This window comes from Moschus berezovskii, chromosome Y (assembly GCF_049115385.1).
Source record: "Moschus berezovskii isolate FMDL1 chromosome Y, NW_MosBer_1.0, whole genome shotgun sequence".
NCBI lineage: Eukaryota > Metazoa > Chordata > Mammalia > Artiodactyla > Moschidae > Moschus > Moschus berezovskii.
The window spans coordinates 9,672,361-9,737,523 of NC_142489.1; the positions used below are offsets into that span (position 1 = coordinate 9,672,361).

The 65,163-nt window shown below is 46.3% G+C and overlaps 1 protein-coding gene across 3 annotated transcripts; it reads right to left on the reverse strand.

Moving 5' to 3' along the window:
• Positions 1-12,802: 12,802 nt before the first annotated feature.
• On the reverse strand, positions 12,803-59,667 carry LOC148773054 (patatin-like phospholipase domain-containing protein 4). 3 transcript variants are annotated; one of them, XM_088834403.1, is made up of 7 exons: positions 59,602-59,667; positions 57,105-57,297; positions 53,548-53,642; positions 51,795-51,930; positions 33,449-33,514; positions 15,200-15,352; positions 12,803-13,006 (listed from the first exon to the last, which is right to left on the reverse strand). In XM_088834403.1, exons 2-7 carry the CDS (start codon positions 57,282-57,284, stop codon positions 12,875-12,877), a joined length of 762 nt encoding a protein of 253 aa, XP_088690529.1. In that variant the 5' UTR covers positions 57,285-57,297; positions 59,602-59,667; the 3' UTR covers positions 12,803-12,874. The 3 variants fall into 3 exon arrangements, with proteins under 3 accessions (XP_088690529.1, XP_088690530.1, XP_088690531.1); XM_088834404.1 differs by having other exon boundaries at positions 59,572-59,662; XM_088834405.1 differs by having other exon boundaries at positions 59,493-59,620.
• Positions 59,668-65,163: the final 5,496 nt, after the last annotated feature.

Genomic DNA, 65,163 nt, shown 5'->3' on the forward strand with positions numbered 1-65,163 from the left:
GCAGATGACACCACCGTTATGGCAGAAAGTGAAGAGGAACTAAAAAGACTCTTGATGAAAGTGAGAGGAGAGTGAAAAGGTTGGCTTGAAGCTCAACATTCAGTAAACAAAGATCATGGCATCTGGTCCCATCACTTCATGGGAAATAGATGGGGAAACAGTGTCAGACTTTATTTTTTTGGGCTCCAAAATCACTGCAGATGCTGATTGCAGCCATGAAATTAAAAGACGCTTACTCCTTGGAAGGAAAGTTATGACCAACCTTGACAGTATATTAAAAAGCAGAGACATTACTTTGCCAACAAAGGTCCGTCTAGTCAAGGCTATGGTTTTTCCCGTGGTCATGTATGGATGTGAGAGTTGGACTGTGAAGAAAGCTGATCACCGAAGAATTGATGCTTTTGAACTGTGGTGCTGGAGAAGACTCTTGAGAGTCCCTTGTACTGCAAGGAGATCCAACCAGTCCATTCTAAGGGAGATCGATCCTGGGTGTTCATTGGGAGGACTGATGCTAAAGCTGAAATTGCAATCCTTTGGCCACCTCATGCAACGTGTTGACTCACTGGAAAAGACTCTGATGCTGGGAAAGGTTGGGGGAGGGAGGAGAAGGGGACAACCGAGAATGAGATGGCTGGATGGCATCACCGACTCTGTGGACATGAGTTTGAGTGAACTCCGGGAGTTGGTGATGGATAGGGAGGCCTGGCGTGCTGTGATTCATGGGGTCGCGGAGAGTCGGACACGACTGAGTGACTGAACTGAACTGAACTGAAAGGCTTTTCATAGCAAAGGAAACCATAAACCAAAGGAAAAGACAACACTCCAAATGGGAGAGAAACATATTTGCAAACAAAGCAACTGACAAGGGATTATTCGCCAAAACAGACAAACAGCTGATGCAGCTCAGTATCAGAAAAGAAAAAAAACAACCAAAAAATGAGTGGAAGATATAAACAGACATACAGATGGCCAAGAGGCACATGAAAAGTTGCTCAACATGACTCATTATAAGAGAAACGAAAAATCAAAAGTACCGTGAGCAATTATGTCTCACCAGGCAGAATGGCCATCATACAAAAAAAATCTACAAATAATAAATGCTGCAGAGGGTGTGGAAAAAAGGGAACCCTCTTGCACTGTTCGTGGGGATGTAAATTGGTGAAGTCACTACAGAGAACAGTATCAGTTCAGTTCAGTCGCTCAGTCGTGTCCGACTCTCCGTGACCCCATGAATCACAGCACGCCAGGCCTCCCTGTCCATCACCAAATCCCGAAGTTCACTCAAACTCATGTCCACAGAGTCGGTGATGCCATCCAGCCATCTCATTCTTGGTTGACCCCTTCTCCTCCCACCCCCAACCCTTCCCAGCATCAGAGTCTTTTCCAGTGAGTCAACTCGTCGCATGAGGTGGCCGAAGTATTGGAGTTTCAGCTTTAGCATCAGTCCTTCAAGAGAACACCCAGGACTGATCTCCCCCATAATGGACTGGTTGGATTTCCTTGCAGTAAAAGGGACTCTCAAGAGTCTTCTCCAACACCACAGTTCAAAAGCATCAATTCTTCGGCGATCAGCTTTCTTCACAGTCCAACTCTCACATCCATACATGACCACGGGAAAAACCATAGCCTTGACTAGACGGACCTTTGTTGGCAAAGTAATGTCTCTGCTTTTTAATATACTATCTAGGTTGGTCATAACTTTCCTTCCAAGGAGTAAGCGTCTTTTAATTTCAATCAGCATCTGCAGTGATTTTGGAGCCCCAAAAAATAAAGTCTAACACTGTTTCCCCATCTATTTCCCATGTAGTGATGGGACCAGATGCCATGATCTTTGTTTTCTGAATGTTGAGCGTCAAGCCAACCTTTTCACTCTCCTCTTTCACTTTCATCAAGAGGCTTTTGAGTTCCTCTTCACTTTCTGCCATAAGGGTAGTGTCATCTGCATATCTGAGGTTATTGATATTTCTCCCGGCAATCTTGATTCCAGCTTATGCTTCTTCCAGCCCAGCGTTCCTCATGATGTACTCTGCATAGAAGTTAAATAAGCAACGTGACAATATACAGCCTTGGCGTACTCCTTTTCCTATTTGGAACCAGTCTGTTGTTCCATGTACAGTTCTGACTGTTGCTTCCTGACCTGCATACAGGTTTCTCAAGAGGCAGGTCAGGTGGTCTGGGATTCCCATCTCTTTCAGAATGTTCCACAGTTTATTGTGATCCACACAGTCAAAGGCTTTGGCATAGTCAATGAAGCAGAAATAGATGTTTTTCTGAAACTCTCTTGCTTTCTCCATGATCCAGTGGATGTTGGCAGTTTCATCTCTGGTGCCTCTGCCTTTTCTAAAACCTGCTTGAACATCTGGGAGTTCACAGTTCACATATTGCTGAAGCCTGGCTTGGAGAATTTTGAGCATGACTTTACTAGCGTGGAAGATGGGTGCAATTGTGTGGTAGTTTGAGCATTCTTTGGCATTGCCTTTCTTTGGGATTGGAATGAAGACTGACCTTTTCCAGTCCTGTGGCGACTGCTGAAATTTGCTGGCATATTGAGTGCAGCACTTTCACAGCATCATCTTTCAGGTTTGAAATAGCTCAACTGGAATTCCATCACCTCCACTAGCTTTGTTCGTAGTGGTGCTTTCTAAGGCCCACTTGACTTCACATTCCAAGATGTCAGGCTCTAGGTCAGTGATCACGTTACCGTGACTATCTTGGTCGTGAAGATCTTTTTTGTACAGTTCTTCTGTGTATTCTTGCCACCTCTTCTTAATATCTTCTGCTTCTGTTAGGTCCATACCATTTCTGTCCTTTATCGAGCCCATCTTTGCATGAAATGTTCCCTTGGTATCTCTAATTTTCTTGAAGAGATCTCTTGTTTTTCCTTTTCTGTTGTTTTCCTCTATTTCTTTGCATTGATCACTGAGGCAGGCTTTCTTATCCCTCCTTGCTATTCTTTGGAACTCTTCATTCAGATGCTTATATCTTTCCTTTTCGCTTCTCTTCCTTTCACAGCTATTTGTAAGGCCTCCTCAGACAGCCATTTCACTCTTTTGCATTTCTTTTCCATGGGGATGGTCTTGGTCCCTGTCTCCTGTACAATGTCACGAACCTCCGTCCAGAGTTCATCAGGCACTCTATCTATCAGATCTAGTCCCTTAAATCTATTTCTCACTTCCACTGTATAATCATAAGGGATTTGATTTAGGTCATATCTGAATGGTCTAGGGGTTTTCCCTACTTTCTTCAATTTCAGTCTGAATTTGGCAATAAGGAGTTCATGATCTGAGCCACAGTCAGCTCCTGGTCTTGTTTTTGCTAACTGTATACAGCTTCTCCATCTTTGGCTGCAAAGAATAGAATCAATCTAATTTCGGTGTTGACCATCTGGTGATGTCCATGTGTAGAGTCTTCTCTTGTGTTGTTGGAAGAGGGTGTTTGCTATGACCAGTGCGTTCTCTTGACAAAACTCTATTAACCTTTGCCCTGCTTCATTCCGTGCTCCAAGGCCAAATTTGCCTCTTTAGGGAACAGTATGGAGTTCATCAAAAAACTAAAAACAGAACTTCCATATGAGCCAGTGATATCACTCCTGGGCATATACCCGTGCTGCTGTTCAGTCATTGAGTCGTGTCCGACTCTGTGACCCCATGGACTGCAGCATGCCCACCACGCCTCCCTGTCCATCACCAACTCCCGGAGTTCACTCAAACTCATGTCTATCGAGTCGGTGATGCCATCCAACAATCTCATCCTCTGTCATCCCCTTCTCTTCCTGCCTTCAGTCGTTCCCAGCATCAGGGTCTTTTCCAATAAGACGGCTGTTTGCATCAGGTGGCCAAAGGACTGGACTTTCAGCTTCAGCATCAGTCCTTGCAATGAATATTCAGGGTTGATTTCCTTTAGGATTGATTAGTTTGATCTCCTTATAGTTGAAGGAGCCTTCTCCAACACCACAGTTCAAAAGCATCAGTTCTTTGGCGCTCAGCCTTCTTTATGGTCCAACTCTCACATCCATTCGTGACTACTGGAAAACCATAGCTTTGACTAGGTGGACCTTTGTTGGAAAGCAATATCTCTGCTTTTTAATATGCTGTCCAGGTTTGTCATAGCTTCTCTTCCAAGGAGGAAGTGTCTATACCCTGAGAAAACCATAATTCAGAAAGGCACGTGTACCCCAACGTTCACTGCAGTGATATTTACAATAGCCAGGACAAGTAAGCAACACAAATGCCTATTGATAGGTGAATGGATGAAAAAAATACGGTTGCCGATATACAATGGACTGTGTCTCAGCCATAAAAAGGAATGAAATGGAGTCATCCGTAGAGATGTAAATGGACCTAGAGTCTTTCGTACAGAGTGAAGTGAGTCATAACGAGAAAAACACATTCCATATATTAATGCGAATATACAGCATATGGGAAACAGTGGTACAGATGAACCTGTTTGCAGGGCAGAAGTAGAGACTCGCTCGTCGAGCCTGGTCACGTGGACACCGAGGAGGAAGGCAGGGGGCGGGACGGGTTGAGAGAGTAGCAGTGATGCACACACGCCACCGCGCACAGAATCAGCAGCTAGTGGGAAGCCCCGTGGCGCACAGGGCCCTCAGCCTGGCGCTCTTGAGATCACCTCGCAGGCGGGGACGGTGGTGGGAGGGAGGCTCTAGAGGGAAGCGGTCTGCGTACATATATATCCGATTCACATTGTCCAACGGCAGAAACTAGCTCAACACTGTAAAACAATGATCCTCTAGCAAAAGAATTAGAGAGAGGGTAGCCCGCTGATTATATAATCCCTCCTCAAAGGTGACCAGGACGTACAGTATCAGCTGTTTACACCTTTGAAGCTGAAGTCAGTATTTGAAAATCCACAGTGCGACTGAAAATTAAAAGTTGCTTTCTGAGTTATGTGATTAATCGATTAAAGACTTCATCATGCGATTACTATCATCGCTGCAGACTTTTCCGGATGAAATCAACTACGGAATGTTCTTTATAGCTTTGTCACAGCGGGAGAGTAAAATTAATATATTAATAGAAAATTACGGTGTTTTTGGAGTAGAAATCAGTTCTGTGTGATGTTCTGTAGTCATAAGGCTGGATTTGGAGAAGGCAATGACATCCCACTCTGGTACTTCTTGCCTGAAAAATCCCACGGACAGAGGAGCCTGGTCAGTTATAGTCCATGGGGGTCACAAAGAGTCAGGCATGACTAAGTGACTAAGTGCAAGGTTAAATAAAATATATTTACTAACTCATGCTGAGAGGAGAAATAAGCATTTTAAATACAGTATTAATTATGTATTCTGCCATGCTGTATGTGAAGGGTGATTATTTTTTAAAAAGGCACTTTAAACACAAATTGAGAACTTCAGTGACGCTGTTGTCATATTGGGATAGAATAACGTTTTCAGACTTTAGCTCCTGACTGATTAGCAGTTGTGAAATCATTTAAATGTCATGACAATGTTTTTTTTAATAATATGCAATAAAAATTTCAGAAAGAATTACATATAGCTAGAGTACTGTTTTATGAAAATTTTACATTTTTAAAATTTATATATACACATGTACATAAAATAAGCACATACAGGTATTGTTGGAGAAGGAAATGGCAACCCACTCCAGTACTCTTGCCTGGAGAATCTCATGGACAGAGGAGCCTTGGGCGGCGGGGGGTGGCGGGGAACGGTCCTTGAGGTTGGAAAGAGTTGGACACAACTCAAGCGACTTAGCATAGGTACTGGTTCACCAAAGAAGGAAGCTTATTCAGGGAGCTTTGGAAATTTCTGAAGAGAATGGTGCAGAGCTGATGATATAAAAGCTGGTTCGTCAAATAAGGAAGGTGACATTCAGGAAACTCTGGAAAGCCCTAAAGAGAATGGTGTAGAGCTCGTTGTCGTGGGCAAATAATCTGAACTCCGCTGGGAAACCAGTTGTCAGGTTGTAAAGCCAGAGAACCCGTTCAACTCCAACCATGCATTCCGTTCGTACTAGGCAGGCATTTGGACAGCTGCTAAGCTCACAACTTGATCGTGCAACATGACGAAAGATCACAGAGAAGCTCGGACACTTTGCTCCAGCGTCAGGGTGTTGAAATTATCAAATTCAAATGCTGACCCTCCCTCTTAGGCTGTACAAAAATTGCGATGAAGCACCAAACGCTTCCTTCTGAGACCAGTGGCGAGTCTCTGCAACTGACAACCTAATTGAGATCCTTTTGCGTAGGCCCACCTTGTGATAGGGCTGAGACCAGTGGCGAGTCTCTGCAACTGACAACCTAATTGAGATCCTTTTGCGTAGGCCCACCTTGTGATAGGGCTTCCCTGGTGGCTCTGACGATAAAGCAGCTGCCTGCAATCCAGGAAACCTGGGGTTCGATTACTGGGTTGGGAAGGTTTCCTGGGGAAGGGAAGGGGGATGGCTACCCACTCCAGTATTCTTACCTGGAGAATTTCATGGACAGAGGAGCCTGGTGGGCTACAATCTGCAGGGGTCACAAACACACTTTCACAACCTTCTGTTGCTTTAGAAAGACGTACCCTATATGGTAAAACAGGTGCCTTGGGGCTTCTCTTCAAGGGGATTTTTAAACACACGACATTAAGAAGACAATCTGTGCCCTAGTGACTGAGGAGGAATCGATGTATTTTAACTGCCAACTATACTTGGGTAGCCAAGATGAACAGCAGACCCCGGCTTTGGCTAATCTTCACGTTACAGTGGTTAGGCGTCCATCCTTTCCCTGCTGGGGCCTGGGTTTGATTCCTGGTCAGGGAACTAAGATCCCACAAGCCAAGCGATGAGGCCAAGTAAGTCATAGAGAAAGACAGACTCAAAGGGCTTGACAAGGCAGCTCCTGCAGTCGGCAGGCCTGAAGGATCGTGGTTCTGAGCGGCATTGAGGCTTGACTGTCCTGTGTCAACTCGACATCCCAGAGCACTGGTGGTGCCTTGGACCGCAGGACACCTGCCCAGTGGCTGTGACTGCTTCTCAGCTAAGACGGACTCCACTCGCTCACTCCTCATCATGGCCACTCTGCTTCCGCCCGCACCGCACGGGATCAGAGCCTGCTGTCTACTGGGATGACCTACATCTTCACTCCTGCCTGATCTCAACTTTTGCTTCTGCCATACGAGGTAACGGTAGCCTTCCACTAACTAGACCACTGGTGATGACAGCAGAGGGGATGACCAAGGGAATTACCCGGGTTTCGTGCACACGCCTCCCTGACCGTGACCCTCCCCTCCCTGCATGGCAGTGAGTCTAACTCCCTTTGAGCTGCAGACCGCGTGTTTCCGCTGCTTCCGTTCAGTTGCTGAGTCGTGTCTGACTCTTTGTGACCCCATGGACTGCAGCACACCAGGCTATGTCCTGAAAATGCATATGTTGAACTCCTAACCCCCAGTGTGATGGTCCCTGTTGGCTCAGCGGCAGAGATTCTGCCTCCTAACATAGGAAATGCAAGCTTGATCCCTGGATTGCGAAGATCCCCTGGAGAAAGAAATGGCAACCCACTCCAGTATTCATGCCTGGAGAATCCCATGGACAGAGGAACCTGGTAGGTTACAGTCCATGGGCTCACAAGAAGCAGGACACGGCACTCAAACATGCAAATGTTTGGGAGGTGGTTAGATGGTGGGGTTGAGCCCTCATAAACGGGATTGAACCGACCAGCATCTTGATGCTTATTTATTTATTAAGAGACGTTTTTAAAATGTGGACCATTTTAAAAGTCTTTACTGAATTTCTTACAATATTGCTTCTGTTTTGCATTTTGGTTATTTTGGCCCTGAGGCATGTGGGATCTTAAGTTCCCTGACCAGGGATCGAACCCCAACCCCCTACATTGGAAGGGGAGGTTTTAACCACTGAAGTTCCAGGGAAGTCTCTAGTGCCTTCATCTTGGACTTCTTAGTATCTAGAACAGGGAGAAAGGTGAATTCTCTAGGGCCTTGATCTTGGACTTGCTAGCATCTACAATAGGGAGAAAGGTTTGTGGTTTTTTTTTATGACAGCCTGTTGGTTTCCCTGATAGCTCAGTTGGTAAAGAATCTGCCTGCAATGCAGGACACCCAGGTTCAATTCCTGGGTTGGGAAGATCCCCTGGAGAAGGGACAGGCTACCCACTCGAGTATTCTTGAGCTTCCCTTGTGGCTCAGCTGGTAAAGAAGCCGCCTGCAATGCGGGATACCTGGCTTGGATCCTTGGGTTGGGAAGATCCCCTAGAGAAGGGAAAGGCTACCCACTCCAGTATTCTGGCCTGGAGAATTCCATGGATGGAGGAGCCTAGTAGGCTATAGTCCACTGGGTCGCAAAGAGTTGGGCACGACTGAGCGACTTCACTTTTACTTTATGACAGTCTGTATGGACTGAGACGCCTCTCTAGGGATGACGACATCACCCATCTCCTACCATCAATTCTGGGCATCCTGTGCTAAGGGCCATGAGAAGTGGCCATGAAATGGATCCGTTCCCTTGTCCGTTCTTTCAAAAAAACTACTTTATTTCAGGATCGAGTTGGACGTGTTATTCCAAGTTGTGCAGGACTTCACAGTTGAAAGGTTTTTGATAGCAAGGAAAGACTGAGTCCTATTCTTGCCCCTTTCGAGGTCAATCAAGAGCAAGGGAAATTAAAAAAAAAAACAACAAAAAAACAGCAGAGGCATTATCCCAAGGGGACATATCTGAGGACCCACAGATATATGTATGAGCATGCAGCTGGCAAAGCTTTAAGCTGAGTCAGCAAAAGAAAAATGAAGTACAGCGGTGAGTGATTTCATGGTGAATTCAGCCCAATTAAACTGTCTGTAAATATTAATAATTCAATAGTAATAAAAACTAGTTTCTGTAGAATTATAAGATGACAATGAAATAATAATTACTACTACTCTTATATAATTTCCAGTAGTCACGTACGGATGTGAGAGTTGGACCAAAAAGAAGGTTGAGTGCCAAAGAATTGATGCTTTCGAATTGTGGTGCTAGAGAAGACTCTTGAGAGTCCCCTGGACTGCAAGGAGATCCAACCAGTCCATCCTAAAGGAGATCCGTCCTGAATATTCATTGGAAGGACTGATGATGAAGCTCCAGTAGGTTGGCCACCTAATTTAAAGAACTGACTCGGAAAAGAGCCTGACGCCAGGAAAGGTTGACCGTAAGAGGAGAAGGGGGCGGCAGAAGATGAGATGGTTGGATGGCATCATTGACACAAGGAACATGAGCAAACTCCAGGAGACATTAAAGGACAGGGAAGCCCGGCGTGCTGCAGTCCATGGGGTTGCCAAGAGTCGGACACGACTTAGCGACTGAACAACAACAAAATCATCATTAATAAAATGTACCCACTTTTCCTAATCTGCAGTAATTGCTTTTCTTCCTGCTTCAAGTTATGTAGACCATCACTTCAAAAAACTTTGCGACAGTGCAGACATAACTTAGGCAAGAAAAACACTAAACCCTGAATTTCCCTCATAATCAGTGCCTCGACTCTAAAAATACTGCCCGAGAACCAAAAACATTTCTATGATTAATACTTATACATATAAGTAATTATGTGTATCTGTTGTAATCAGGAAATAAAGCAGCAATTACTGAAACCTTTTCATACTGTTCATGGAGAAGGCGATGGCACCCCACTCCAGTACTCTTGCCTGGAAAATCCCATGGACGGAGGAGCCTGGTGGGCTGCAGTCCGTGGGGTCGCTAAGACTTGGACACGACTAAGCGACTTCACTTTCACTTTTCACTTTTATGCATTGGAGAAGGAAATGGCAACCTACTCCAGTGTTCTTGCCTGGAGAATCCCAGGGACAGGGGAGCCTGGTTGGCTGCCGTCTATGGGGTCACACAGAGTCGGACACAACTGAAGTGACTTAGCAGCAGCAGCATGGGGTCCTTGAAACAAGAATACTGGAGTTGGTTTCCATTTCTTCCCCCAGTGGACCACATTGTATGGGAACTCTTCACCCGTCCGTCTAGTGTGGCCCTGCATGGCCTGGCTTGTAAAGAATCCGCCTCCACTGCAGAGGACGTGGGTTCGATCCCTGGGTCGGGAAGATCCCCTGGAGGATGAAACGACAACCCATTCCAGTGTTCTTGCCTGAAGAATCCCGTGGACAGAGGAGCCGGGCAGGTTGCAATCCACAGAGTCGCAATGAGTCAGACAGGACTGAGCGACTAAGCACACACGCGTGCATGGCATGGGTCATAGCTTCATCGAGTTACACAAGTCACTCTTGTGACAACAAGGCTCCACTGTAACTGCCCAGGTCTGTTTAAAATCCTAATTCAACGCCCAGAGCCTCACGGTTCTTTGTTTCCTAGCTTCACGTAGGCACACATGATGCCCTTTATTAGGAAATCAGAGTTTTGTTTTTTTTTTTTAATATATGGCTTGCTCCTTCAGCTCATTATTTAACTTCAAATCTCTTTTCTCTAAGTGTCTGTGGAAGCAGTGGGTTACCATAGTTACAAAGTAAAGAGTGTTACGGCATTGAAGAAACGACTGATGAAATTTTACATGACAGATTCAAAGATACTAAGACATGGCCCCAGCGGGCAACTGGGAACTTACTGAGCTGCCAGTCACACATAACAACCGTGCCAACGTATCAGGATCCGGGTCAGAAAGTTTCCCCGGGGTTTCCAGATGTCTGTCCTAGGGGGTGCTTTGAAGGGCTGATCTGAAGAATGTGGCCACACGGGCGTCAGCATCCATTTCTGTTAGCACAGCACCCAAGGACATGTTGTGACAATCGCACGCCACACAGCTGTGATGGGTTCCGGTGAGGGGCTGTCATGACACACCTGGAGAACCCTGGGGCTGCAGGTCAAAGTGCTGTATTACGTCCCTGTACCTGCCACAGGGCCTTCCCCTGCAGCTCAGTCTGTAAGGCATCTTCCTGCAGTGCAGGAGATCCAGGTTCCATCCCTGGGTTGGGAAGATCCCCTGGAGAAGGAAATGGCAACCCATTCCAGTATCCTCGCCTGGAGAATCCCATGGACAGAGGAGCCTGGCGGGCTGCAGTCCATGGGGTCGCCAAGAGCCGGGCAGACTGAGTGACTAACACTCACTTACGTACTTACCTCCCACATGTAAGAAAGCTGTTGCTCCACAGACCTGTCTTTTAACCACTTTACACAATCCTCCCACTAAGAAGGTCAAAGGCCCGCAGGGTGGGGACGACACACTTTTTAAAAGTCTAACATACTGACCTTTTCTCTGTCGATGAGATGGACACAGAAGATTCTGTACGTACATACAACAGGATATCCCTCAGCCGTGAAAAAAATGAAATGATGCTACTTGTGGCACGGGTGGACCTAGTGAGTGCCACGGTGAGTGAATTAAGTCAGAAACAGCGCATGACATCCCTTAGGTGCGACATCTAAAAAGAAATGCTACAAATGAACTTACGTACAGAACAGAGATTCACGGACTTAGAGGAGGAACTTACGGTTGCCCAGGCAGGGGACGGGAGGTGAATGACACGGGGGAAGGGACAGTCAGGGAGTTTGGGAAGGACGTGTCCACGCTGTGCATGCGTGCATGCCCAGTGGCTTCAGTTGTGTCTGACCCTTTTCGATGCTATGCGTTGTAGCCCGCCAGACTCCTCTGTCCGTGGGATTCTCCAGGCAAGGATACTGCAGTGGGTTGCCATTTCCTTCTCCAGGGGATCTTCCCGACCCAGACATTGTACCCGGGTCTCCAGCATTGAAGGCACATTCTTCACCGTCTGAGGTGCCAGGGATGTTGATTCAATGGGCTGTGACTCAGCCATCAAAAAGAAGAAATTAATGCCATCTACAGCACCACAGACGGACCTAGAGACTGTCACACCAAGTGAAGTGAGACAGAGAATGAGAAATATCGTGTGACAGCCCTTATCTAAAACGAAATGATACAAACGAACTCACTCAAAAAACAGAAACAGACTCACAGACTTAGTCAACAAACTTATGATTGCCTATGCTGCTGCTGCTAAGTCGCATCAGGCGTGTCCGACTCTATGCGACCCCATAGACGTTGGCCCAACAGGCTCCCCCGTCCCTGGGATTCTCCAGGCAAGAACACAGGAGTGGGTTGCCATTTCCTTCTCCAATGCATGAAAGTGAAAAGTGAAAGTGAAGTCGCTCAGTCGTGTCCGACTTGTAGTGACCCCATGGACTGCAGCCTACCAGGCTCCTCCATCCATGGGATTTTCCAGGCAAGAGTACTGGAGTGGGGTGCCATTGCCTTCTCCGACGATTGCCTATACACACTGCTATATTTAAAATGAATAACCCACAAGGACCTGCTGGACAGCACAGGGAACTCTGCTCAATCCTCTGTAATAACCTTATGGTCACCAGGGGGAAGGATGGGGGAAGGGATAGTCAGGGAGTCTGGGATGGATGTGGACACACTGCTGTATTTACCATGGAGAACCAGCAAGGACCTGCTGGACAGCACATGGAACTCTGCTCAATCCTCTGTAATAGCCTTATGGTCACCAGGGGGAAGGATGGGGGAAGGGATAGTCAGGGAGTCTGGGATGGACATGGACACAGTGCTACATTTACCATGGAGAACCAACAAGGACCTGCTGGACAGCACAGGGAACTCTGCTCAATGTCATGTGGCTGCCTGGATGGGAGGGGAGTTTAGCGGAGAATGGATACATGTGTATGTATGTCTGAGTCCCTTTGCCATCCACCTTCATTTATCACAACATTGTTAATCGGCCATATAGCAAAACAAAATAAAGGTTTTAAAAACTGCAAGCATTACAGAAACTAATAATAAAATAATAGCGATGATAGACTTTTATAAAAGGATTTAATCAGAAACCTCCGTGAAGAACTGTGTTCTCCGTTAACAAGCTGTACGCATCCTATTCAAACCAACTTTCTTTAAGTAAAAACCTGCTGGCGTCGTCGAAGCCCCGTTGATAGAGCGATTCCATCGTCCTCCTGCTTGGCGGAAAGAGGGCCCGGGGGAGTCTCAGCAAGTTTGCCACCGACAGCTGGGAGAGAAAGACACACAGGCACTGTAGGATGCCACAGGGCTGGTCAATCAACCTCGACTTCTGTAAGCAAAGCCTGCTTGTTACACATACTATTAGCAATGAAAAAAAAAATCAGTAGGAAGAAAATGATCTTCAAATGTGAACTGCAGGGCTGGCTTTCTCTCCAGTCAGTATAAACAAAAGAATCTTAAAATCTGAACCGCGGGCTTTGCTGATGGCTCGGTGGTAGAGAATGTGCCTGCCAGTGTGGTGGATGCAGGATGGATCCCTGGTCCCGGAAGAGTCCACATGTCTCAGGGCAGCTAAGCCTGTGCACCACGATTATTGAACCTGTGCTTGAGAGCCTGGGAGCCGCAGCTGCTGAGTTCACCACTACAGAAGCCTGTGAGCCCTACAGCCTGGACTCTGCAACCACAGAAGCCACTGCTCTCTGCAACTCGAGAAAAGCCCGCATGGCAACTAAGCCCCAGCATACTCCCCTCCCCGCCCCAAACAAAACACAGAACTTCACACGTAGACTGCATGAGGGTTTCTCAGCTTGGGTACCACTGACGTTTGGGGCCAGATGCTTCTCTGTGGGGGCGTCTGTCCTGCGTACTGTAGGATGCTGAGCAACATCCCTGAGCTCTATTCCTAGACGCCAGCACACATTCCCAACTCAGCCAGTGTCTCCTGCATATAATGGGCTTCCCCGGTGGCTCCACAGGTAAAGAATCTGCCTGCCAACGCGGGAGGCATGGGCCCGATCCCCGTGTGGGGAAGATGCCCTGGAGGAGGGCATGGCAACTCACGCCAGCATTCTTGCCTGGAGAACTCTGTGGACAGAGGCTACAGTCCATCGGGTCACAAAGAGTTAGACACCACTGAGCAACTAATGCTTTCACTTTCAGGGGCTACAGTCCATGGGGTTGCAAAGAGTCGGACGTGACTTAGCACGCACACACCTGTATATAGTATCACTTCCTGTTGAGAACTAATTTTTGACTAGATTGAGGGAATTGACATTTTTATGTAAGTAATTCTGGTAGGTCCCTATGTTTTCTGCTAATGTTTTTACATACTTAATCATTGCCACCTTTTAAAACAATTAAATGATCTCATTTACAACTGCACGGAGGGGACTTCCTTGGTAGTCCAGTGGTTGAGACTTCTAAAGCAGGGGATATGGATTGGATCCCTGGTCAGGGAGGTAGGTGAGGAAGGAAATGGCAACCCACTCCAGAATTCTTGCCTGGAGGATCTCACGAATAGCGGAGCCTGGCGGGCTATAGTCCATGGGGTTGCAAGAGTCAGACAGGACTTAGTGTCTAAACCACCACCACCACCACAAACAGGGAGGTAGCATCCCACATTCCGTGTGGCCAAAAAACCAGAATATAACCAACAGGAGCAATATTGTAACAAATTCAATAAAGACTCTTTTGAAGAAGAAAAAAAAAGTCCACATTAAAAAAAAATCGTAATAAAAATAAAATTGCACTTCCCTGGTGGTCCAGTGGTTCAGACTGCCTTCCAACGCAGGGCACACAGGTTTCAATCTCTACTGGGGGAACTAAGGGTTCCACATGCCACAGGACAACTTAGCCCAAGTACCTCAACTACTGAGCCCAAGCACCTCAACTACTGAGCCCAAGTACCTCAACTACGGAGCCCAAGTACCTCAACTACTGAGCCTGAGTGCCACAGCCATAGAGTCCACGCCCTCTGGAGTTCGGGTCTCGAGCCACAACTAGAGAGTCTGTGAGCTCTAGAGACTTCTCGCTGAAACAAGGAGCCTGCCCACCACAATTAAGATCTAATGCAGACAACCAGTAAGTAAATAAGTCTTTTTTTATAAAAAAATAAAATAAAATTGTACGGAGAACTTGCCAAGTACGCTGACCTGAAAAATAAGGGAAGAAACAGGAAATGTCCCACAGAGACAGTTCAAAAATAGTAAAAAAAAAAAAAAAAAAGATTGCACACTCACAGTCTATAGGTACCCAGGTCCATACGTACGACATATGTTGTGACTCATTTAAAATATGGCAAAACCCACTACAATATAGTAAAGTAATTAGCTTCCAATAAAATAAATTTTAAAAAATAAAATATGCATGCAAATCTGTGCATACGGTGGAGTTGGCAAGTGTGGGAAGCATGTGGAAGGTTTCAGGGGGTCTGTGATGGGAGGGGAACATCAGGACTCACCAGAACTTCCTGGTTGGTGACCCTGATGTGGAAATGCAGCTGCCCTTTATCCTGTGGGGAGACATCCAGTCGCCCACTGAACGGGGAGATGGTTACCGTGCGGCCGTCGGGCAGGATTGGCAGGCTGTTGGTGAGGCTTCCGTCCACCCACTTCTGCGGAGAGAACGGCCCCGGTCAGCACGTGGAGACCGTGTCCCTCCCACGTGAAGACAGTGAGCGTGGACTTCCCCGAGATGACACCGTCCTCCTGAGAACACGAGCCTCGGGGATGAACGCCCTTAAGTTATTACTGATGAGGACCAGCTAGATCGGATTTGTTTTGGAAGCGAAGCAAATCTTTGTATGCATATCATTTACCCAAAGGCTTCCGCGGTGGCTTCATGGTAAAGAATATGCTTGCAATGTGTTTGATCCCTGGGTCAGGAAGATCCATTGGAGGAGGGCATGGCAACCCACTCTAGGATTCTTGCCTGGACAATCCCATGGACAGAGAAGCCTTCTGTGCTATAATTTATGGAGTCACAAAGAGTTGGATACAACTGAGCACAGAACATACACACACAGCCTTTATGCATACAGTATGAAGTCTGGGTTTATAGTAAGAAGTTATAGTAAGAAACCCATGGGTTTCTGTGGTGGCTCAGCTGGTAAAGAATCCGCCTGCCAGTGCAGGAGACCTGGGTTTGATCCCTGGGTCGGGAAGATCCCCTGGAGAAGGGAATTGCAACCCGCTCCAGCATTCTTGCCTGGAGAATCCCATGGACAGAGGAGCCTGGTAGGTTCTCAGTCCATGGGATTGCAAGGGTCAGACACGACTTAGTGACTAAACCAAGCAAAGAAGTTTGGACGGAATCAGGAAATCTCTCTAGTTGTTTAAAAGCTTTAAGTGGATTACTTAAGGCCTTATTTATTTATTTTCTGATGATGGCACACGCATATGAAGCTTGGGATTTATCATCTAATCAGGATGCCAAGCCAAGTTGACTCTGACACTGAGCAGATGATCCCCCGTAACAGGCGGCTCCAGTTTTAACTTCAGAACTGCAGATCAGCATTGTCTGTAGCCAAGTGAACAGTTAATAAATGAAGGACCGCCAGAAACGCTTTCATCTCCAAAGTGACTCCTGAGCACGCAGGGCTTCAAGCCTCAAAGGATTCTGGGTGGGGTGGGGGTGGACGGGCGGCAGAGGGGTATGAAGTGTCCAACAGGAACACTGTTCCGAAGAGAGTCTGTGCTTTCAGACCTCAGCCCAAAGGAAAGAAAGGGAGAGACACAATAGCAGGAGGGGGGACCGTCCACAGGCTTCTGCACACCTGGACACTGGGGGAAGGCTGAAGAAGCACAAAGATGGAATTCCTCCTGTTGTTTCAAGTGAAAAAGACTTTCAACCTGTCCTTGAGCCCCAGAGTCAGCTCTAACAGTAAATACACAGACACACAAAACTGAAGTTCAAATGCTCCAAGCTGTATCCAGATTGGAAATATCCTGCTGCGGATGTGGGAATTCAAAGCTAGAAATTGTGGAGAACACCTTGTCACTCATGCAGAGTCAGACATCCTGGAGTGTGAAGTCAAGTGGGCCTTAGGAAGCATCACTGTGATCAAAGCTAGTGGAGGTGACGAAATTTCAGCTGAGCTATTTCAAATCCTACAAGATGATGCTGTTCAAGTGCTGCGCTCAATATGTCAGCCAATTTGAGTTTTCCAATTTGGAAAACTCAGCAGTGGCCACAGGATCGGAAAAGGTCCGGCCTCCTCCCAATTCCCAAGAAGGGTAGAACTCAAGTATGTGCTAACCATCTCCCATGCAAGTAGGATCATGCTTAAAATCTTGCATGAGACGCTTCAGCATTATGCTGAAGACGTACAACCTGCATTTAGAAAAGGCAGAGGAACTGAAAATCAAATTGCCAACATTCACTGGATTGTGGAGAAAGCAAGGGAATTTCGGAAAAATATCTACTTCTGCATCCTGCTTCACTGATTATACTAAAGCCTTTGCAAAAACTGTGGAAAATTCTTAAAGACATGGGAATACCAGATCACCTTTCCTTTCTCTGGAAAAAAATCTGTATGCCGGTCAAGAGGCAACAGTTAAGACTCAAGATGGAACAACTGACTGGTTCAAAATTGGCAAAGGGAAAAAAAAAAATTGGCAAAGGACTAAAACAAGGCTGTAAACTGTCACCTTGCTTATTTAACTAATATGCAGAGTCTATCACACAAAATGCCAGGCTGGATGAATCCTAGGCTGGAATCAAGATTGTGAGAAGAAAGATAAACGACCTCCGATATGCAGATGATACCTCTCTAATGGCAGAAAGTGAGAAGAACTAAAGAGCCTCTTGATGAAAGTGAAAGAGGAGAGGGAAAAAGCTGACAGGAAACTCAACCATTCAAAAAACTAAGATCATGGCATCCAGTCCCATCACTTGATGGCAAATAGATAGGGAAAAAGTGAAAGCAATGACACATTTTATTTTCTTGGCCTGCAAAGTCACTGCTGAAGCTGAAGCTTCGATCCTTTGGCCACCTGATGTGAAGAACCGACTCACTGGAAAAGACCCTGATGCTGGGAAAGATTAAGGGCGGGAGAAGGGGGTGACAGAGGATGAGACGGTTAGATGGCATCACCGACTCAACGGACATGAGTTTGAGCAAATTCTGGGAGACAGTTGAGGACAGAGGAGCCCGGCACGCTGCAGTCCATGGGGTCACAAAGAGTAGGATACAACTTTGAACAAGAGCAGCGACCTCACAAAATAATGTATTTTGGAGGAAAAAAAGCAAGGAGGTGAGGACTGAGAAACAGGTTAGCATAAAGCGTCCTTAACAGAGTTAAGGACCTTCATTCACCTTTTCTCAGATGTCTTTTTTCCTTTTAAAATGTTTTTCTTACCTGTTTTGACTTCCAGAGCGGGTGACTAAATAATAGGTATTGTTTATAAAGGCCTTGGCCAGCAACCAACTCCCCTCAGAGGAAACAAAAGTAAGTCAACAGAAAGTGAAAATGTGTTGAAAAATCTCTGGTTGAGGGAACTTCATTTTAGTGGAAGATAAAAACGTAAGTGGATTAGATTAAAATGAACCTGACCTGGGTAATCTGCTTACCGTCATTATTTTTTTTAAAAAAACAAAGCACATTATGTAATTATTTAATATATATGCACATTTATATATGCTTGTGTATGTATAAATATGGATATACACACACACAAGACTATAGAAATACTGTCTAAAAAAGACAGTTTTGGATGAAGAAGGCCCCTCCACATTAAACTACTGTATTTGAGCAGACTCGGGCAGACAGTGGAGGGCAGAGGAACCTGGTGTGCTGCAGTTCATGGGAGTCGCAAAGAGTTGGACACGACCGAGCTAATGATCAACAGTTAACAAACACACTTCAATAAAAATCAATTAATTTTTAAAAAGAAGGTCCCAGATATCTGGTTCTGTGCCTTACTGTCCTGGAGTTTTTTTGTTTGTTTTTCTTCTCTTCCCTCATTGCTTTGGATGTACACACCGAATTCTGGAATAAGAATACCTAGAAAGAGAGACAGAAAGGACACCTTCCAAACTTAGTTTTCATACCCTCAGTAGAATACCTCACCAATGATGCAAAAATTCACAGAGGTTTCATCAAGGAAAATAAAAAATATGTTCCAAGTGCCATATAACCTAACTGAGAGCTCCCTTGTTTTATTCAACTTGAGGAAAAGAAGGGCAATCTGGCTCGTTAATGTGCAAGGTGTTCTAATTTACCACGAGGCTAATGACTGCCACTTAAGGGAACTGAAAGTCTTTTTTCCAAATTTTGTTCACTCTTGTTATCTTATTCTGATTGGATAAATGAGTCGGGGAAACAAACAGCTTATCAAGCAGCTTGATTAAATTTTCAGCGTTATTCACTACTCCGTAACCATAACCCCAGCAGCTCAGATGTTGTAAATACAGCCCATCTTTCCCGATTCATGCTCTCATGAACTGTACACTCCCAACAACCACACACACACACACACACACACACACACAGCCCACCCCACCCCCAGGCATGCTAACGCGAGCAAAATTTCTGGAAACAATAACATTACTAAATGCAAATACCTTATATCTCATGTGCTACGGGTAGATTGATGCTTTTGAACTGTGGTGTTGGAGAAGACTCTTGAGAGTCCCTTGGACTGCAAGGAGGTCCAACCAGTCCATCCTAAAGGAGATCAGTCCTGAATGTTCATTGGAAGCACTGATGCTGAAGCTGAAACTCCATTACTTTGGCCCCCTGATGCGAAGAGCTGACTCTTTTGAAAAGACCCTGATGCTGGGAAAGATTGAAGGTGGGAGGAGAAGGGGACGACAGAGGATGAGATGGCTGGATGGCATCACCGACTCGATGGACATGAGTTTGAGTGGGAGTTGGGGATGGACAGAGAGGCCTGGTGTGCTGTGATTCATGGGGTTGCAAAGAGTCGGACATGACTGAGCGACCGAAATGAACTGAACTGAACTGTAAAGGTCTTACCAGACCCAGTCCCATAACATACATTCTAAGATATCATGATCAGTTCCAAGGGTTTCAGGAAGGAGACACTGTCCTCAAGCAGGATACATTGCTGTTATATAATCCTTCAGTTCAGTTGTCCGACCCCTTGTGACCCCATGGACTGCAGCACGCCAGGCCTTCTAGTCCATCACCAACTCCTGGAGTTTACTCAAACTCGTGTCCATTCAGTCAGTGATATAATCCTTAGTACAGAGTTTAAACTGAGTTGTCTGTTGTGTAATGATCAGGCTTAAAGAAAAAAACTCTTTTATGTGACCAAGACTAAGGAATGTAGAGGAAAAAAAACCCAAACACGTTTGTCCTTTTCTCCTCCTTGAGAATTCCAGAGCCCTTTCTGCTTCCCTGGTGGCTCAGACGGTAAAGAATTAGCCTGCAATGCTGGAGACTCGGCTTCCATCCCTGGGTCATGAAGATCTCCTGGAGAAAGGCATGGCAACCTAATCCAGTATTGTTGCCTGGAGAATCCCATGGACATAGGAGTCTGGTTTGCAAGGGGTTTGCAGTCCATGGGGTTTGAAGACAGTCAGACACGACTAATTCACTAATCCTTTCCTTCTTCCAAATCCCTTTATATGCATAAGGGCTTTCCTGGTGGTTCAGACACTAAAGACTCTGCCTGCAGTGCAGGAGACTGGGGTCCGATGGAGAAGGTAATGGCAACCCACTCCAGTACTCTTGGCTGGAGAATCCCATGGGCAGAGGAGCCTAGCAGGCTACAGTCCACGGGGTCACAAAGAGTCAGACACGACTGAGTGACTTCACTTTCACTTTTCCTTTCTAAGGGCTCCAGATCCCTTTCTCCTCCTAGGGCGCCCTGGACTTCTTATCAACCTGCCTAGGAAGGGACTCTTTCAATGGGGAGATCAGGGATACGGGAGGAGATGGGTGGAGAAGGAGGAGGGGGGACAAGGGCATTTCCACTAAGGAGCCATTTTTCAGTACATCACCGACTCGAGTTTTTTCCATTTCTGATGGCTCCTCAAAAACGATGCCTCTAACTAACCGATTTTCAGGAAAAGCCTAAGATGTATTCAGCAGCTGCCCCGACTCTATCGGTGATATGCAGAAAAATGTTCCCTGGAAGACTAACTTATTTTTTTTTTTTTTTTTTAAATCAAACAGACAAGCAGAGAGTTTGAAACGACAGTGAAAAACGAGGGCTTCTATTTCGGCACGGCTGTGAACTGATAACCAGAGCCCCATTAAGTCAAATCGAGCTGGTGGCCCAGCCAGCCTCCACCGTTTGCTGTCTGTGATGGAGCTATATAGCTGTGTGAAATGCCTGAATTAGGGAGAGACAGAAGGCAAACGGCTTTAATAATAACTGTACAGAGATACACAGGGACAGGATACCAGTCTCTGCCCCACGGATCTGTCAATAACGAAAAAATGAATAATCTATAACCCATGCAAAAGGCCCAGTGACTAGAATAAAGTATTCTCTAACAACACGATCTTAAAAGATTACTTGAAATTTAATCAAACAAGAGAAAACAAACAAAAGCAAAACAAACACAAAAAAGCAACAAATAAACCTAGAGCTCCTCTTGTGGTCTCCCCTATCAGTTCCAGAGATTCAAATAGCAGAAGAGGGACTTTCCTGGTGGTCCAGTGGCTGAGATTCTGTGCTCCCAAAGCAGGGGACCCGGGTTTCATCTCTGGAGTTTGTAAGCCAGACCTAACAGATCCCCGCCACATGAAGCAACAGAGACACATCCAATATACCCAACTAAGGCCTGGTACAGCCAGATAAATAATTTTTTCTTTAAAAAAAAAAAAAAACAGCAACAAATAACAGGGAGGGGACATATGTGTACCTGTGGCTGACTCATGTTGACGTTTGGCCGAAAACAACAAAACTCTTTAAAGCGATTATCCTTCAATTAAAAAATAAATACATTAAAAAAAACCAAACAATAAAATAGTCACTTGGCAATACTAACTCTCTCTCTTAAAAAAGCCTAGGTGGTGCTAGTGGGAAACAAACACGGATTAGATAAGAGTCCCTCTTGAAAATCTGTATTCTTGTTCCACGTGGGTGATCAGAACCTGTGAAAATGTTCCGTTAACATCCCCACAGCTTATCAAAACAGTGAAGGAAAATTCATTGAAAAAAGTGATAAGATTTGTTTCAACTTATGTCCATTTTTTCAATTGTTCTTGAGTGTCTACTGCAGTCCATGGGGTACCAACGAGTCGCACACGATTGAGCGACTGAACTGAACTGATACGCTGTAAGTAGGGTGCTAAAACGGGCTCATTTGTAGAGACGTAGATAGACCCAGTCTGTCATACAGAGGGAAGGAACTCAGAAAGAGGTAACAGAAGTATCATACATTAACACATATATGTGGAATCTAGAAAAATATAAAATTTCATAAAATATAAACTTAAAAAAATTTTTTCCTAAAAAAAAAAATCTAGAAAAAGTAAGTCAGAAAGGAAATGCAGGCAATGTACGTTAACACATATATGTGCAATCTAGAAAGGTATATGTGGAATCGAGAAAAAAATTTTTATGTAGACAAAGTAGGTCAGAAAGAGGAAACAGAGGTATTACACACTAACACATCTATGTGGAACCTAGAAACAAATTTTTATTCTAGAAAAAAGTCTAGACAAAGTAGGTCAGAAAGAGGAAACAGAGGTATTACACACTAACACATCTATGCGGAACCTAGAAACAAATTTTTATTCTAGAAAAAAGTCTAGAAAAAGTAGGTCAGAAAGAGGAAACAGAGGTATTACACATTAACACATCTACGTGGAATCTAGAAAAATATATGTGGAATCTAGTCTGCGAGGTCGCAAAGAGTTGGACAAGAGTGACTGAACAATAAGAAACTAACACAACATTGCAAAGCAATTATACTCTGGTAAGAAAAACACCATTCAGAAAACAAAGATCATGGCATCTGGTCCCATCACTTCATGGGAAATAGATGGAAAAACAGTGGAAACAGTGTCAGACTTTATTTTTTTGGGCTCCAAAATCACTGCAGATGCTGACTGCAGCCATGAAATTGAAAGACGCTTGCTCCTTGGAAGGAAAGTTATGACCAACCTTGATAGTATATTAAAAAGCAGAGACATTACTTTGTCAACAAGGGTCCGTCTAGTCAAGGCTATGGTTTTTCCCGTGGTCATGTATGGATGTGAGAGTTGGACTGTGAAGAAGGCGGACCGCCGAAGAATCGATGCTTTTGAACTGTGGTGTTGGAGAAGACTCTTGAGAGTCCCTTATACTGCAAGGAGATCCAACCAGTCCATTCTAAAGGAGATCAATCCTGGATGTTCATTGGAAGGACTGATACTAAAGCTGAAACTGCAATACTTTGGCCACCTCATGCAGCAAGTTGACTCACTGGAAAAGACTCTGATGCTGGGAAAGGTTGGGGGCGGGAGGAGAAGGGGATGACGGAGAATGAGATGGCTGGATGGCATCACCGACTCTGTGGACATGAGTTTGAGTAAACTCCGGGAGTTGGTGCTGGACAGGGAGGCCTGGCGTGCTGTGATTCATGGGGTCGCGGAGAGTCGGACACGACTGAGCGACTGAACTGAACTGAACTGAAGAAAAACAGTTTGGTAAGATAAAGTCAAAAAGCTACAACAACTTTGTTTTAAAAAAATAGGAAAACCAAGTAGTTTTCCAAGACATCATACCACTTCAAACAAGCTGTAGACAGTTTAGGAAGGAATTGTGCTGTTACTTCCTGCCCTTTAAATCACTCTTCAGTTTAGTTCAGTTCAGTCGCTCAGTCGTGTCTGACTCCTTGCGACCCCATGGACTGCAGCACGCCAGGCCTCCCTGTCCATCACCAACTCCCGGAGTTCACTCAAACTCAGGTCCATCGAGTCGGTGATGCCGGCCAACCATCTCATTCTCTGTCATCCCGTTCTCATCCTGCCCTCAATCCCTCCCAGCATTAGAGTCTTTTCCAGTGAGTCAGCTCTTCACATGAGGTGGCCAAAGGATTGGAGTTTCAGCTTCAACATCAGTCCGTCCAATCAACACTCAGGATTGATCTCCTTTAGGATGGACTGGTTGGATCTCCTTGCAGTCCAAACGACTCTCAAGAGTCTCCTCCAACACCACAGCTCAAAATCATCAATTTTTCGGTGCTCAGCTTTCTTTATAGTCCAACTCTCACATCCATCCATCACTACTGGAAAAACCATAGCCTTGACTAGACGGACCTCTGTTGATACAGTAATGTTTCTGCTTTTTAATATGCTGTCTAGGTTGGCCATAACTTTTCTTCCAAGGAGCAAGTGTCTTTTAATTTCATGGATGCAGTCACCATCTGCAGTGGTTTTGGAGCCCAAGAAAATATAGTCTGCCACTGTTTCCACTGTGTTCCCATCTATTTGCCATGAAGTGATGGGACCAGATGCCATAATCTTAGTTCTCTGAAATCAATGTTAAGTCTTACTAAAGTAGGAAACTTCTAAGTGATTAATGAAAAACATTTTTTTTTAAATAATAAAAGTATTGGGTCCATAAGTAAGTGTGAGTAAAATCCAGTAGATTCAACAGCTAAGTGACACCAGGTGTGGACAAGAGGGGCAGCATGGTGGACATGAGCAGAGCGTTGAGGATGCCCTCCTGTGATCCCGGCCACACCAGCCACGCCCAGGCCTCCCACAGCTCTGCCCCAAACTGAGTGATGCTCAGCCCCCTCTGACCCCTGCTGCAACCCCCATCGCTTCGAAAACCCACCAGAGCCAACCAACAGATCAAAACCTGACCTCCACAGAAAACGTCGAAACCCAGGGCAGGGGAAAGCAAGGCACAAAGTTTTATGTCATCAGGACAAGGCTCACGTCCATAGCACAGCACTGCATTGAAGACAGGCTTCACATTTCCCTGAAAACGGGGAGATTCAAGACAGTGACCTGCCCTGGACACTATCTACACCTGCGGATTCTTTACTGTCTGAGCCACCAGGGAGGCCCACAAACACTGGAGCGCGGTGCCATTCCCTGCTCCAGGGGATCTTCCCGATTGAGTCCTTAGCAAGCGGCAAACGGCCACCATGTGGCTGCAGACACAAGCAGGAACCCCCAGGAACACCCTGTCAGTCATCATGTACACGGGGTCCCCTCTTCCTGGGCTTTATTACACAACCAAGGGGAACCAGGGACTTGCCTGCCGGTCCACGGATTTACCATCTGCCTGCCAATGCAGCGCACACAGGCTCCGTCCCTGGTCCAGGAAGATCCCACAGGCTGTGGGGCACCGAAGCCCGGGAGCCACAACTACCGAAGCCCTTGAACCACAGCTACTGAAGCCCGCACGCCCTAGAGTCTGTGCTCCGGAAGAAGACAAGCCACTTGAAAACGAAAAACCTTTGCACAACTCGAGAGTGGCCTCCACTTACCGCAAATAGAGGAAGCCTGCGCGCAGCAACAAAGACTCAGTGCAACCAAAGATAAAGTGAATTAGTCAATGACGTTTAAAAACAAACAGAAAAACACGTCATTATGACACTGCTCCTGTGCACAGAGGCCAGTCATCATAGGGACGTGCCTCGCCTCCCAAGGTCAAATATGCATATATAAATATATATATATATTTCTTACTATATATAAATATATATATATTTCTTACTATATGTAAATATAAATATATATATTTCTTACTATATAAATATATATTTCTTACTATATAAATATATATTTCTTAATATATAAATATAAATATATATTTCTTACTATATATACATAAAAATATATTTATTTCTTAATATATATAAATATATCTATTTCTTAATATATAAATATCTATTTCTTAATATATATAAATATGTATATATTTACCATATGTAAATATAAATATATCTATTTCTTACTATATATAAATATAAATACATCTCTTTCTTAATATATATAAATATAAATATATCAATTTCTTAATATATAAATATCTATTTCTTAATATATATAAATATGTATATATTTACCATATGTAAATATAAATGTATTTATTTCTTACTATATATAAATATAAATACATCTCTTTCTTAATATATATAAATATCTCAATTTCTTAATATATAAATATCTATTTCTTAATATATATATTTCTTACTATATATAAATATAAATATATAAAATATATCTATTTCTTAATATATATACTTAATATATGTAAATATTTATTTATATATATTAATATATATAAAATATATACAGTTCTTTATATATATAAATATATATATGGATTCTTTATCTATATAAATATATACATTTCTTTATATATATAAATATATATGGATTCTTTACATACATAAATATATAGATTTCTTTATATATATATATAAATATATGTATATTTTAAGAAATGAACACGACTTAGTAAAGCAAGAAGCCTGTGACTGATGCAAACATTACAGATCATCCTGGGAACGGTGCCCCCTGACTAAGCTACGTGTCTTTAGTGCAGTGAATGCAAGTTTCTGCATGTCAATTTCCTCATCTGTAACATACAGGGGTAATATTCCCTGCAGCACATTGGAGTGGACTCTGATGCATCAGATACAAAGCTAATAGCAACACAAGTTTTGCTTCTTTTTCCCATGAAAGCAACATAGAAGGTACATTGGTAACGTGCTCCTCCTCAAATCATGCAGGCCCCGAGTCTTGCCAACTCTATCTGTCTCTAATTACAGAGTGATCTGTGACCTCATGAACCACAGTAGCTGCCAGAGCTCTGGTCATCACGTCTAAGTTCCGGGCAGCAGGGAGGAGAAAAACATACACAACCTCACTTGCGATAAGTCCCACGGTAACTTGGCCTACCTCTCACTGCCTGCACTTAAGGAGACGGCCACACCTAGTAGCAAGGAACACTGGTAAACGTGACCTTTTAGCTACATGGCAACAAGTCCACATAAGGACTGGAGTTCTGTTACTGAGGAAGAAGAAAAGGACATGGTATGCTGGAAGAAATTGGGAACCATCACCACCTGCACCTAATTTATGATACGGTTATTCCTACTCAAACACGGGACTTGTTCAGCGTAGTCTTACAACATATTTGGGTGACCAGAAAGATGATTAAGGTTTTCCCATATTACAGAAAACCCAAGTGGACCTTCTGGCCAACTCAGTACTAGCCTTCTGGGTCTCTGTTCTCTGACCTTCATTCCATCCTCCCTTTCCTTCCTTCCTTCCCATAGCTACATCTACCTTCTCCGTAAGCACCTCTTAATTTACCCATCACATCAGCAATGCTGAGGACTCCTGGATCCCATATCCCCTTTTCATGATCATATATAATCTTGTAAGACACCTGAGTGCTTTGCATATATATATTTTTTTCCTGCCGTTTAGCCATTTCTGTCATGATTATATATTATCAAGCAATAACTTGCAGTGAAATCATCACATTTTAGATCATCAAATTAAAGTTCCTAGCCATAATGTAAAGCTGATTTGGCTAGCATCTGTGTTCAACATTGATAGGTAAAAATAAGTGTTGATTTTTTTACTGCTCTAATGGAAAAATGCTACTTAGCTTACTTTAAAATCATTATGTCAAGTGGGGCACTTCTCACATTCTTAAATGACAACAAAAAAATCATGCTCCTTGGTAACTGAGGATCTGCTACCTCTGAGAGGCAGTATCCAGAACAGGGAGGGTAAAAAAACCAGCTTTGAGATTTCCCAAGTGGTCTAGTGGCTCAGACTCCTTGCTCCCAATGCAGAGGGTGCGGGTTTGATCCCCGGTGAGGGAACTAGATCCCACGTGCCTCAATTAAGAGCTCCCATGTGACACAACCGAGGCTGGGCACAGACAAATAAATGAATATTTAAAATGGCTTTCTGCGAGCTTTTTATGCTGTTTTAAAGAAAAAAAAAATCAGTGTATATGATGTTTCTGAGTGGTCACGAAGAGGGTTTTCGCCAACAGCATGGAAGCCCATCCCTGCAAGCAATGCTTGTGCTAATAAAGAGAGCTCAACTTGGACAAGGCAGACCACGTTAAGGTTCTCTGTCTCTGCGTCCATGACCTCTTCCAGAGACTCAGCCGCATTTTTCTCATCTGCCCCTTTCAGACAATCACGCCAGAGCAGACCGGTTTGGCCAGGAATCCTATGAGAAGCACAGAAGAGGGCTGGGATGGCCAGGAAAAGTCAGAGAAGGAAAATCATGAGGCCTCACAAGGTCCAAACACAGACAGATTTCCAAACACATCAGCCAAGAGATTTGTAAACATCAATGCCCTGGTTTTGAGACCACCCACTCACTGAGCATAGGCCTTTTGCAGGGTCTTCAAAGTGAATGAACCAATGACAGCTATTAAACGCTTTTTGTGCACGCATTTATAAATGAATACATACATATCACATGTCTATAAAACAAACGGCATTAATCATCCATGAAGATGTGCCTGGTTTTGAGTAGGTGTTACACAGTGCATGCGATTCCAAATATATATATGTAGTGCTTGTTACATAGCTACCATGTCTGGGACTTCCCTGGTGGTCCAGTGGCTGAGACTCCAAGCTCCTAATGCAGGGGCCAGCGTGGTTTCAGTCCCTAGTTGGGAACTAGATCCCACAAACCCCTGCTAAGAGGTCTCATGCTGTAATTAAAAGATCCTTCATGCTGTATCTAAGACACAGAACAGCCAAATAATAAATATCATTACTTATAAATAGTATTTATAATAAATATGTTATATATATAATATTTATAAAAAATAAATAATATTATTATGGTGGCGCTAGTGGTTAAGAGCCTGCCTGCCGATGCAGGAGACTTTTGAGAGTTTTTTTCCCCTGTAATTAATTTCTGATCTCATACCATTGGTATCAGAACAGATGCTTGATACAATTTTAATTTCAGATCACATCTTGAATTATCCTGAGTACAATAGTCTCTGGTCCATCAGTGGGGAAACATTACAAAAAAAGGCAGGTTATAATACACCAACTGTGCAAATCACATATTTTAGGTGGAGATATTTTCGCTGTGAAAACTGAAACCGTTAGTTGCTCAGTCGAGTCTGACTTTTTGCAACCTCATGGACTATAGCTCAATGGGCTCCTCTGTCCATGGGATTCTTCAGGCAAGAATTCTGGAGTGGGTTGCCATTTCCTTCTCCAAGAGGACATCTCGGAAGTCGTCTAAAGAAGTCTTTTGCTGAGGCTTGATTTGTAGCTCAAGACGTGATCTAAAATTAAAATCGTATCAAGCATCTGTTCTGATACCAATGGGATGAGATCAGAAATTAATTACAGGGGAAAAAAAACTGTAAAAAACACAAACTCATGGAGGCTAAAGAATATGCTACTAAATGAATAACCAATGGATCACTGAAGAAATCAAAGAGGGAATCAGAAAGTATCTGGAAACAAGTGACACCAAAAACAAGATGATCCAAAACCTAAGGGAAGCAGCCAGATCAGTCCTAGAAGCAAGTCTGCACCAATACTGCCCGACCTCAAGAAACACGAAAAATAGAGAACAACCTAACCGTACACCTAAAGCAACTGCAGAAGGAACGACAACAAAAATCAAACTTAGTAGAAGGCAAGGAATCATAAAGATGAAATAAATAAAAATAAATAAAATAGAAATGAAGAAAGCAATAGCAAAGGTCAATAAAACTAAAAGCTGGTTCATCGAGAAGACAAACAAAATTGATAAACCTTTAGCCAGACTTCCTGAGAAAAAAAAGGCACAGGGCCCGAATCCATAAAGCTAGAAATGGAAAAGAGAAGTTACAACAGACAAGGCAGAAATACAAAGGATCGTAAGGGACTACTACAAGCAACCGTATGCCGATAAAATGGACAAGCTGGAAGAAACGGACAAATTCTTAGAAAAGTACAACCTTTCAAGACGAACCGAGAAGACACAGGGAATGTGAACAGACCAATCAAAAGGAATGAAATGGAAACTGTGACTGAAAAATCCTGCAGTAAAGCAAAAGTCCAGGACTAGATGGCTTCACGAGAGAATTCAACCAAGCATTTAGAGTCCAACTAATATCTATCCTTCTCAAAACTTTCCACAAAATTGCAGAGGAAGGAATACCCCCAAACTCGTTTCATGAGGCCACCACGCTGATACCAAAACCAAAGATACCACACAAAAAAAAGACAATCACAGGCCAACGTCACTGATGAACATAGATGCAAAGGTCCTCAACAAAATACCATTAATAGCAATCCAAATCCAACAGCACAGTAAAAGGATCAAATACAAGGATCAAGTGGGACGTTTCCCAGGGATGCAAGGATTCTTCAACACACACATATGATCATCTCAATGGATGCAGAAAAAGCTTCTGACAAAATTCAACACCAATTTATGATAAAAACGCTCCAGAAAGTGGGCAGAGAGGACACCTATCTCAACATAATAAAGGCCATATAAGAGAAATCCACAGCAATGCTGAAAGCTGAAAGCATTTCTCCTTAGATTAGAACAAACTAAGGGTGCCCACTGTCACCACTATTAATTCAGCACAGCTTTGCAAGTCCTAGCCAGAGCAATCAGAGAAGAAAGAGAAATAAAAGGAATCCGGGCTGGAAAAGAAGTAAGTATCATGTCACTGTTTGCAGATGACATGATAGTATACATAGGAAAACCTACAGATCCCACCAGAAAACTACTAGAACTCATCAATGAATGTGGTAAAGCTGCAGGATACAAAATTAATACACAGAAGCCTCTTGCATTCCTATACGCTAACAACAGAGTATCACAAAGAGGAATTAAGAGCACCAACACTGTGCAAGTGAGTATACAGCCCAAAGCCATCCACAGATTCAGGGCAATCCCTGTCAAAACAACAATGGCATTTTTTCCCCCAAGAATTAGAACAAAAATCTTTACAGTTTGTATGGAAACACAAAAGACTCCAAATAGGTTCTAGGTTCATCCACCTCATCAGAACGGACTCAAATGCGTTCCTTTTTATGGCTGAGTAATATTCCACTGTGTATATATACCACAACTTCTTTATCCATTCATCTGTCGATGGATAAGAGCGAAGTGAGTCAGAAAGAGAAAGATTAATACCATACTCTAACACATATATATAGAATCTAGAAAAATGGTACTGAAGAATTTATTTACAGGGCAACAGTGAAGAGACAGACAGAGAATTGACTTATGGACATGGGGAGCGGGGAGGAGAGGGTGAGACGGAAAAAAAAGACTCTGAATAGTCAAAGCAATCTTGAGAAAGAAAAACAGAGCTGGAGGAATCAGGTTCCCCAACCTCATACTCCAGATCTACAGTAATCAAGACAGCATGGTATTGGCACAAAAACAGATCAATGGAACAGGACAGAAAGCCACAGATAAACCCACACATCTATGGTCACCTAATCTAAGACAAATGGTGGGGAAACAGTGGAAACAGTGGCTGACTTTATTTTGGGGGTTCCAAAATCACTGCAGATGGTGACTGCAGCCATGAAATTAAAAGACGCTTACTCCTTGGAAGGAAAGTTATGACCAACCTAGACAGCACATTAAAAAGCAGAGACATTACTTTGCCAACAAAAGTCCGTCTAGTCAAGGCTATTGTTTTTCCAGCAGTCATGTATGGATGTGAGAGTTGGACTGTGAAGAAAGCTGATCGCAGAAGAATTGATGCTTTTGAACTGTGGTGTTGGAGAAGGCTCTTGAGAGTCCCTTGGACTGCAAGGAGATCCCACCAGTCCATCCTAAAGGAGATCAGTCCTGGGTGTTCATTGGAAGGACTGATGTTGAAGCTGAAACTTCAATCCTTTGGCCACCTGATGCAAACAGCTGACTCACTGAAAAAGACCCTGATGCTGAGAAAGATTGAAGGTGGAAGGAGAAGGGGATGACAGAGGATAAGATGGTTGGCTGGCATCACCAACTTGATGGACATGAGTTTGTGTAAACTCCGGGAGTTGGACAGGGAAGCCTGGCATGCTGCAGTTCATGGGGTCGCAAAGAGCGACTGAACCGAACTGAACTCAATCTATGACATAGGAGGCAAGAACACACAATGGAGAAAAGGCAGGCTCTTCCATCAGTGGCGCCTGGACACCTACACGTAAAAGAATAAAATCAGAACACTTCCTAACATCAAACACAGAACTGAACTCAAAATGGATCAAAGGCATATATTTAAGGCTGGACACTATAAAAGCTCTTAGAGGAAAACATAGGCAGAACACGATTTGACATAAATTGCAGTAAGATCTTTCTGACCCACCTCCTAGAAGATAGAAAATAAAAACAAAAATAAACTCAGAGGACCCAGTTACACTCAAAAGCTTTTGCATAGCAAACGGATTCGTAAGTAAGACAAAAAGACAATCTTTAAAACGGGAGAGGATATTTGCAAATGAAGCAACTGACGTGGCATTAATCTCTAAAATACACAAACAGCTCATGCAGCTCAATATGAAAAAAAAAAAAAGAAAATCTGCAAACAATACACGCTGGAGAGGGTGTGGAGAAAAGGGAACCCTCCTACACTGTTGTTGAGCACGTAAATCGATGCAGCCACTATGGAGAACAGTATGGAGGTTCTTCACAAAAGTGAAAATACAAGTACAACACGATCCAGTAACCGCACTCCTAGGCACACACCCCCACAAAACCATAATTAAAACATAGACACATGCACCCCCACGCTCATGGCGGCACTGTTTACAAGAGCCAGGACATGGAAGCAACGTGAATGTCCGTCAGCACAAGAATGGATAAAGAAGATGTGGTGCACGCAGACGATGGAATATTACTCAGCCATGAAAAGGAATGAACCGGTGCCGCTGACAGGACATGGACGGACCTAGAGACCGTCATGCAGAGTGAAATAAGTCAAGAAGAGAAAAGCAACTGTCATATAAGATCACTGACACGGGGACAGATGAACTTACGTGGCCAAGCAGAAATAGACTCAGACAGCAAATGTATGCACTCCACGAGGAGAGGCGGCGGAGTGGGATGACCTGAGAGACTGATATATCTGCAGTACTGATGCTGTGTCTAACATAGGTAAGTCATGAGAAAAGACTGCACAGCACAGGGAACTCGACTCACCGATCTGTGGCGACCTAGGTGGGAAGGAAATTCAAAAAAGAGGCAATCTATGGAAACACATGGGTGATTCCCTCTGCCGGACGGCAGAACGAACACAGGGCTTCCCTGATGGCTCAGGGGTAAAGAATCTGCCTGCCAATGCAAGAGGTGCAAGAGACACGGGTTCGATCCCTAGGTGGGGAAGATGCCCTGGAGAAGGAAATGGCAACGCACTCCAGTATTCTTGCCTGGAGAATCCCATGGACAGAGGAGCCTGGCGGGTCACAAAGAGTCAGACACGACTGAACACACACACGTACATGCATAGAACTAACACAACCCTGCAAAGCAACTACACTTCAGTAATTTAAAAAGACTCTGTTGCTTCTTTGGGTATTAAAAATAAGGGTAAAGTTTTTTTTAACCAGAAGAAAAAAGGAAGGTCCTAGTCAATCATTCTCAATCATGAAATCTCAACTCTAGGCTACCATGGCCCCTGCTCTGGACAATTTTTCTTTTGTTACAGAGAAACAAACCTATGAGACCAAAGTCATAGGAACAGAGTTGGAGCCGCCAGAAAAATAACAACAGTCGTGGATCTTGTGAAAGGAAACGGATGAGCACAGGAACCACGGATCCCGCCTCAGCTCTAGGATGCTTACCTGCCCTTGATATTCCACTGGTTTCAGTCCTGCATAGATGGGCAGGAAGCTGCTGGCCAGCAGGACCTAGTGGAGAAAATAAAGACACAGCTCATGAAATGAGATAGGAACACGGCCTACCATCTATCTCACACGTCACCTACTAGCAGGTTACAATTGTTTAAACACAAAAACCTACTATAAAAATGAAATACGGTCCATGCACTTCATGGGCACAGTGAAAGTGAAAGCGTTAGTAACTCAGACATGCCCGACTCTTTGCAACATCATGGACTGGGGTCTTCCCAGGCTCCTCTGTCCATGGGATTCTCCAGGCAAGAATACTGGAGTGGGTTGCCATTCCCTTCTCCAGCGGATCTTCCCAACCCAAGGATTGAACCTGGGTCTCCTGCACTGCAGGCAGAATTCTTTACCAAATGAGCCACCAGGATGTACCTAAACAGAAAATAAAACTTTTTGTATCAGAAAAGACAGTAAAGACACAGGCACAATTCATGGTCCTCTGATTCCATCGACTCCACCTGAGAAAAACTGGTGCTTTAACGGTAGATGGTTGAGTCACTGCACCATTAAAGTCCAGTTCAGTTTAGTAGCTCACTCATGTTCGACTCTTTGTGACCCCGTGAACCACAGCACTCTAGGCCTCCTTGTCCATCTCCAACTCCTGGAGTTTACTCAAACTCATGTCCATCAAATCGGTGATGCCACCCAACCATCTCATCCTCTGTCGTCCCCTTCTCCTCCCGCCTTCAATCTTTCCAGCATCAGGGTCTTTTCAATGAGTCAGCTTTTCACATCAGGTGGCCAAAGGATTGGACTTTCAGCTTCAGCATCAGTCCTTCCAATGAACATTCAGGACTGATCCCCTTTAGGATGGACTGGTTGGATCTCCTTGCAGTCCAAGGGACTCTCAAGAGTCTTCTGCAACACCACAGTTCAAAAGTATCAATTCTTCGGTGATCAGTTTCTTTATATCCAACTCTCACACCCATACATGACTACTGGAAAAACCATAGCCTTGACTAGACGGACCTTTGTTGACTAGACAGATTAAAGTCCAGGTGTGTCTAAATTCCCGCGTGGGTACAGGCTGCAAGTCAGTTATTTACGATGTTCTATGCCACATTGTGAGAATCATTTGGACATTTAAGGCTTCCAAAGGAACAAACAGCTCTGGTTGTCATGGCAGTGATTAGCTCTCAGCTGAGGGATGTTTGCATTTATGCCACCAGGCTGTCACCGAGGGAAGAATACATGTTACATGCCATCGACACGCCCTGGATATGTAATGAGACATCGGCAGCTAGGAGCACCAGTTATACTTTACCTTCCATTTAAAAAGTTGAAAAAGACTGCTGTCGCAAATATTACCATCTCCTCCCACAGAAAAAGCCGGTTACTGGGAAGGTTTCCTGACATGCACAAGTTTTTATTTTGCAATGCAGTTTGCAAACCGCTGTGTTCTGTCAGGAAAAATACAGCATTAGATACTGAATACTTAAGCTCCAATTCTTCAGTTGATAAGACTCCATGGTTGTTTGCTGTGAAAGATTTCATCCAGATTCTTTTCCGAGGAGGAATTATTCAGAGATGGATTATGGCCATTAAAATGACTTGTGCAATATCCATGAGGGCTTTCCAGGTGGCAACAGTGGTAAAGGACCTGCTTCCCAAGGCAGAAGACAGAAGAGTCGTGGGTTCGATCCCTGGGTCGGGAAGATCCCCTGGAGAAGGAAATGGCAACCGACTCCAGTATTCCTGCCTGGAGAATCCCATGGATGGAGGAGCCTGGTGGGCTACAGTCCATGGAGTTGCAAAGAGTTGGACACAACTCAGCGACTGAGCACACACAGTATCCATGAAGAGTTACTTAGAAATCAGAAGGGCATTTCCCCCAAAGAAACCGTGCTGCACCTGTGATTTGTGAGGTCAGCTCTCACAAGCTGATTTATTCTGAAGCGCAAATAATGAGAGGCCCAGTCACCAGCATAACGACCTGGTGGGAAGAACCGACTCATTTCCCCAAATGCTGGGAAAGATTGAAGGCGGGAGGAGGAGGGGACGACAGAGGACGAGACGGTTGGATGGCATCACCGACTCAGGCACTTACATACACACCCAGTTCAGTTCAGTCGCTCAGTCTCTCTGCGACCCCATGAATCGCAGCACGCCAGGCCTGCCTGTCCATCACCGACTCCCAGAGTTCACTCAAACTCATGTCCATAGAGTTAGTGATCTACATATACACCCAACCGTGTCTAAAACAGAGAGCTAGTGGGCAGCTGCTGTACTAGCACAGGGAGCTCAGCTCGGTGCTCCCGTGATGACCTAGAGGGCTGGGGCAGGGCAGGGGGAGGTTCAGGAGGGATGCGATGTGAGGGGAGGGACGCATGGCTGATGCATCTCACTGTAGAGCAGGGGCCAACCCAACTGTAAATCAACTATACTCCAATTAAAAAAAAATCCGATGATAAACCATAATAGAAAATATTTTTAAAGAAGAATGTGCATATGTGTGTGTGTATAACTGAATCACTGCTGTACAACAGAAAAGAATAACAACTGGGAATCAACTATACTTCAATAAAAATAAAGAAGGAAAGAAGAAATTGGCGTGGGAGGTGGGAGGTGGGAGGGAGGTTTAACAGGGAGAGGACATGTGTGTTCCTATGGCTGATGCACATGGATTGGATGGCAGAGGCCAACACATTATCGTAAAGCAATGATCCTCCAATGAAACATAGAGAAATAAAGGAAGACCCGTACAGTGTTGAGAGCACAGCATGGAGCCGAGGCATGATGACAGCCCTGCACGAGAGGTCTCAGCCTTCTGAGGAGGCTCAGCGCAGACCAGCCCTCACTGAGGTCTCCAAAATCTCAGCTGCGGTGTGGGCGTGACAGGATAGGTTGCCACGCCTGCCGCAACCCGCACCCTTCCCAGAAAGGTGCAAGCCGAACTGGTGAGCATCCTCTCTGGTGGCTTGCAGAAGATCACAGCCATCAGTGGGGCCGACAGGATGGAAACCAAGCAAACTCAGAGCCCAAACCTGTCAGCCCCCTAGTCGCGCTGACCAGGTTTCAGCACAAGACTGGACACAGTTCTGGTCACTGCCTTCACCCTAATTCATCAGTTGCCCACTCCTTTAAAAATAAAAAAAAACCATAATTACAGGGGCTTCCCGGGTGGCTCAGTGGTAAAGAATGTGCCTGCCAATGCAGGAGACATGGGTTTGATCCCTGGGTCGGGAAGATCCCATGGAGAAGGAAATGGCAACCCACTCTAGTATACTTGCCTGGAGAATCCGCATGGACAGAGGAGCCTGGTGGGCTAGAGCCCATGGGGTCGCATAGAGTCGGACATGACCGAGTGACTTAACACTTTCCAGCCGGTGCTCTGGGACTACCCAGGAGGATAGGGTGGGGAGGGCAATGGGAGGGGAAATCAGGACGTGGTGTGGTGGGGGAACACATGTATAGTTTTGGTTGATTCATGTTGATGCATGCAAAAACCATCATGAGACTGTAAAGTAATTATCCTCCATAGGCACTCAAAGAGTCAGAAAAGACTAAACAACTTCACTTTCAATTATTCTCCAATTAAAATTAATAAAAAAAAAGAAGCTGTGAAAAAAATAATAAAAGTACAATGGATACAGTGCTGGAGAAAAAAAAAGCATTACTGCAGGACTTCCCTGGTGGTCCAGTGTGTTAAGAACCCACCTGCCAATGCAGGGGACATGGGCTCGATTCCTGGTCAGGAAAGTAAGATGGCACAGGACACAAGGCTACTGGGCCCACTGACCACAGCTACCAAGCCTGTGCTCTGCAACGAGAAGCCTCTGCAAGAAGCCTAAGTACTCCAACTCCAGAGTAGCCCTGGCTGACCTCACGCTACTAGAGAAAGACTGTGCATGGCATTGCTGAACTAGCGCGGCCATGAATACATAAACAAAGCAATACATAACACAATTACAGACCCTAGGTATGCTCCGCAAGCACAGTGCGGCTCTTTAACGAAGTTTCCAGCAAGAGGCAAGGCTGAACTAAAGCAATAACGGAAACAATCTGTGGCTGGCACACATCTTGGAAATGACAGGACTTGGAGGCCTTTAGTTTGGGCTTCCCTCGTAGCTCAGTTAGTAAAGAATCTGCCTAACGGTGCGGGAGACCCGGGTTCGATCCCTCGGTCAGGAAGATCCCCTGGAGGAGGAAATGGCAACCCACTCCGGTATTCTTGCCTGGAGAATCCCATGAATGCGGGAGCCTGAAGTCAGAAATGACCGAGTGACTTCACTTTCACTTTCAATTGTCCTCCAATTAAAATTAGTTAAAAAAAAAAAAGAAGCTGTGAAAAAAAATAATAAAGTACAATGGATACAGTGGCAGGGGAAAAACAATTATTACAGAACCTCCCTGGTGGTCCAGTGGTTAAGAATCCACCTGCCACACATGTACACCCATGGCTAATTCATGTGGATGTATGGCAAAAACCAGCACAATACTGTAAAGTAATTAGCCTCCGATTAAATAAAAAAAGGATCCGCCTGCCACTGCAGGGGACGCATTTCCTACTGTCCATGGGGGCCTAAGAGTCAGACACGACTTATCGACTAAACCTCCGCCACAGGGGCCTTTAAACAACCAAAGATGCTCCGTAACTCTAGTCACTTATTTCACTGTGCCTGCGTGCTCAGCTGCTCGCTCGTGTTTGGCTCTTTGCGACCCCATGGACTGCAGCCCATCAGGCTTCTCTGTCCGTGGGATTCTCCAGGCAAGAATTCTGGAGTGGGTTGCCATTTCGTCCGCCAGGGGGTCTTCCTGAACCAGGGATCGAACCCCTAACTTCGCTATAACAGCTCACGTCACTATGCTATGCAGACATGTGGCTTGCAAAAACAGAGGAAAAAATAAAAATAAAAAAACACCACTCCCTTTAGAAGCTGAACTCTGTGGCTTCCCCCGTCCCTCGTGTCAAGATATAAAGTGAAGTTCACAAGTTAATGCCTGGATCTCTTTTGGAGGTATTGAGATGAAAAATGCTATCCAATTACTTTGTCACAGATAGGAACAGTTAAGAATCCTGTGAACGGGTTTGAAGAGTGCAGTGAACTGGAAAATACCCATCATTTTCCCCCAAAATCAATGTATTTGTTCTGTCACCGTTTATTCAGGCTGCTGATTTGTGTATCAAACTGTGGTTAGTAGGAAAATTGGCTTTCGACAGACAGGAACTAAGCGGCTTTTCTTACTGACGTTTTACTGCAAGCAAATGGGATTTTCTAAGGAGGGAGATGGTTAATGAGATATGAAACACTATGGCTAAACATGCTCTTTTACTCTCTTAACCTCACTGGCGTCCTGGTGAAATTTTTCTTAGTAAGTCTTGATACATCTAGGGCAGGCGGGGAGTCTCAAGTGGGGGTGTGTGAGCCCTCCGGGGATATGTAGCCATGTCTTGGGGGCGCTCTTTGGTTTGGAGGACTGCTACAGAAGGCAGGAACCCCAGTGTTCTTTCCCCATCACTTAGTCCAGCACTGTAAGAATTAACACCTGTGTCGGGACTTCCCTGGTGGTCCAGTGGCTGACACTCTTGCGCTCCCAGTACAGCCAGCCCTGGACCCATCTCTGGTCAGGGAACTAGACACCACACACCACAGCTTCGAGTTCACAGGCCTCAACTAAACAGCTTGCGTGTTGCAACAAAAAGCAAACATCCCGTGTGCCACAAGTAAGACCTGATACAGCCAAAAAAAAAAAAAAAAAAAGACAGAATTACATGCATGTTAGACCACTAATTTGGCTTTTGTTTCCCCGAGCTTCCCTGGTGGCTCAGTGGTAAAGAATCCAGTTGTGATGTAAGGAGACACAGGAGACCCGGGTTCAATTCCTGGGTTGGGAAGATCCCCTGGAGGAGGGCATGGCAACCCACTCCAGGATTCTTGCTGGGATATTTCCCACAGACAGAGGAGCCTGGTGGGCTACGGTCCTTGGGATCGCACACAGTCGAACACGATTGACCGAATGAGCGCACACAGACGCACCCCAAGTACACCTTGATAAGAATAAAAGTTGGTGACTTCCTTTACAAGTGTATAAAGCACGGCCAAGTGCATAGGACTAGCTCTTTTCATTTTTCATTGCAAAGAAAAGAAGTGTTTAGAAGATGATGTAGCCTGGCCTCCCTGGAGAATAAATTCGCAACAAGTCTCATTTATGCCTAAAGTTGACTGCGGCGTTTAATGAGAATCTGGCTGTTTATTCAGAGCCTGCTGGTGTAGCTGCAATTCAAAGACAGGCTCAAATTTATCTTCCCCAGTCTTTCCAAGGTAATGACCAATCTTAATTTCAGTCCTTATTTCACCTTCGAAAGGCTAAATGTGAGCTGTCCCTGAAAAAAAACACGCTTACTGTGTGCAGGGAAATGGAAGACATCGTAGTGATGGAGATAGGGTTCTTCTTTCCGAGACGGACACCATTCTGCATGGGCGCCCTTGTGGGTGTGCGTGTTATCAGAGAGCGTCCGTGGATGTCGGAAGACCATCTCAGAGCATACACACCATGGGAGAGCTTTAAACACGGATTCAGCAATTTGTACCAGTTCAGTTCAGTTCAGTCGCTCAGTCGTGTCCAACTCTCCGCGACCCCATGAATCACAGCACGCCAGGCCTCCCTGTCCATCACCAACTCCCGGAGTTCACTCAGACTCATGTCCACAGAGTCGGTGATGCCATCCAGCCATCTCATTCTCTGTCGTCCCCTTCTCCCCCCGCCCCCAGTCCCTCCCAGCATTAGAGTCTTTCCCACTGAGTCAACTCGTCGCATGAGGTGGCCAAAGTATTGGAGCTTCAGCTTTAGCATCAGTCCTTCCAATGAACACCCAGGACTGATCTCCTTTAGAATGGACTGGTTGGATCTCCTTGCAGTCCAAGGGACTCTCGAGAGTCTTCTCCAACACCACAGTTCAAAAGCATCAATTCTTCAGCGATCAGCTTTCTTCACAGTCCAACTCTCACATCCATACATGACCACGGGAAAAACCATAGCCTTGACTAGACAGACCTTTGTTCAGACAGGTGCCAAAGCTCCATCCCTCTGCTTTGCTGGTGCTTAGCTGGTCAGTCATGTCCGACTCTCTCTGACCCCCGTGGACGGTAGGTAGCCCGCCAGGCTCCTCTGTCCATGGGATTCTCCAGGCAAGAGTACTGCAGTGGCTTGCCATTTCCTTCTCCAGAGGGATCTTCCCGACTTAGGGATCAAATCCTCCTCTCCTGTGTCTCTTGTAATTGACAGATTCTTTACCAGCTGAACCACCGGGGAAGCCCCATCCCTCTGTGGCATGGTTAATTTCAAAATCATTTCGGCTCGGCTGTGGGGGTGATACATGACTTTTTAAAATTTTTTTCTCTTATTGAGATGCAGCTGATTTGCTATGCTTTATATTATTATTATTTTGAGTATAATTGCTTTGCATGGTTGTGTCAGTGTGTGCTGTACAACAGCCGGTGAATCGGCCGTATGTATACATAAACCTCCTCCCTCTTGAGCGGAGGTATATGTATACATCCTCCCATCTCCCCACCCCACCCCTTTAGGTCATCAGACAGCACAGAGCTGAGCTCCCTGTGCTGGGAAACCATAAACAAGACGAAAAGACAACCCTCTGAGTGGGAGAAAATATTTGCAAACAAAGTGACTGACAAAGGAGGAATTTCCAAAATGTACAAGCAGCTCATACAGCTCAATAAAAGAAAACAAACAAACAAACAAAAAATGCTTGGAAGACCTAAACAGACATTTCTCAAAAAAAAAAAAAAAAAAGACATATGGATGACCAACAAACACATGACTTGGTTTTAAAAAAAGGATTTACTTCTCTACGTATCCTTTGCGGAAGGCTAATGTTACAGTATGTTTGGATTTCCTGATTGTATGTTTTCTTTTGAAGAAAAATAGGCCAGAATAATACCTGGAGCGTAAAAGGCATGACTTGAAGGGAATGCATTCAGATATTTGGGGGATACTACGCGAAGGGGCCTGCAGATAAAGGATTGCTAAGGACCCATGATGGCCGATCAAACCAGTCAATCTTAAGGGAGATCAACCCTGAATATTCACTGGAAGGACCTTTGCTGACGCGGAAGGTCCGGTGTTTTGGTCATCTGATGTGAACAGCTGACTCATTGGAAAAGTCCCTGATGCTGAGAGAGACTGACAGCAGAAGGAAAAGAGGGCATCAGAGAACGAGATGGTTGGACGGCATCCCTGATGCAATGGACATGAACTTGGCCAAAGTCCAGGAGATGGTGATGGACAGGGAGACCTGGCGTGCTGCAGTCCCTTGGGTCACCAAGAGTCGGACACGACTGGGTGACTACACAAGCAAACAAACCAAGGGCCCAGGACAAGTATTCACCTCTGTGCCTGGGTACCCCAGGGTTTCCCTGGCAGCTCAGGTGGTAAAGCATCCACCTGCAACGCAGGAGACCTGGGTTTGATCCCTGGTTTAGGAAGATCCCCTGCAGAAGGGCACGGCAACCCACTCCAGTCTTCCTGCCTGGAGAATCCCATGAACACAGGAGCCTGGTGGGTTCCCCCACTATGTGTGTGGGGCGGTCACAAAGAGTCGGACACAGATGAGCACTGGTGGGTCCCCTGGTAGGGTCTCCCCAGGGTTGGGGTCATGGGGTGGGATGGGGGTCAGCTGCACCCACTGGCTCTGCAGGGCACTGCCTTCATGGGAGCGCCTCCTCTGCTCTGCCCCGTGTTGGCGAGGGCCTGGCACTCTCAGACCTCTGATGGCAGGAGCCCCCGATGCTGTCTGAAAGGCCTTCTCCCACGCTCTGGGACCACAGGGCGTGGCTTCAGTCTAGATGGCCGAACTCTCCTGACCCCATCATCACAAGGTTACCCGGCCAGGTGGCCACACCCTTCCTGTCGCATCCTAAATAGGCTCTCTTCTTCCTTGCAGGACGCCCAGGCTGAGAACGTTCCAAACCTTTAAGCCCTACTTCTGTTCTGCGGAACAATTGCATCTTGAAGTCTCTTCCCTGTTCTCACTTCTCACTCTAAGTAGTCAAGAGAAACCAGGTTACTCCTTCCACGCTGTGCTTGGAAACTGCCCCCAGACATCCAACATGAACGTTCGTGAATTGTAGCACCCACAAAACACGGGAAGACACGCACATGACTCTTCTTGGTCAGTTCATGACAAGGATGACCTTTCCTCCACTGTCTGCTTACGATTTCTGGGTTTCCAGGGACTCTGCTGGCGGTCCAGGGGTTAAGGATCCGCCTTGCAGTGCCAGGGACGTGGGTTCGATCCTTGGTAGGGGAATTAGGATCCCGTTTGCGAAGGCTAGGCGCTGCGACTACTGAGATCACGTGCTCCGGACCAGACACAGCACAACGAGGGAGCCCGTGAACTACAAAGAAACATCCCGTGCGATGAGATACAAAGTTCCCAAGGGCCGCAACTAAGATCAGACGCAGCCAAATAAATTAACAACAACAACAACAAATTCCTCGTTTCCGTCTGCGACCTTATTCATATGGCCTGCCATCTCAAGGTTTCTCTAAGAAGACGGAGGCTGTCTCTGTGCTTTACTGTTTTCTTTCTGAGTCCTCACCAGAACCCCCTACGGCAGGGCAGGCTTTTGCTAACCTGAGCCTCTGCCTGGGCGTTAGCTCAGTTCCAGAGCCACTTTTAGGTATGTGTTAGAGCGGCTTCTCGCCTCTCAATGTCAGTCCCTGTTCTAGTCCGTTCAGGCTGCAACAACAAAATCCCACAGACTGGGAGGCTTAGGAAATGACAGGAGTTTCCCTCGCACGGTTGTCGAATCTCGGCAGTACGAGCCTCCGTGTCTACTGGAAACTCACTTGTACATCCTCACCTGCTGCAAGTGGTGAGGGGCGCTCTCGGGGGGTTCTCTTTTATAATCGCAGTCATCCCATTCACTTCAGCTCCATCCTCATGACCTCATCACTTCCCAAAGACCCTCCACCTCCAAACACCATCACACTGGGGGTTAAGACTCCAGCGCGTGAATTTGGGAGGGATACACTCAGACCACGGCAGTAAGTTCCATCGCCAGGGACACACGACGCCAAATACTACAGAAATCCAATCCCAGATGAAATGAGTCTTTGGACCACATAGCTTTCAAAGGAGGCTCTGAGAGGGACTTCCTTGGTAGTCCAGTGGCTAACACTCTGCGCTCCCAATGCAGGGGGCCCAGGTTCGATCCCTGGTCAGGGAACGAGATGCCACACGCTGCAACTAAAGATCCCTGGTAGCCCCAACTAAAACCCAACACAGTCAGATATCTTTTTTTTTTTTTAAAGAGGTTCTTAGAAAAGAATCAACTGTCATTGTAGCTCTGATGAAAGAATAGTTCCATGCCACCAAAAATGAAGCTAATCTAATTTAAGTGTGAATCATCACACAAAAGTGGGCCAATGGTGAGAGGTATACAATTTAGAAGCCTAAAGGCAGCAAAACCCAGTAGCAATCATCCATTTCTCAAGCTTTTATAGATGTAGGTGAGCCACCCAGGGGGCGCTAGTGGTAAAGAGCTCACCTGCCCATGCAGCAGACATGAGGGACACAGGTTCTATCCCTGGGACATGGCCACTCACTCCAGCATTCTTGCCTGGAGAATCCCACAGAGGGAGGAGCCTGGCGGGATGCACACCACGGGGTCGCAAAGAATTGTACTCGACAGAAGCAACTTGGCGTGCTTGTGAGCACTTTGCTCATGAACAAAGATAGGAGTAAAAGAACGTTTAGGGAAGGACAAATTCTATCAAGTCGGCGAAATAAAATAAAAGCTGGGGCTTTAACTTCATGACAGACTCACACAGGAGTGCAGAGCAGTGATGTGTGTGGGTTATGCTATTTCTTCATTAGTTATTAAACATTAACTGTAATTAGGGCTTCCCTGGTGGCTCAGGTGGTAAAGAATCCGCCTGCAATGTGGGAGACCTGGGTTCGATCCCTGGGTTGGGAAGATATGCTGGAGAACTGATAGGCTACCCACTCCAGTATTAATACTTTGGCTTCCTTTGTGGCTCAGCTGGTAAAGAATTTGCCTGCAATGTGGGAGACCTGGGTTTGATCCTTGGGTTGGGAAGATCCCCTGGAGAAGGGAAAGGCTACCCATTCCAGTATGCTGGCCTGGAGAATGCTATGGACTATATAGTCCATGGGGTTGCAAAGAGTCGCACACGACTGAGCGACTTTCACTTTCTCAACTGTAATCAACAAGTCTATAGGACTTGACTGTCTCAAGAACACCACTCCATGATTTTTTTCAATTTCCTCTCCGAGGCAGGGGTTCCCACCCTGCTGGCAGCAGAGCAGTACCTCCCCGTCAGATGAGCAGAGGTGACAGATTAGAAATAAAGTGAGCAATACATGAATGCATTTTCATCATCCTGAAACCATCGCCCCAACCACGTCTGTGGGAACCCTGTCTTCCACGAAAACCGGTCCCCAGGGCCAAAAAGTCTGGGAACTGCTGCTGCGTGGTAACACTGATTAGCTTATGTCCATTTCACAGCTGAGAAAACTGAGGCTCAAAGACAATTAGCACTGGAGGACACCGTCGGGGAATGACAGATCTAAATAGCAATAGTGGGAGATGCAAAGAAAACAACGGATTATCCAAGATGGCGTAATGAGACACGAACGCCCAGGCACACACTCTGAGATGCAAGCTTCTAGGTGGGTTCTCAGTACACACACGGACACCCTATCTGTAATAAAAAGGCCGCAGGTGAATGCTGGGTAATGAAGAACCAGGCATTTAAAAGAGAGAGAGAGAAAAAAAAGTAATTAAGAGAATAAATGAGCCATTGATTAAAAATCACCAATATTTAGTAGTCTCCCTCACATTCCTGTCCTGGTGACCAACCGATCCTTGACATGTCCTACCTCCGCTTGGAATCTTCGTCTCTCTTGGAACCTACAGACTTCTGAGGTCAGAGACAGGAAACGCAGACCCGAGGGCTCAGAACTGGGAGGCAAAGCTCCCAGCTGACGCCAGTTACACAGTGTGGGCTGCCTCTCCTCTTGGCTTCCGGAGCTTGGAGCCCTCCAGTTTCTACCTAAGGAGGTGGGGGGGATGGTAGGAGGCTTTATTCTCCCCCCTCCCACCCCAACATTGATGCAGGCATCAGAACCACCACCCCAGGATTCCCTGCTGGCCTAGTGGATAAGAATCTGCCTGCCATTGCAGGGCACACAGGTTCTGTCCCTGGTCTGAGACGACCGTACACGTGCCACGAAACCCATGTGCCACAACTCCCGAAGTCCACCCTCTAAAGCCCGCACGCCACAACCTCTGAGCCCGTGCCCCACAACCAGAGAAGCCACTGCAATGAGAAGCCCAAGCACCGCGGTGAAGAGCAGCCCCTGCTCGCTGCAACCAGAGAAGGCCAGATCACAGCCACAAAGCCCTGGCACAGCTGGGTAAACAAAAACATATTGGAAAGGTGTTCCCTGGTGGCTCAGCCAGGAAAGAATCTTCCTGCAATGCAGGAGACCCCAGTTCGATTCCTAGGTGGGGAAGATCCGCTGGAGAAGGGAAAGGCTACCCACTCCAGTATTCTTGGTCGTGCTTCCCTGGTGGCTCAGTTGGTAGAGAATCCGCCTGCAATGCGGGAGACCGAGGTTCGATCCCTGGGTTGGGAAGATCTCCTGGAGAAGGGAATCTACCCACACCAGTATTCTGTCCTGGAGAATTCCAAGGACTGTATAATCCATGAGGTTGCAAAGAGTCAGACACAACTGAGCCACCGTCACTTTCACTTATTGCTTTAGATTAAAAAAAAAAAAAGGAAAGTACAACTATGTCAGACAGTGGTTCCCACTGGCCTCATTCATCAGAACCCAGTACGTTACCTCCCAGAGGGGGAGTGTTTATTTTCCCGTCGTCATGCTTTTTTCTTCTTCCTTCCCGTACGCTTCACCAATCTTGCTCTTTGAACTACGCGCTCATGCGTATTCCAGGCATATATTTCATACATTATTATCGCCATCATCTGCTGTCAAGGAACTAGCCACCTGTTTTGTTTTGGTTTTTTTTTTGAGTTTCTGCAAAAGGTTAGAGCATTCTACTCAACATTTAAAATGTGTCTCGTATAACCTAGGAAACACGTTAATTATTCCATTATTCTCCTTACAAGGTATTACGCAGTTGTGTCAACTGTTTCTCTTCCGTTCAATGAACTCAAGTAATTATGCTGGTTCTCTGAGCAGTTATTATCCAAAACAAAGCAAATCAGGGAAAACAAAAAAAGTTCCGTTTACGTACTGCCACAGTTAGCTATCCTGGAGAAGGAAATTCCAACCCTACTCCAGCATCTTGCCTTGGGAAGTCCCAGGGACAGAGGAGCCTGGCAGGGTAGAGTCAGTGGGGTGGCAAAGAGTCGGACACAACTGAGCAATAAACCGCCACCACGGTTCACTGCTGCTGTTTTAACAAGCGACCGCAAACCGAGAGTCGAAAACAAGACAAATGGATGATGCTAGGGTATGGAGATCAGGACCCAAAATGGGTTGGATCCACCTGAGTGAAAGAATTAAGGTGATGGCAGGGACTTCCTTCCTGGGGGCTCCTGGGGAGACAGGGTTTCCTGCTCATTTAGATCTTGGTAAAGCGTGCAGTTTCAGCGGCTGTAGGACTGTGGTCCCTCAGCACCACTGGCTGGTCCAAGGGGCGCACACCCTCTGTGACCTCCTTATGCAAAGTCTCCTGCAACTCAGAATCTGCAAGCATCTCTTATTTCTAAACCCACACATGCTCAGCTGGGGTCCGTCCACGTAACCCAGCACCACTTCCCCCTCCCCACTGAGACCCTCATGTTCATCCTGTCTACACAACACCGTCTAGTGAGATGCTGGGTTCACAGGTCCTGGGGAGTACAGCGTGGGCATTTTAGTGGAGGTGGGGAATGTTAGTCACACTCCCACATGAAAGGAATTGACAGGGTGATTTTATCGAGCATCGGTCGAGTGGGAGCATGGCGACCAGGCAAACTGTTAAGACACCTGGACTGCTGTGGGCCACTAAATGAGCTCCCTTATTTTGTCCAGATCACTGAACATGAAGGAGCCAGCTTCTTCATGTGTTTAGTAGGTGCCACCTCAGTTGATTGATTTACTAATTCATATTCACTCATGCAACGCACATGGATGGAGCTGGCACAGTGTGAGGGCCGGGGACTCAGTAGGGGAGAGAAGACAGCAGTCCCTGACCCTCCGTGGAGCTTCCACCCCAGTGAGGGCAGACAGACAGAACCTAAGTTAGACAGAGCAGTAACAGATGTGTGCTGAACCGTGGTGAGTGAGTCACGGTGGCGTACAGAAAAGATCCAGACCACCTGACCCGCCTCCTGAGAAACCTGTATGCGGGTCAGGAAGCAACAGTTAGAACTGGACATGGAACAACAGACTGGTTCCAAACAGGAAAAGGAGTACGTCAAGGTTGTATATTGTCACCCTGCTTATTTAACTTATATGCAGAGTACATCATGAGGAATGCTGGGCTGGAAGAGGCACAAGCTGGAATCAAGATTGCCGGGAGAAATATCAATAACCTCAGATACGCAGATGACACCACCCTTATGGCAGAAAGTGAAGAGGAACTCAAAAGCCTCTTGATGAAAGTGAAAGAGGAGAGTGAAAAAGTTGGCTTAAAATTAAACATTCAGAAAACTAAGATTATGGCATCTGGTCTGATCACTTCATGGCAAATAGATGGGGAAACAATGGAAACAGTGACAGACTTTATTTTCTTGGGCTCCAAAATCACTGCAGATGGTGACTGCAGCCATGAAATTAAAAGACGCCTGCTCCTTGGAAGAAAAGATATGACCAACCTAGACAGCATATTAAAAAGCAGAGACATTACTTTGTCAACAAACGTCTGTCTAGTCAAGGCTATGGTTTTTCCAGCGGTCATGTACGGATGTGAGAGTGGACTATAAAGAAAGCTGAGTGCCAAAGAATTGATGCTTCTGAACTGTGGTGCTGGAGAAGAATCTCGAGAGTCCCTTGGACTGCAAGGAGATCCAACCAGTCCATTATAAAAGAAATCCATCCTGAATATTCATTAGTAGGACTGATGCTGAAGCTGAAACTCCAATCCTTTGGCCACCTGATGGGAAGAACTGATTCACTGGAAAAGACCCTGATGCTGGGCAAGACTGAAGGCAGGAGGAGAAGGGGGCGACAGAGGATGAGATGGTTGGATGGCATCTCTGACTCAATGGACATGAGTTTGAGTAAACTCTGGGAGTTGGTGATGGACAGGGAGGCCTGGCGTGCTGCAGTCCATGGGGTCGCAGAGAGTCAGACACGACTGAGCGACTGATCCTAACTGAACTGATAGAAAATATCGGGGGTTCTGTAGATAGGGTAGCCAGGCACAGACTCAATGAAAAGGCAGAAACTCTGAGCAGAATTCCTTTTTCTTTAAATATATGTATTTTGGGGGCCCCACTGCACAGCATGTGGGACTTCCCCACCCAGGGATGGAACCTGGGCCCCCTGCAGTGCAAGTACGGAGTCTTAACTGCTGGCCCACCAGGGAAGTCCTTCTCCTCCTGTTTTATGATGGGATGACGGTCCTTTGTTGACAATCTTGTCCCCTTACGAACAAGAAGACGTGTTCTGACCCACTGCCGGCCTGATGTCTCTGTGTTGGTGTTGATGATCTGTGACAACTCAGGCATGGATTTACCAGCTTCCCTCTTTCTAGTCTATAAGTCTACACAAGCTTAACAATTACATCATAGAAAAATATTTTCTTAAGAGAGATCGAATATCAGTGTATGAGGGCGACAGGAGTAATTGGTACACGGAGTGAAAATATTCTAATCTCTTAAGTCGCAGAGTAATTTCACTTGTCAGCTCAATACTTCATTAGGTATTTCAAATCATATCATTCAAATGTAAAATTCAAACAGGGAGATTCGATAGTAAAAAAATAAAAACAAAACAACAATGCATTTATCATTTAATTCAGTTGGAACTTTTAGCTCTCACGCTCAATCTGTCACCTGCTCCTGTCTGCTCACACATGTTCTCTATCACCCAAGGCTTGCTATGTTTCCCACAGAGAGATAAAGTGTGAGTCCCTCAGTTTTGTCTGACTCTTTGCAGACCCCATGGACTGCAGCCCACCAGGCTCCTCTGCCCGTGGGATTCTCCACTCAAGAATACTGGAGTGGGTAGCCATGCCCTTCTTGAGGGGATCTACCTGACCCAGGGATCAAACCCAAGTCTCCCGCATTACTGGCAGATTCTTTACCATCTGTACCGTGAGGGAAGCCCCACAATACCCACAGAAGGAAAATAAAAATCAGCTGGCATTCTTAAGAGCAGCACATCCTTGCATGTCAGTCACTCCAGCGTTGCGACTCTGCAACCCTATGGATTGTAGCCCGCCAGGTTCCTCTGTCCATGGGATCCTCCAGGCAAGAATACTGGAGCGGGTAGCCATTTCCTTCTCCAGGGGGTCTTCCCCACCCAGGGATCGAAACCAGGTCTCCTGCATAGCAGGTGGATTCTTTACCAACGGAGCCGTTTGAGCTACTAGGAAAGCCCTAGTGTGGTGTCCTTACCTATTAAAAATATTTCATGTATCCCCTTACCAATGCCTTGCTATTTGCAAGTCTGCTGAAATAGCTCCCAGAGATAATGAATTCTCAACCAGCTTCCACGTGTGTGTGGACAGAAACGCATCAATGCCAAACGGAAGAAACGAAAGGGAACATTCGGTTGAAAAGGTTAAGAGACCTGGATTCCCAATGGCAATCGGTACACCCTGGGGCACGTCGTGTAAAATCTTTCTACTCCTTTCTTCTGTTAAAAAAGCAACAGAAGAGGCGTAAATCACGCCTGTCCTGCCTGACTGACAGAAGGCGTGTGGAAGGAGTGAACACGGTAGTCCACGCACAAAAGTCTTCCGTGAAGTGCAGAGCATTGACGTACAACCATGTAAAGAACAGTTACTGGTACTCAAGTTCATTCACAGAGTAAACGTGGCCATGCTGAACATCACAAGAAAACACAGTGGGCTCATCCACAGGCCTCTGGGAGCCGCCTGCTGTGCTGCGGCCTCAGGAGCATTGAGATCCACCAATGAGACGCAGGACTGATGGAGTGCCCATTATCTAGGAGGCCCGAGATGCAAAGCTGGATTTCGAGCAGGGGTTCCCAACCCCTGGGATCTAATGCCTGACGACCTCAGGTGAAACTGATGCAATAATAAGAGAAATAAAGCAGGCAATAAATGTGATGTGCTCGAATCATCCCCAAAACATCCTCCTGCACGTTTCCCCAGTCCATGGAAAAATTGTCTTCAGTGGTACAAATGAACTTGCAGAACAGAAAGAGACTCACTGACTCACAGAGGACAAACTTATGGTTAGCGAAGGCGGTGGGGGGAAGGACGGGGGAAGGGACACTTGCAGAGTCTGGGATGGACATGGACACACTGCTGCATTTACCATGGAGAACCAGAAAGCACCTGCTGTCCAGCACAGGAACTCTTCGATTCTCTGTAATAATCTTATGGTTCCCAGGGGGAAGGATGGGGGAAGGGATAGTCAGGGAGTTTGGGATGGACATGGACACACTGCTGTATTTAACATGGAGAACCAGCAAGCACCTGCTGTCCAGCACAGGGAACTCTGTTCGATTCTCTGTAATAACTTTATGGTTCCCAGGGGGAAGTATGGGGGAAGGGATAGTCAGGGAGTTTTGGATGGACATGGACACACTGCTGCATTTAACATGGAGAACCAGCAAGGACCTGCTGGACAGCTGAGGGACCTCCGCCCCGTGTCCTGTGGCAGCCTGGATGGGAGGGGAGTTTGGGGGAGAATGTGCTGTGCTTAGTAGCTCAGTCGTGTCCGACTCTTTGCGACCCCCTGGATTGTAGACCACCAGGCTCCTCTGTCTGTGGGATTCTCCAGGCAAGGATACTGGAGTGGGTTGCCATGCCCTCCCTCCAGGGGATCTTTCCAACCCAGGGAGCGAGCCCAGGTCTCCGGCTTTGCTGGTGGACTCTTTACCAGCTGAGCCACAAAGATACATGTATGTTTGGCTGAGTCCCTTTGCCGTCCACCTGCAACTATCCCAACATTATTTATTAATTAGCTATACCCCAATACAAAATAAAAAGTCTTTAAGGGAAAAAAAAAAAAGTGTTCCATGAAACCTGTCCCTGGAGCCCAAAACGTTGGGGACTGCTGATGTAAAGACCCTGTGCGCTCACTGTGACCAACACACACACGGCGCTGGCTGGCTTCCTGCTCTGTGGGGCGCGGCCGTCTTTACCTCAACGAGGTCCTCCCTGGATGGAAAGCTGGAGACCAGGCAGTTCTTCCTGGTCCTGGTGTTGCTGATGGAGACGTGCAGGCGGCCGTGGGCCAGCTCGTGCGCGTTGGCGGGGAGGATCGACTCCACCCCGCTCCTGGAGGAGAGAGATGAGAGCGGCCTGCAGGACTGCACCCCTTCGGGCCTGCGAGCCTCCTAGCTGCCCCCACCCGAAACCCACGAGAGAGTCCAGTGACAGGGACGCCAGAGGCTTAGCAGCTGCAGAATCTCACACGTCAGAAGCCAAAAAATAAAATAAAAGCGGTGGAGCAACCCCCCGCCCGTGTGCGGTGGGCAGGACAAGGCATTGGGGTCAGGTGGGCTCCCTGGTTATAGCACGGAAACAACAGCTCATAAGCTTGCAGGTTAACAAGCATCGTGGAGGGCAGCCATTCCGCTTCATGAAACGAGCAGGTGGAGCCCCTCTGGTCTAAAGATGAGGAGGATCGCGGGGCAGAGACAAGCGAGGGGACGAGACGGGGTGCCCGTGTAGCCAGGACTGGCCCGGCCGGGGATGTACAGAGAGCAGAACTTCCATCCTAAGCGGCCTGACCGTCCACTGCACGGCTCCCCTTTGATTAGTGGCCGCCTCGTAAACATCCAAGGAGAGGACAGCGCTGACTGAGCTCGCTACGGTTCATCCGCAGCATCCTGCTCACTCATGTCTGACTCTTTGGGACCCCATGGACTGTAGCCCACCGGGCCCTCCGTCCATGGGATTCTCCAGGCAAGAATACTGGCGTGGGTTGCCATGCCCTTCTCCAGCGGAATCTTTCAAAATCCAACCCAGGTCTCCTGAGTGTCCTGCACTGGCAGATGGATTCTTTGCCACTGTGCCACCTGGGAGTATAGACATTCCCACTTAGAATTAAGATTGCTGGGAGAATTATCAATAAGCTCAGATACGCACATGACACGACCCTCATGGCAGAAAGTAAAGAGGAACTGAAGAGCCTGTTGATGAACGTAAAAGAGCAGAGTGAAAAAGTTGGCTTAAAACTAAACATTCAGAAAACTAAGACCATGGCATCTGGTCCCATCACTTCATGGCAAATAGATGGGGAGACAATGGAAACAGTGATAGACTTTATATTTTTGGGCTCCAAAATCACTGCAGATGGTGACTGCAGCCATGAAATTAAAAGACGCTTGCTCCCTGGGAGAAAAGCTATGAACAACCTAGACAGCATATTAAAAAGCAGAGACATTACTTTGCCAATAAAGGTCTGTCTAGTGAAAGCTATGGTCTTTCTTTCCAGTAGTCATGTTTGGATATGAGAGCTGGACTATAAAGAAAGCTGAGCAGTGAAGAATTGATGCTTTTGAACTGTGGTGTTGGAGAAGACTCTTGAGAGTCCCTTGGACTGCAAGGAGATCCAACCAGTCCATCCTAAAGGAAATCAGTCCTGAATATTCTTTGGAAGGACAGATGCTGAAGCTGAAGCTCCAATACTCTGGCCACCTGATGCCAAGAGCTGACTCACTGGAAAAGACCCTGATGCTGGGAAAGATTGAAGGCGGGAGGAGAAGGGGATGACAGAGGATGAGATGGCTGGATGGCATCACCGACTCTATGGACATGAGTTTGGGTAAACTCCAGGAGTTGGTGATAGACACGGAGGCTTGGCGTGCTGCAGTCCATAAGGTCGCAGAGAGTCAGACACGACTGAGCGACTGAACTGATTGATATATATATTTATATATAAATACGTACCTCAATCGGGCCATGAAATCATAGCCAGGTGTTAGTGCCCCAAAAGACTGCCTTCGGATTTCTTCGGCAAAATCATAAGTAAACTTGTTACATTCCTGAAAAAGAAAATTAATAAGGTGACCCTATGTTTTGTCAGAAAGAAAGTCAATCTGGTTTCAGAACTCTGTGCGTACCACACAAGGTAATTATATAAGTAAGTGATAGCTGCTCAGTCCTGTCTGACTCTTTGCGGCTCCATGGACCGTTGCCTGCCAGGGTCCTCTGTGCATGGGATTCTCCAAGCAAGAATACTGGAGTGGGTTCCACGTCCTCCTCCAGGGGATCTTCCCAACCCAGGAATTGAAACCTGCATTGCAGGCGAATTTTTTACCATCTGACCCACCAGGGAAGCCTGCCAAACAAAATACCTGGACCCTACAAAGCTAACCCCAGATGTTGGCCCCTTCACAGGCTAGAATCCTTTCTGGGCCTGATCCTCACCCACCACTCCTGGTCCCCAGGCAAGCTGTGTGTTCTCCCAAATACAATCTGTTTTTTTTTTTTTTTTTAATCACCTTTGGAAAATCCTTGAAGGCCGGATTCCAATGCTAATTGAGCACTTTTTTTGTACAGACCCAAGGCAACTCCTCTCTCCCACGACAATTCTGTGGCTTCAGAAATATTTCAATCACAGCTCTGCAACAGCGCCGACAATTAGCACCAACCCCGACAACGGAGAAAGGAGTTGTGGCGACTGTCGTCTGCAAAGAGACACGGGAGGAGGGCAAAGCAACCCACTCCAGTATTCCGGCCTGGAGAATCCCATGGGCAGAGGAGACTGGCGGGCTGCAGTCCATGGGGTCCCAAAGAGTCAGACATGACTGAGCCACTAAGCACAACACCTCGTTGCTTTCCAATGTTCTGGAGGTTAGTCCGGGGCCACGGTATTCAATAAAAGCCCCGCTGCTCCCTAAGTGGGGTCTCACGGGCAGGCCAGTGCTGGATCCTCTATTGGCACACGCTGCAAGCAAGGTGGGTTAACTAAGCAAAACAGACAGCCAGTGGGGATTTGCTGTGTGACTCGGGGAACTCTAACTGGGGCTCTGTGCCAACCTGGAGGGGTGGGATGGGGAGGGAGGTGGGAGGGGCGTTCAAGAGGGAGGGGACATGTTATACCTATAACTGATTCATGTTGTAAAGCAGAAACGAACAGAACATTGGAAAGCACGTAGGTGTTGTGCTTAGTGGCTCAGTCATGTCTGACTCTTTGGGACCCCATGGACTGCAGCCCACCAGTCTCCTCTGCCCATGGGATTCTCCAGGCCGGAATACTGGAGTGGGTTGCTTTGCCCTCCTCCCGTGTCTCTTTCCAACCCAGGGATCGAACACAGTCTCCGGCATTGCAGGAGGATTCTTCACCATCTGAGCCACCAGGGAAGCCCGGCAAGCAACTATGCTCCAATGGAAAAAAAATCCTATGACAAACCATGATAGAAAAGAATATTAAAAATTAATATATATATATGTGTGTGTATAACTAAGTCACTTTGCTGCACAACAGAAACGAGTAACAACTGGAAATCAGCCGCTGCTAGTTCGCTATACTTCACTAAAAAGAAATAAGAAAAATAGACTTTGGGATTGGAGGTGGGGTGAGTTTTCCAAGGAAGGGGATATGTGTACACCTATCTGATCCATCTGGATGTATGGCAGAAACCAACACAATATTATAATTATCCTTCAATTAAAAATAAGTAAATGTTAAAAAAAAAAAAAAAGAATGCAAGGTGGATATAATCACCACACAGGACAGACAGGAAAACTGAAGTTTGTATGGGGTAAGCATCTTTCCTACTATGTCATCAAGAATGAGTGTCATAGGATTTGAACCCAGATCCATGTTTCATTTTTTTAGTTCGTCCATCCAGCAACTTACTGACATCAGGCTTTGGGCTAGGCACTGGGATTCACGAGATACACAGAGCCCCTGTGTCAGGGGAGAAACTGCCCGAAACCGCCCTTCCTAACTAGGCCCGATAGTAACTGCTTATGTGAGTTATTTTATGACAGGAGGTTCCTGGTGAGGAACGTCCAAACTAGCAAGCCACTGCCGACTGGAGGAGTTTGGGAAAGGTCCAAAGGAGGACACCACGTGTCCTTCCACCTCCCAGAATCCTTCTTGCTGGCATCCACCTTGGCTGAGCAATGCCTGCACAAACAGGAAGCACTGTGACTCAGGTTGATTGCCAGAGGCTAATTCCATCACCCTAAAACCCCAGACTGCGAGCCACATGGCAAGGTAGTCCTCCTGGGTTCCCTCACCCACCTGCTCTCCACCCAATAAACTCTCTTGTGTTTAAAATATTGTGGTTCTGAACACTCGAGTGTGAACTTGAATTCATCCTTGGGCATGGAAGTGTTAATCATTGTATGATGACTATTCCAAGTGGTTAAGAGAATGCACGTAATTAACAGAATATTTTCCACCCGCTGAGGCCAGTTCTCAGACAGTGCATCATGACTATCTAGAAGCAGAAAATTGATTTTAAAAGAACTGCTGTTGTTGTCCTTTAGCCGACTGTCTAGAAGCAGAACATGTATGTTGTCATATGTGAAACGAATCACCAGTTCAGGATCGATGCATGTTACAGGATGCTCGGGGCTGGTGTGCGGGGATGACCCAGAGGGAGGATAAAGGGAGGAGGGAGGTGGGAGGGGGGTTCAGGAGGGGGAACTCATGTACACCCGGGGCGGATTCATGTCAATGTATGGCAAAACCAACCAATATAATATTGTAAAATAATTAGCCTCCAAAAAATAAATAAATAAATAAAAACCACTGTTGCTGTTGCAGTTTAGTCGCTGTGTCTAAGTCTTTTTCGACCCCATGGACTACAGCCTGCCAGGCTCTTCTGTCCATGGGATTCTCCAGACAAGAATACTCAAATGGGTTGCCATTTCTTTCTCCAGGGGATCTTCTGGACCCAGGGATTGAACCCGAGTCTCCTGCACATCGGGCAGGTTCTTTACTACTGAGTCACCATGGAAGGCTTAGAAATATACACTGCATTAAATGAAATACTTAATGAAAACTTATTATTATTACTTCTAGATACACTGCTTGAAATTCAGGGCTTCTTACTGTGGGAATGAAAAACACATTAAATTCCATTATCATTCCACGTAAATTACAGGGTCACGTTTCAGTTTACAGGCCTGTCTGTAAGTAGAAGCAAGCAAAGACTTTATCAGCCACATGTTCCAGGCCTTGAGAGCAGGCCCTGTGTTCTCAAGACCAGTTAACAGAGAAGTAAACCTTGGCTTGAAAGAAACAAAGCTGGAATCTTAAGACTAAAGAAACACTTATGAGCAAAAGAAGGCATTTTATTTCCTTGTCTTATTGTCATCCCCCGCCCCCCGAAATAATCTTCTTTTCCAAATGGAGAGCACAGCTCTCTAAGGGTGACATTTTAAAAGGAGGACTTCTATGCAGGTAACTTAATTGAGTTAAACAATCATCTTCGCTGTTTGTTGTTAATTCATTGATGAGCAACACAGCCTAGTTACTACTTAATTACCTCTATTTTCTGCGGCGCTGTGAGGAGGGCTGCAGCAACCAAGGATCCCGCAGAAGCCCCGGCAAAGGCGTTGACGTCCTTCATTAGCTTTCTGCCGTGTTTGCAAAGTGCCGATGCTGCCCCCAAGTGGTAAATGCCCAGAAACCCACATGCTGCAAATGACAAGTTGATGCGCTCCATGCTAGCTGCGAAACTGGGGAAACAAAACCCAAGAAAGAAATGCCCGTAAGGTGGTGTAGTTTGTTCCACACGGATGCTAGTCATTGTTTCTTAGAAGTGATGCTATAAATACAATTATGTATATTTATAATATACATATACACACACGAATTATATATATATATATGGGCTTTCCAGATAGCTCAGTTGGTAAAGAATCCACCTGCAATGTGGGAAAGCCTGGTTCGATTCCTGGGTTGGGAACATCCACTTGCTGGAGAAGGGATAGGCTACCCACTCCAGTATTCTTGGGCTTCCCTTGTTGCTCAGCTGGTAAAGAATCCATCTGCAATGCAGGAGACCTGGGTTCGATCCCTGGGTTGAGAGGATCCCCTGGAGAAGGGAAAGGCTACCCACTCTAGTATTCTGGCCTGGAGAATTCCAGGGACAGTACATATAGTCTGTGGGGTCGCAAAGAGTATGTACATGTATCTACATATATATAATTTTCTGGTCTAAGCATATTTTCAATCAAACTCTAACTGAATATCCAATCTTTCAAGGATTATCTTTTCCCTCACTCACCTTGACCCAATGTAATCATATTAATTAAAAAAAAATTAACATCAGTTTATATTTGTTCAGTACATAGACTATGCAGCCTATTTTGTAATTTCTTGGCAAAAAGCAAATGGATTAATTTCAACTGGCAAGGCATTTGGCCTTTTTTCTTAACCTTTTGAAACATTTGGGAGTCTGGGTGATTGGTAACATTAGTAACATCACCACAGACTGTAGCAAATTCCAGATTAAAGACACATTTGCTCTTAGCAAGTGGCATCAGTAAATTTAAAATAGACAGTTTGGCTCCCTACCCGTTTCCCTTGTGAGCATTCCTTTTTCTGTTTTGCCTTTGTTTTTAAACTGATGCTCACAATTACTCCATAATGCAATACTGAATTATTCAACAATTTAATGTATTTCATAGGGAAGTTTGTCAAGACAAACTGAGATTGCGACTGGCAAGGGCAATTGAAGGCCCAAAGAAATGTCACCTGCACCACCTGATATTTGCAACAAATTTAACTGTAAAATACTTTTTTCCCCCCCTAAACCTCTGGGGGCACAATTTCACCATGTGTATAAAACGTTCACCCTTGCAATGCTCTTCACTCGGAAAGTCTCTGACTGAAGGGGAAAGGGGCGTCACCCTGGATTTCGGTACCTTCAGATTAGGTACTTGGCCTGGGCCTGGAATTTAGGAACCTAGGGCCCTGATCCATCCTAAAGGAAATCAGTCCTGAATATTCATTGGAAGGACTGATGCTGAAGCTGAAACTCCAATACTTCGGCCACGTGATGCCAAGAATTGATGTTTTTGAACTGTGGTGTTGGAGAAGACTCTTGAGAGTCCCTTGGACTTCAAGGAGATCCAACCAGTCCATCCTAAAGGAGATCTGTCCTGGGTGTTCATTGGAAGGACTGATGCTGAAGCTCCAATACTTTGGCCACCTGATGTGAAGAACTGAGTCATTGGAAAAGACCCTGATGCTGGGAAAGATTGAAAGCAGGAAGAGAAGGGGAAGACAGAGGATGAGATGGCTGGATGGCATCACTGACTCGATGGACATGAGTTTGAGCAAGCTCCGGGAGTTGGTGATGCACAGGGAGGCCTGGCGTGCTGCAGTCCACAGGGTCGCAAAGAGTCAGACAGGACGCAGTGAACTGAACTGAAAGCCCTGATTGTGTCTTCAGCTACCGAAGTCGAGCCCTGGTTTGGGTTCAATTTCCTAAGGATGGAGCGGAGAGAAGGGTTTGGGTGCTCAGCCTACAGCGGTCGCAGGCCCAGTGCCCAGCCTCCCATCTCCTAGGTCTGGGTGCGGCGGGAATACGGACGCCTCCTGCCTAGACCCGCTGGACCCTGGAGACACGTGGGCCGGCCGGCCAGAAACTGCGGCTCGCCCGCCCCGCCCTCCGCCCCGCCCACGCAGGCACTTCCGCACAGAGCAGCATCCTCCCTCCCTCAACCGGAACCGGAAGGCGGGGCCGGGCCGTCATTCAACTTGGCCCCGCCCATCAGGCGGGCCGACGCGCGCCTTGGGCCCGCCCAGCAAGGTTCCGCGGATAGAAGGCAGGCGCCCGGTCTACGACGTCATCGCGCTGACGCCGGCGTCCACTCGGGCCCCCCTCCCCCACACCCCGCGCTCCGCTGAAAATGCCGAAGTCCACCTGGCGGCGCGCGCTCGGCCCGCTGCACCCCGGGGTTTCCTCTCGCGCGGGTAAGGGAGTCGACATTCTGGGCTCGTACCGTCTCCGGATAGCTAGGGTCGGCCCTCACCTGCGGGTCCGCGGGCCTGCGAACGTGCCGTCTGTGCCTTGCACCGGAAGGGCTAGGTCCCGTGGCCGGCTGTTCCCCGGAAGTGGTTTCCCGGCTCTTCCGCCTGGAGGCGGGGCCTGCTGTCCGAGTCAGGGCGGGCCGTCCCCTCGGCTCCTGCAAGGCAGCCTGCGATTTGTGGTCAGCGTTCGGTTCCTCAGGCCGCCTTAGGGTTGTGTTAACCTTTCTGAGGTTCCCAGGGGGCTGGTCTGCAAAAGCGGGTGGCAGAATGCGAGCTGGCGCTAACTCGGGGAAGTTGGCGCTGCACAAATGGACCAGCCTCTTGTTTTCGTCAGCGGGCACCACTGGCCCTCGATAGAGCTAACCGTGGCGGCCCGCACTCGGCTGGCATTTCCACCCAGACTCAAAGGACCGGCGGCTCCTCCTGCCCCTGAACAGTGTCTTCCCTGTCTAATCCTAACAATCAAGCCTTTAGGAATTGGTGGGCTTTGTGCTGGAAGGTGCCCCAGGTCCCCTTGTTTGAGGACAGGTTTATTTCCACCGAAGCTACAGGAGAGAATCTGAAAAATGCCAAGCGTGTCTCTAAGCGGGAGAGGGAGTGGGCGGGAGCCCCCCAAATGGCCTTTCCCTTGTGCCTTTTCTTTCTCCCCATTTGAGATTCCAGGGCCCTGGGCTCTGCCCCAGGACACTCTGTAACCAGGAGCGCGGGATGTGATGACTAAGGAGGCGATTTTGTTTTTCTTTCTTGTAAACAGCAGATCATGGAGACATGCTAACAACTGTGGGTAGCACAACTGCCTTATGCTGAATGCTTGACTCCATTAGGATTTAGTGAAGGGAAGGAGGAGTGTGTATATCAGGAAATGTAGAAGGACGCGCTGTTCAATCTTTCATCCGACCGCTGCCTTCTAACTCTCTGGTAGGGTGTGGTCTTTCCAAAAGAGCGTCCTCCAGGGAACTTACTGGAAAGGAGGGAACCCAGGCCTCAGATCTCCTGAAGCAGAGTCTGCGTTTCAGCAGATCTCCTGAAGCAGAGTCTGCGTTTCAGCAGAATCCCCAGAATTTGCTCTGCATGCTAAAGTTGTCAAAGGCCTGGCCTAACCCCTGGGGTGGTCTGGCTTAAAGTGATGTGGTGGGATCACAGATGTAAGAAGAGATAAGGTCCCCAGAGCCAAAATCTGTGGTGCCACAGAGCCAAAATTTGGTGGTCATGGTGGCCAACCGTTTCGTGCATTTTGTCACTGCCAGCGGGTTGAGCAGAGGGCGACAGAGGCCGAGATGGTTGGATGGCATCGTTGGCCCACTGGGCATGAGTCTGAGCAAGCTCCAGGAGATAGGGAAGGACAGGGAAGCCTGGCATGCTGCAGCCCGTGGCGTCACAGAGTCAGACACGGCTGAGCCACAGCGCCAACAAGAAGCAGGTTGATTCAGAAGACAGATGAGAAACGTGTCCCTGGGGCAGCAAGGATGAACACCACGACTCGGACGATCCTTCCTTAGAAGGGAAAATGAGATCAGCGGTTATTACCACACCTGCCGGTGAGTGCGATCCCACCACTTTTAAGGGTCACGGAAAAGTATTCACAAGCTCCATAATATAACTGTTAACAATTTAAACTTTAAAACATAGAGATACATCCCTCTCCTCTCTTTTTTAGCTTATACCTACATGCAGCTAATTAAAAGGTTCATTTTCATGCAAACTAATTAAAAGGTTCACTTACTTTTCCTTTGCTTAAGGTAAGGAAGAATATCAGATTGAAGCATGTTTGTTTTCATAATCTCAGCTCCGTGCATACGGCTTGTCACATCGTGCATGATTAATAAATATTTGTTGTGATTGTTGGATTTAAGTAAATTACTCTTGTGAGTAAATAGTACTTTGATTGCCCTTTAAGATCTTTTTTTTTTTAGTAATTCTTTTGCCTGTTTTCCCCAGTCACTTAGTTTTGAACTGGCTTATTTGCTAGCCATTTATCAAACATTTATTAAGGACCCATTGTTTAACACACATAGTGCAGGTGCAGGGCACAGCCAGTTAACAGGAAATCATTCTTCCTCACCTAGAGCCTAGCGGGCAGGGAGGCAGACAGTCGGTGTGTCATTGTAGGTGCGTGATCGCATGCTGTGGCTCAGAGGTTAAATCTTCTGCCTCCAATGTGGGAGACCCGGGTTCGATCCCTGGGTCGGGAAGATCCCCTGGAGAAGGAAACGGTAGCTCACTCCAGTATTCTTGCCTGGAAAATCCCATGGATGGAGAAGCCTGGTAGGCTACAGTCCACGGGGTCGCATAGAGTCGGACACGACTGAGCGATGGAACAGAACAGAACAGATCGCATGCTAGTGCACAGGCATACCGAGATGCTGCTCGTGTCCACACTGACCTGGGGCGTGGTGAACCCTTAGCCCTGAGAGGCACCCACGAGAGCAGCTGGCACAGAAGCAAAGTGCCCAAGGCCTTCCCTGTCCTCAACGTGGGCGACAGTCGCTCAGTCATGTCTGACTGTTTGCGACCCCGTGGACTAGACAGTCCATGGAATTCTCCAGGCCAGAATACTGGCGTGGGTAGCCTTTCCCTTCTCTAGGGGATCTTCCCAACCCCAGGGATCAAACCCAGGTCTCTCACATTGCAGGCAGATTCTTTACCAGCTGAGCCACCAGGGAAGCCCAAGGATAGTGGCGTGGGTAGCCTATCCCTTCTCCAGGGGATCTTTCCGACCCAGGAATTAAACTGGGGTCTTCTGCGTTGCAGGAGGATTCTTTACCAACTGAGCTATCAGGGAAGCCCATCCTCAACTTCCTCCTGCAAAACTTGATCATGTGTTTTCATCAAGAAGGAGTGAGATGCAGGCAAGGGATGCTTGCCACCCCTCTGCCCCAAGGACAGGGCCAGAGGCTCTCCTGTTCCAGTCTGCTGTCAATGTGGTGGGATTTGTGTTCCAGCCTTGGCATCCTAGCACAGGTGAACAGGTCTGTGGGGCATGCCATCATTCCGTGTGACACCCTCATGGTCCCTCTGTGTGGCAGCTCCTCACCCGTCACCTTCTCCCAGAACTCTGCATGCTGAGCCTGATGGAGTTGAAAGAAGAAATGCACAGGCTTCAATTTCAGGGGGTTCTGGCCAGAGCATTGGCCCACACAGCGGCGCCCTTGCCCCAGAGGCATCAAGATGGTACCGCAGGTCGCCAAGGCCTGGGGAAAGCATCCCTTGTGTCGAGACCACCACAGAGTTCTGAGGAAGGCACTTCTGCAGTCCTGGAGTCGAGCACGCCCTGGGCACCCACAGAGAAGGAGGCTGCGTTCCTTCCTACGGGTTGTTGTTGCTCAGGAGGAAGGGCAGGCAGGCAGCTGTTGGTGAATGATACCACAGGGAGGGAATAAAGGCCGTTTAGAGGGAGTTAGCACAGAGCCAGGTCTTCCCTGGTGGTTCATTGGTAAAGAATTCACCTGCAATGCAGGAGCCCTGGGTTTGATCCCTGGGTTGCGGAAGATCTCCTGGAGAAGGGAAAGGCTACCCACTCCAGGATTCTGGCCTGGAGAATCCCATGGACAGGGGAACCTGGCGGGCTACAGTCCCTGGGGTTGCAGAGTCAGACATGACCGAGCGACTAAGCACAGCACGGCACCATGCTGAGAGACAGAGAAGCTGGCCTCGGAGGCGTGATGGCATTTGTTGGGCCTTGGGAGGCAACTGTGAACCTCCCATACCACACCTACCCTTTTCTCTTTGTTTTCTTAAATGAGTTGAAACTGAATTTCGAAATCTTGCAAGCAGAACGGTTCTTCCCGATATGTGCCTTTTCCCTTGCACCTTTTTTGTCTGTTAGATATGTGCTAGAAGAACTGACCACTTGAAGTAAAACTCAGTAACTCTATTATAAATGGAAATGTTTGTTTTCAAACTGTATTTGAATTTCATATGTAATATATTTTTGATATATATGTACATATGTATATATAGGCTTCCCAGGTGGTGCCAGTGGTAAAGAATGGTAAAGAATTTGCCTGCCGATGCAGGAGACACAAGAGATGCAGGTTTGCTCCCTGGGTCAGGAAGATCCCCTGGAGGAGGGCATGGCAACCCACTCCAGTATTCTGGTCTGGAGAATCTCCATGAACAGAGTGGGATACGACTGAACCGACGTCGCACGCAGGCATGCACACATATATGCAAACGTATGTATGTAATGTGTGTGTTTATATATATATGTGTAGTTTAAAACGAGGGACCGTTAAGAAGTGTCAATTTCTTGTCATTGGATACATCTGAAAATATACAGCACAGATCCTAGCATAGCCTAGAAACTAAATATCAAGCTTTTTTTCCATAGAGAAGCATTTTTAAAATGGAACCTTTATGTATAAACTTTGTTTTAATTTCACAGGTGAAGGGTTCCAAATATAATATACACTGAACTGAGAAATCAAAATGGAAAGGATTTTTCCCCCAGGTGTTTCTATTATTGTTTATACTGCTTGCAGTTGATAGTCTGCATAAGTGTGAGATGGACCAGATAAGCTTTCGAAATTTTCATACGTCAAAAATATCTTTTTATACCAAAGGAGTTTAGATCTTTGGTAGATAGGTGTTGGTGATTGGGGGTGATGGTGGGAGAGGGATACAAAATGCAGGACAGAGTCCTAGATATTTTTAAAAGCCCGATAAAAGAAAATCTGTATTCTCTGCCTTTTTTTTTCTAATTGTTGTTGTTGCAAAACAGCGCTGCCCTTGACCTGACTGTTTGTGATCCACAATTTGTAAAGATGTTTGTAAATAGGCCTTCTTGTTATCCTGCATGTAATTATCTTCCAGTGGGAGTTATTGGGGAAATTATATCAGTGTCAGAAAAGTGAGGTTGCTGAGTAATACACAGTGTCATCTTTGGTGGCTTCTGCTTCATCAGATTCACCAAAATACCACTCTGTTTTAATTTGGATTGCAGGATCTGATCATTACTGACCCTGTTATCGAAAGAAATACCGTAATTGCCAAAACATCCACTTATGTAATCACCTCATTTCAAATGGAGAAAATAAGAATTCTGGTCTATTCGTTTTAGCCTGTACTCCTATCTGCTGGAATTCTATTATTAATAATTATCATACCTATTGACTGCCCATCCCATTTCAGGCCTTTGTACCCAAGGTCTCTTGTAACTTTTACAGCAGTGATGACAAGTGCTTATGTAGGAGAAAGGAGAATTTAGAGCTAAAATGGTTTTCCTACCTCCACACAGAGGCGGAGATTATCAGCCCCAGTCTCCCTGATTCCAGAGCCTGTACACAGACCCTACTTCCCTGCACTGGCTCAAAAACGAGAAATAATCTCAATAATGAGGTGTTTCCATATGTGTGTTTCTCATTATGTGTCCAGGATCACGCTGTTCGGCCATTATGAGTATCAAAACCTTGTTATCCCTTCAGTCCTTTCCTTGATCAGAATTTGTATATGGTCTTCACATTTAGTTATTTATAATTTTACTAAAAAGTGGTAAAGTAACACGTGTTAGTCATTCGGTCGCGTCCAACTCGTTGCGACCCCATGGACTCTAGCCCACCAGGCTC

Bases quoted from the DNA above. Each gene is read 5' to 3' on its own strand.
- LOC148773054 (XM_088834403.1), bottom strand. From the start codon at position 57,284: ATGGAGCGCATCAACTTGTCATTTGCAGCATGTGGGTTTCTGGGCATT. The intron at 33,515-51,794 runs GTAAAGACGGCC...TTTCTCCACTAG, and splicing joins CCAGGGAGGACCTCGTTGAG to GTCCTGCTGGCCAGCAGCTT. The intron at 13,007-15,199 runs GTGAGTCCTGAT...TTTCTCTCCCAG, and splicing joins TCACCAACCAGGAAGTTCTG to CTGTCGGTGGCAAACTTGCT.